Source organism: Scyliorhinus canicula, unplaced genomic scaffold (assembly GCF_902713615.1).
Source record: "Scyliorhinus canicula unplaced genomic scaffold, sScyCan1.1, whole genome shotgun sequence".
Classification (NCBI taxonomy): Eukaryota; Metazoa; Chordata; class Chondrichthyes; order Carcharhiniformes; family Scyliorhinidae; genus Scyliorhinus; species Scyliorhinus canicula.
In genome coordinates, this window is record NW_024055728.1 from 1520997 (window position 1) to 1593085 (window position 72089).

The following is a 72089-nucleotide window of genomic DNA, read 5'->3' on the forward strand; positions in this document are numbered from 1 at the left end:
CGAAAGGCTTGGCAGGGATTGCTTCCAAATAGGGAGAGGATTGATTCGTGGGAACAATGATGTTGGGATGTTCGAGACATGGCAATGGACTAAACCTGGGAGGTGGAGCTTTACGAATGACTAAACCTGGTAGGGGCGTGCGCTCGGAATTTTCTGGAGACTGGATACACTCTATTCCGGACAGGCGGGGCTGCACCGCAGCACAGTGCTTGGCAAAGTTGATTCACAGCTCAAAAGTCCCAGGTTCGATTCCCGGCTTAAGTTACTGTCTGTGCGGAGTCAGCACGTTCTCCCCGTGTCTGTTTGTGTTTCACCCGGGTGCTCTACGTTCCTCCCACAGTCCCAAAATGTTTAGATTAGGTGGATTGGCCAAGATAAATTGTGTTTCGTTTCCAAATCAATTTAATTGGGGTCACTGGGTTATGGGGATGGGGTAGGGATAACTGGTTTCCTCGTTGCAAGCGCCGGTGCAGACTCGATGGCCGAATATCCTCTTTTGCACTATGCATTCTATATTTCTAATCCTCCCACGATTCTGAAGTGGGAAGGTCCTGCATTTGTTTATTTTTTCCATTGATCGTGGAGTCTTCAAATAAACCCGGAGTGTTATCCAACCCCATCAGAATTCCAGTCCAGGGAACAGTCCAATCCGGGGTGTGGTACAAATTTGAGCCGTGATAACAATTTCTGCTATGTTTGTATCCTGTTTGGGAAACATGGCCGGCCTGAGTGAATCCTGTAAATCAGACTAAATGAGAAATGTAACGTCTCCAAATATCTGAATTATAAACATTTTCCTCCCACTGCCATCAAACTGACATGGCTGCAATTCGCACTCCCCCCCCCCCCCCACCGCATTCCCCATCTTTAACACTGCAGTTACAGTTTCGACTTCCCTCTCTGCTATTTTGATCTCTGAGACCACTCCTCTCCCAAAGAGGCCACACACCCACTCTCCATTATATTGATGCTGAAATTATGTCCTGATTCAGACAGGGAGATGCTTTATCCAATAATTAGCAGGCTCTTTTCCTTTCTCTCTCTGACAGTTAATTTACTGGGAATTGTGATTCTGTGTCGGGGGAAGTGTGGTCTCTCTCCCTGTACCACTCGCTACCTGGTGGCCATGGCAACGGCGGATCTGTTGTTTATTATCATTGTCCCCATTTTGGACAGGACCAATTATTATTATTTCTCCTGGAATTTCTTTTCCCTCAATCCTGTGTGTAGTGCTTACATTGTGCTGATGTCTGTAGCCATGGACTGTTCTGTCTGGTTCACGCTCACTTTCTCCTTTGATCGATTTGTTGCCATTCGCTGCCAGAAACTGAAAGCTAAATATTGCACCGGGAAAACTGCGGCTGTGGTTCTGTCAACAACCGGCATCCTGCTCTGTGTAAAAAACATCCCATGGTATTTTACAGTTAGACCTAGAAAGATAATCGACAATGTCCAGTTTTTCTGTCGGATAAAGAGCAGCGTTTACACTGACCCGGGATGGGTTGGATATAACTGGTTTAATACGGTTTTAACCCCATTGATCCCATTCTTCTCAATCCTGTTGATCAACTCTCTGACAGTCAGACACATTTTACTCACTAGTCGCGTCCGGAAGGCACTGAAAGCTCAATGTCAGGGAGACAATCGCACAGACCCAGAGATGGAGAGCAGAAGGAAGTCAATGATATTACTCTTTAGCATCTCCGGAACTTTCATTCTCCTCTGGACATTGTATGTTATTACATTTTTCCATATCGATGTGAGGGGAATATATTACCTCACCGATACTCAATATAATTTAAAAGAAGTCGGATGGATGATGCTGGAATTAAATTGCAGCACAAACACATTTATTTATGTGGTGACTCAGTCCAGATTCAGGGAGCAGATCAAGAAAGCGGTGAAATATCCGGTTATATCAATTATTAAATTAATGAGTAAATACAACTGAATGACAGCCCCTCAGCTAATCCTGAGCTCATGCCGCGGACTGACAGCCTCTCAGCCAATCAGGAGATCCAGAGTTTGACCGACAGCCTCTCCGCCAATGACAGCCCCTCAGCTAATAATGAGCTCCAGCTGCTGACTCACAGCCCCTCAGACAATCAGGAGCTCGAGTTGGAAGTTGGAAGTTGGAAGTCGCCTCCGCCAACCAGCGCTCGCCCGTACCACCTGGCAACACCGTGTAGCCAATCCGGGAACTGGGATCACTGACTGACAGAACGTTCAGCCAATCAGAGATGCTGTGTTGTGTCTGCCTCCGCCGCAGCAATATCGGAAAATCCGATTTCAAAATGACAGCTGGTGGCGCCATCAGATTCAGCACCATGGCCTGATTGGGTGTGCGGTGGGGGGGGGGGCGATGCGGGAGCAGTGGCAGAGTTGGCTGGGTGTGGACGAGCATTGGCAGGGATGGCCGTGGGGGGAGTACTGGCAGTGATGCCTGTGAGATGGTGAAGGGAATCTGGCAGGGATGGCTGTGGATGGGGAGCACTGGCTGTGCTGGCTGTGTGGTGTGGGGGGACACTGACATGACGAGCTGACGGCGTCGGGGGTGCACTGCCAGTCCTGGAAGTAGTGGGGATGGGGAGGACCACTGGCAGGGTGGGGGAGCACTGTGAAGGCTGGGTGTGGGGGCTGGTGGAGCACCAGCTGAGGTGGCGTTGGTGGTTGAGGGGCAGCACTGGCAGGGCTGGCTGTGGGGGGTTCACTGGCAGTGCTGGCTGTGGGGGGGGGGTGCACTGGCAGAACTGGCTGTGGCGGGGAACAACTGGAAGGGCTGGCTGAGTGGTGGTGGAGGAACATTGGCAGGGCTGGTTGTGGGGTGCATGGGGAGCACTGTCAAGGCTGGGTGTGGGGGAGCACTGGCAGTGCTGGCTGGGCGGGAGCCCTGCCAGGGCTGGCTGTGTGATGCAAGTACTGGCAGGGCAGGCTGTGGGTGTGGGGGTACAGACAGATATGTCTGGGAGCGCACTGGCAGGAGAGAACTGGCCAGCCAAGTAGGAGTGCACTCGTGAGGCTGGCTGGGGAGGGGCACATGGACGGCTGTCGGGGGGCAGCTCACTTGGTGCTGGCTGGGGTGGGTGTCACGCACAACCCGCTGGTGGATAGCCTTGCACCCCATCGACACATCCCCCACGACCACACACCAATATCTCACCCACCAACCCACAACCACACACTCCACTCCTACACCCCAGTATCACACTCTCCAACTCACACCCTACAAGAAAAAAGCACACGCTCGACCCCAACACCCTAGTATCAGTTGCTACACCACCACAGCCTAGTATCAAACCCTACACACTCACCACAATATCACACCCTCCACCCACAAATTAATATCACACCCACCAACCACACACACCAGTATCACACGCTCCACCCTACACCCGAGTTTCAAACCAGCCACCCCCACACCCTGTATCGCAACCTCCAACCCCGGCCCCAGGGGCTGGTTTAGCTCACTCATCTAAATCGTTGGTTTTTAAAGCAGACCAAGCAGGCCAATAGCACGGTTCGATTCCTTTTCCAGCCTCCCCGGACAGGCGCCGGAATGTGGCGACTAGGGGCTTTTCACAGTAACTTAATTGAACCGTACTCGTGACAATAACCGATTTTCATTTCATTTTTCATTTCAGTATCACACCCTCCACATCCACACTGCAGTATCACACCTTCCAACTCCATGTCTCAGTATCACACCCTCTAGACCCTCACCCCAGTATCAGACTCTCCATCCCACACCCCATAATCACACCCCCAACCCATTATCACACCATCCAACCTCCACACCCCAGTATCACACCCTCCTCCCTAAACCACAGAATCCCACCTTTGTAAGTCACAGCAACTCATCGGCGGTACGAACTGAACTGGTCAAGATTGCAAAGGAGATATTCCATTTACCAATTGTGCTGGACAGCAAAACAGAATCCATGTTTCCAGGCAGAAAGCAGAATATGCATCCCAAAGACTCATCTCACACAAACAGAATATTCTGCGGGAAGATCACGGCCCGTACTCACTCCGAAAGAAACAATGAGATTGAAATCAGTTCTGTCCTGGCCATCCTAAATCACATTGCTCTAATGGAAAACTGATCACAGTTGTCCCCATACAAGAGACATTTTCAAGAGAGCTGTTTTCGGAGACATGATGGAATCATTTGTGGGGACATTGATCAAATTTATTTTCATCCTGTCAGCAATGAGCTGGTTTTGTTCTGGAACTCAACTGTGCAGCTCCATTCAGGTTTCTGCCCTTAAAAATACGGGTCATTGGGACTCTCGTTCGCCCTCCCCTGCTTGGCGCCTTCTCCACTTTCTGTGAGGCTGCTGCCAGACCACGAGACCGAAAGAATATTAGGCTCACCGACCGACAGCCACACGGACCAGACAGTTTTGAGGAAGAGCCCGAGACATCCGTGCCAGTTTTAAGTATTCTTCCTGGGAAATGCGAGTGTACTTCCCCAGCCCACAGAAGCTCCCAATTAGGCTAGATTGTTGAGCTTCGGGTGGGTGAGTGGATATATGTTTGCAAACGTGTACGTAAATGTTTGTAAATGGAAGTATTTCCAATGTTCCGTTTAGTTTCTTGCTTTGTAAATAGTATTTTAGAACTGTTTTTGTGTGTGTCATATTCTGAGTTGCAGGGGACTTAATTCTCTTGAATAAATTGTTTAATTTTAAATCTATCATCGTTGTAGTCTCACCTTTATTTCACTGTCTGCTTTGCTTGAGTCACAATAATTGCCAGAATATAATCCCGTAGTCGAAGACTCGAATGGAATCCGAGAGCTTCGAACATGCTCATTCAAGAGAGATTACTAATATAATAATACTGTAAGATAATAATAATGGCTTATTGTCACAAGGAGGCTTCAATGAAGTTACTGTGGAAAACCCCAGTCGCCACATTCCGGCGCCCGTTCCGTGAAGCTGATACGGGAATTCAAGCCGCGCTGCTACATTGCTCTGCATTCAAAGCAAACAGTTTAGCCTACTGTGCTAAACCAGCCCCAACTGGTTCGGAATAAATAGTGGTCCCTCCTTCTCTCTCTTGTGAAGTTGCACTTCTGGGGCACTTCCGAGTGACATTTCACCATCGTCAGGAGAGAGACTCGCACAGGTGTAGTTGGTAGTCAAGGTAATTCGTGTGGTATAAGGACAACTTCACTGGTTAGGTATAAACAGTGTGACCTTTTCCCTCTCTCTTGCGAAGCTGTTCCAATGCGACACTTCCGGGCTGTGGTTTCAACACCTCCGGGCGAGAGACACCCATAGTTATATGTGACCCCCAATACCAGCCTGTTGTGGAGTAAAGGAAACCATTTTTACAAAATTGCGACCACGGCAGGACGATGGTGGACTTGAATTAGTGACTTTCCAGAGTGGGTGAGATAAATCAGTAAAAAGGAAGAGTGGATTTCCTCCTATATATTCAAGAACATTTTCATCACGAAACCATGGTTTGTAGCGCTCATGGGAGCTGAACAGCCAGCGGAAGATACAGCTGAGTGGACAGAAAGCAAACACGACGATACAAAAATCGAGAAAATGCAGTCTGGTTAGTGTGACTATCCGAGCAGGTCGCAAAACTGGAGTGGAAAATGAATAAACAGGAGAGCCAGCTCAGGAACGGCGAAGAGGGTGCTGGAGCCAGTCTGGGAATGAAGAGAGGATCTATGAGGATTTGTCTGAAGCCACACAGTTTATTCGGCAGATAACTGAGTCAAACAGGAAAACTCAGGAATATCTCCAATGCCAGGTAACTGCGACAAAGTATGGGGGGGGGGGGGGGAGCAATTACCAGGGACTCACTTTACAATATACCCAAAGGTACAGGGAGCGTGAGGGGAGGTTTAAATACATACAAGCAGCTAACAGAGGAGCATGCAGTGAGCTGAGTGGTAGCGACCACAGGCCTTGTCAGCTGACGGTTAAAACGCTGGAAGAGGATCTGTCCTCGGCACAGGGACGGATGTACCTGATCGGGCCGGGAGGGTGCCCAAGAGATGAAGGGCTCCAGAAGGCAGATGATAACCGGCAACCGGGGTTACACGGCCACCTGATCAACCCTGTAATGTGTTTTGTTCGGTAGGTGGGGTTCCGAGTGTCCATGGAAGGACAGGTCTAGTAGGGTCAGCGGAGCACCCTCAGTTTTTGGCGTCTCCGCCATGTGTGAACACCCGAGGTGGTGTTGCCGATCATGGCATGGGAGCCGGAGTTGGGGGAGCAAGGGGGCAAACGGCCTACGTGGGACAGATGTATCCGGTTAGTTAGAGCAAGTGTGGTGCCCCAGGGGGGCAGACAGACGGGACCACTGGAAAATGATGTCATAATTCCCCATGGGACGCAAGCCCTCCGCGGTATGGTGACCACATCCCAAACTTAACCCGAACAGGAGACCTTCCATACATTGAATGGAGGTGTAACAGGCAGCCGACATAAATTATTGCGATCAAACTGAAAAGCTGAGGCGATTTCTGATGAGCCTGGACGCCTATCTGTGTAAAGCACCTCCCAGCACCGGAAATACCTGCGAGAGTGGCGGCTGCTCAGGCCGCTGTTTTAGAGGCTCTGGGGCTTAATCAGGGTCACCCATTTGTCAGGGTACTGAGACAAAGCAGCAGGTAGGAGAGTCTCCAGTCATGTTCACAGACCGATTGTGGACTATTCATGAGGGAGCAAGCGCATCTCCTCTTGACAGGAATTATTGAGACGGGAGAACAGCCCGCTTACTGAAAACACTCCTTGCCAAACTGTTCACAGAATTAGAGCCAAGGCTGAATATTGGTTTTACCCCCAAGACCCGGATCTTAGGGAGAATGAGATGATGAGGAAACTCATCCGAGCATACCGCAATGGTGAAGGAGAAGGGGAAGAGGCCCCCAGGGGAGAGTTGGCGAACCTGCACCAGCACCCATTAGGAGAAGGGAATGGAAACAGGGGGCAGATGATAAGCAGCCACTATGCTCTGGGTGTGGGAAGTCTGCTCACTAAAAGAGAGACTGCAGAATCCCCAACAAGCAGTCTGGGGAGAAGGCTCATGCAGTAATAATCCCAACTGCACAGACAGGGGACCCAGGATTAGGGGTTTCCAATCAAAGAGCTGATGTCGTTCATACAAGCTAACGCCACTCAACCCGGACAGGTAGCTATGGTAACAGACCCGAGCACACCAGTGACCAAACCAACGACACACTGAGGAATGCCCTGGAAACAGCCCACTTAACTGTGCTCACTAGAGTATGGCCCGTGCTGTCGGCCTTGGGTCCGGATGAAAGTACAGGATATACCAGGGAATTACTCACTGGACACAGGTACCTCCAACACCATAGTCCACACGGACAATCCTGGAGCATCTCCTATATACAACACGGTGTCCTGCAGCCTTGTCGGCTTCGCAGGAAACGAGAAGGTTGGGTTTCTCTCTGTCCCACTCTCCATCCGAATTGGAACACTCTAAACTCAGTGGAATTGTGTTGTTATGAGCAGGCAGGGAAGGGAATAATAGGCACCGATTTTATAGTGGCTCATGAGGTCCTGCTGCACCTGAGAAACCACCGTATGTAGGGTACAATTAACGAGTGGGTAGAGAGAGAGATGATGATCACAGAAGGAATACCGCGAAGGGGACTTTGTTTACTATGAAACCGAAGGAGTGTTATGACCTGGAGCTTTTGTGGAAAACACGCCGAAATATCTTGCAGCATTTGCCACCCACAAGCATGACTGCGGGAGAGCCACAGGCTCAGAGGTCAGAATAGATGGGGATCCCATGTCCATAGATACATGGATGCACAGACGATAGGAGTAGGAGGAAGCTATTTGGCCCTTCGAGCCTGCTCCGCCATTTATCACAATCCTGGCTGATCATCCAACTCAGTAGCGTAATCCTGCTTTCTCCCCATAGCCTTTGATCCCATTCTCCCCAAGTGCTATATCTAGCCGCCTCTTGATTATATTCGAAGTTTTACCATCAACTTCTTCCTGCGGTAATGAATTCCACAGGCTCGCCACTCTTTATGTGAAGAAATGGCTCCTTAACTCTATCCGAAATGGTTTACCCTGAATCCTCAGTCTGTGACACCTGGTTCTGGACACACCCATCATTGGTAACAACTGCCCGGCAACAACACTGTCTAGACTTGTTCGAATTCTATAAGTCTCTATGAGCCCCCCCCCCCCTCCCCCCTCCCCCCGCCTCATTCTTCTGAACTCCAGGGAGAACTATACCAAACTAGTCAAATAGGGGCTGCTTTAGCTCACTGGGTTAAATCGCTGGCTTGAAAAGCAGACAAAGCAGGCCAGCAGCATGGTTCGTTTCCCGTACCAGCGTCCCCGGGCAGGCTCCGGAATGTGGCTTTTCACAGAAACTTAATTGAAGCCTACTCGTGACAATGAGCGGTTTTCATTTTCATTTTCATCTCTTTCTTCATGTGACAGTCCGGCCATCCCTGGAATCAGTCCAGTAAACCTTCGCTGCACTACCTCGAGAGCAAGACCCACTCCCTCGAGAGCAAAAACATCCTTCCTCAGAGATGGAGACCAAAACTGCACACAATACTCCAAGTGTGGCTTCACCAAAGCACTGTACAATTCCAGCAACACATCACTACTTCTGTACTCGAAACCACTTGCAATGAAGGCCAACATACCATTCACCTTTTTAACGCCTGCTGCAGCTGCATGCTTATCTTCAGCGAATGGTGCACAATAACACCCAGGTCGCGCTGCACACTCCCCTCTCCCAATTTACAACCATTCAGGTAATAATCTGCCCAAACTGTTTTTACTTCCAAAATGAATAACCTCACACCTGTCCAAATTATATTGCATCTGCCATTGGTTTGCCCACTCGCCCAACCTGTCCAGACAATGCTGTACGATCCCCGCATTCTCGTCAGAATTCACCCTCTCGCCTAATTTGGTATCATCTGAGTGCTGAGCTTGTGGCATTTGAGTGCTACAGTGAGAGTTTGGTGACTGAGGGAGTATAAGGGTTATTTAAAGTCTAGTATTTCTTTTATTTAGTTAATTAACTTAAAAGTTGCTGTTTGGTCTATAAGAAGGTAAATTTTGAATCAGCTTTAAACAAGGTTCTACTTGGACTTACTTGCAGCTGGAGCTTGTTAATTAGTTAATTGCATTAGGCCAGTTTTTAGAAGCTAGAGTCACAGTATAAATAGGGGCTAGATACAGTGCAGACTTTGTTTGCACTGAGTGCTGAGCTTGTGGCATTTGAGTGCTACAGTGAGAGTTTGGTGACTGAGGGAGTGCTGAGCTTGTGGCATTTGAGTGCTACAGTGAGAGTTTGGTGACTGAGGGAGTGCTGAGCTTGTGGCATTTGAGTGCTACAGTGAGAGTTTGGTGACTGAGGGAGTGCTGAGCTTGTGGCATTTGAGTGCTACAGTGAGAGTTTGGTGACTGAGGGAGTTAGGTGAGGAGGGAGTAAGGTACTCCTTTCATTTAATTTCCTATATTTATCAAAGAGCGTGAAGGGAACCAGGAGTTTAGAGTACAGCTGACTGGGAGCAGAGTCGGAGGGCGGAGGTCCAGTTGGTCCACAGGGCAGCTAATTCTGTAAAGTAAGAGGGGATGGAGGCTAGGGCAGTTGCATGCTCCTCCTGTAGGATGTGGGTGGTGAGGCATACCACTGGTGTCCCCGCTGACTATACCTGCGGGAAGTGCACCCAACTCCAGCTCCTCAGAGACCGTGTTAAGGTACTGGAGCTGGAGCTGGATGAACTTCGGATCATCCGGGAGGCAGAGGGGGTCATAGAGAAGAGTTACAGGGAGGTAGCCACACCAAAGGTACTGGACAAGAGTAGCTGGCTTACAGTCAGGGTAAAGAAAACTAACAGGCAGACAGTGCAGGGATCCCTCGTGGCCATTCCCCTTCAAAACAAGTATACCGTTTTGGATGCTGTTGGGGGGGATGACCTACCGGGGAAGGCCCCAGCGGCCAGGTCTCTGGCACTGAGTCTGGCTCTGGGGCTCAGAAGGGAAGGGGGGAGCATAGAAAAGCAATAGTAATAGGAGATTCAATGGTTAGGGGAATAGATAGGAGATTCTGTGGTCGCGAGCGAGGCTCCCGAAAGGTATGTTGCCTCCCGGGTGCCACGGCCAGGGATGTCTCTGATCGTGTCTTCAGGATCCTGAAGGGGGAGGGTGAGCAGCCAGAAGTCGTGGTGCACATTGGTACCAACGATGTAGGTAGGAAAAAGGGTGTGGCGGTAATAAACAAGTTTAGGGAGTTAGGCTGGAAGTTAAGGGCCAGGACAGACAGAGTTGTCATCTCTGGTTTGTTGCCGGTGCCACGTGATAGCGAGGCTAGGAATAGGGAGAGAGTGCAGTTGAACACGTGGTTGCAGGAATGGTGTAGGAGGGAGGGCTTCAGGTATTTGGATAATTGGAGCGCATTCTGGGGAAGGTGGGACCTGTACAAGCAGGACGGGTTGCATCTGAACCAGAGGGGCACCAATATCCTGGGGGGGAGGTTTTCTAGTACTCTTCGGGAGGGTTTAAACTAATTTGGCAGGGGAATGGGAACCGGATCTGTAGTCCAGCAACTAAGGTAGACGATAGTCAGGACGCCAAAGCACGTAGTGATGCAGTGGGGAAGGTAACAATGACAAAGGAGAGTACTTGCAGGCAAGGAGATGGGTTGAAGTGTGTATACTTTAATGCAAGAAGCATCAGGAATAAGGTGGGTGAACTTAATGCATGGATCGGTACTTGGGACTACGATGTGGTGGCCATCACGGAAACTTGGATAGAAGAGGGGCAGAAATGGTTGTTGGAGGTCCCTGGTTATAGATGTTTCAACAAGATTAGGGAGGATGGTAAAAGAGGTGGGGGGGGGGTGGCATTGTTAATTAGAGATAGTATAACAGCTGCAGAAAGGCAGTTCGAGGGGGATCTGCCTACTGAGGTAATATGGGTTGAAGTTAGAAATAGGAAAGGAGCAGTCACCTTAGACATAGACATAGAACAGTACAGCACAGAACAGGCCCTTCGGCCCTCAATGTTGTGCCGAGCCATGATCACCTTACTCAAACCCACGTATCCACCCTATACCCGTAACCCAACAACCCCCCCCTTAACCTTACTTTTTTATTAGGACACTACGGGCAATTTAGCATGGCCAATCCACCTAACCCGCACATCTTTGGACTGTGGGAGGAAACCGGAGCACCCGGAGGAAACCCACGCACACAGGGGGAGGACGTGCAGACTCCACACAGACAGTGACCCAGCCGGGAATCGAACCTGGGACCCTGGAGCTGTGAAGCATTTATGCTAACCACCATGCTACCCTGCTGCCCCCTATACCTTGTAAATACCTTGTTGGGCGTGTTCTATAGGCCCCCCAATAGCAGCAGAGATGTGGAGGAACAGATTGGGAAACAGATTCTGGAAAGGTGCAGAAGTCACAGGGTAGTAGTCATGGGCGACTTCAACTTCCCAAACATTGAGTGGAAACTCTTTAGATCAAATAGTTTGGATGGGGTAGTGTTTGTGCAGTGTGTCCAGGAAGCTTTTCTAACACAGTATGTAGATTGTCCGACCAGAGGGGAGGCCATATTGGATTTAGTACTTGGTAATGAACCAGGGCAGGTGATAGATTTGTTAGTGGGGGAGCATTTTGGAGGTAGTGACCACAATTCTGTGACTTTCACTTTAGTAATGGAGAGGGATAGGTGCGAGCAACAGGGCAAGGTTTATAATTGGGGAAGGGTAAATACAATGCTGTCAGACAAGAATTGAAGTGCAGAAGTTGGGAACATAGGCTGTCAGGGAAGGACACAAGTGAAATGTGGAACTTGTTCAAGGATCAGGTACTGCGTGTCTTTGATATGTATGTCCCTGTCAGGCAGGGAAGAGATGGTCGAGTGAGGGAACCATGGTTGACAAGAGAGGTTGAATGTCTTGTTAAGAGGAAGAAGGAGACTTATGTAAGGCTGAAGAAACAAGGTTCAGACAGGGCGCTGGAGGGATACAAGATAGCCAGGAGGGAACTGAAGAAAGGGATTAGGAGAGCTAAGAGAGGGCATGAAAAATCTTTGGCGGGTAGGATCAAGGAAAACCCCAAGGCCTTTTACACATACGTGAGAAATATGAGAATGACTAGAGTGAGAGTAGGTCCGATTAAGGACAGTAGCGGGAGATTGTGTATTGAGTCTGAAGAGATAGGAGAGGTCTTGAACAAGTATTTTTCTTCAGTATTTACAAATGAGAGGGGCCATATTGTTGGAGAGGACAGCGTGAAGCAGACTGATAAGCTTGAGGAGATACTTGTCAGGAAGGAAGATGTGTTGCGCGTTTTGAAAAACTTGAGGATAGACAAGTCCCCCGGGCCTGACGGGATATATCCAAGGATTCTATGGGAAGCAAGAAATGAAATTGCAGAGCCGTTGGCAATGATCTTTTCGTCCTCGCTGTCAACAGGGGTGGCACCAGAGGATTGGAGAGTGGCGAATGTTGTGCCCCTGTTCAAAAAAGGGAATAGGGATAACCCTGGGAATTACAGGCCAGTTAGTCTTACTTCGGTGGTAGGCAAAGTAATGGAAAGGGTACTGAGGGATAGGATTTCTGAGCATCTGGAAAGGCATTGCTTGATTAGGGATAGTCAGCACGGATTTGTGAGGGGTAGGTCTTGCCTTACAAGTCTTATTGAATTCTTTGAGGAGGTGACCAAGCATGTGGATGAAGGTAAAGCAGTGGATGTAGTGTACATGGATTTTAGTAAGGCATTTGATAAGGTTCCCCATGGTAGGCTTGTGCAGAAAGTAAGGAGGCATGGGATAGTGGGAAATTTGGCCAGTTGGATAACAAACTGGCTCACCGATAGAAGACAGAGAGTTGTGGTGGATGGCAAATATTCAGCCTGGAGCCCAGTTATCAGTGGCGTACCGCAGGGATCAGTTCTGGGTCCTCTGCTGTTTGTGATTTTCATTAACGACTTGGATGAGGGAGTTGAAGGGTGGGTCAGTAAATTTGCAGATGATACAAAGATTGGTGGAGTTGTGGATAGTGAGGAGGGCTGTTGTCGGCTTCAAAGAGACATAGATAGAATGCAGAGCTGGGCTGAGAAGTGGCAGATGGAGTTTAACCCTGACAAGTGTGAGGTTGTCCATTTTGGAAGGACAAATCTGAATGCGGAATACAGGGTTAATGGTAGGGTTCTTGGCAATGTGGAGGAGCAGAGAGATCTTTGGGTCTATGTTCATTGTTCTTTGAAAGTTGCCACTCAAGTGGATAGAGCTGTGAAGAAGGCCTATGGTGTGCTAGCGTTCATTAGCAGAGGGATTGAATTTAAGAGCCGTGAGGTGATGATGCAGCTGTACAAAACCTTGGTCAGGCCACATTTGGAGTACTGTGTGCAGTTCTGGTCACCTCATTTTAGGAAGGATGTGGAAGCTTTGGAAAAGGTGCAGAGGAGATTTACCAGGATGTTGCCTGGAATGGAGAGTAGGTCATACGAGGAAAGATTGAGGGTGCTGGGCCTTTTCTCATTGGAACGGAGAAGGATGAGGGGCGACTTGATAGAGGTTTATAAGATGATCAGGGGAATAGATAGAGTAGATAGTCAGAGACTTTTTCCCCGGGTGGAACACACCATTACAAGGGGACATAAATTTAAAATAAATGGTGGAAGATATAGAGGGGATGTCAGAGGTAGGTTCTTTACCCAGAGAGTAGTGGGGGCATGGAATGCACTGCCTGTGGTAGTAGTTGAGTCGGAAAATTTATGGACCTTCAAACGGCTATTGGATAGGTACTTGGATTAGGGTAGAATAAGGGAGTGTAGGTTAACTTCTTAAGGGCAGCACGGTAGCATTGTGGATAGCACAATTGCTTCACAGCTCCAGGGTCCCAAGTTCGATTTCGACTTGGGTCACTGTCTGTGTGGAGTCTGCACATCCTCCCCGTGACTGCGTGGGTTTCCTCCGGGTACTCCGGTTTCCTCCCACAGTCCAAAGATGTGCAGGTTGGGTGAATTGGCCATGACAAATTGTCCAAAATTCTATGATTAACATAGGACAAAAGTTCGGCGCAACATCGTGGGCCGAAGGGCCTGTTCTGTGCTGTATTTCTCTATCTCTATCTATCTGCAAATTTTGAGATGTCACATTTTGTTCACTCATCCAAATCATTAATATATATTGTGAATTGCTGGGGTCCCAGCACCGAACCCTGTGGTACCCCACTGGTTACTGTCTGCCAATTTCAAAAGGACCCATTAATCCCTACTCTATGTTTTCTCTCTGCCACCCAGTTTTCTGTCCACCTCAATACATTTCCCCCAATCCCATGTGCTTTAATTGTGCACAATAATCTCTGATGTGGGACATTGCCAAACGCCTGCTTAAAGTCCAATATACCACATCGACTGGCTACCGCCTGTCGACTGTACTGGTTGCCTCTTCAAATAATTCATGTTCCCTTCATAAATCCATTCTGTCTGACTGATCCAGCCTCTGCTTTCGAAATGTTCGGCTATAAAGGCTTGATAATGGATTCAAGCATTTTCTCCACTACTGGTCTATAATTCTCTGCTTTCTCTCCCTTTTTGAATATGGAAGTGACGTGAGCTACCCTCTAATCTGCAGGAACAGTTCCAGAGACTATAGAATCCCGGAAAATTACCACGAATGCATCCACTATTACCAGAACCACCTCTTTAACCACTGTGGGATGCAGATTGTCAGTCCCTGGGATTTATTCGCCGTCAATGCCATCATTTCTCCCAGCACGATTTCTCTACTCATTTTGATCTCACTCAGTGCTTGCCTCCCACTACATCTTTCATTCTCCAACATTTGTGGGATCTGATGTGTATCCTCATTTGTGAAGACAGAACCAAAGTATGTATTTAATTGCTCAGCCATTTCTTTGTCCCAAATTCTGCATTCTCCTGTTTCAGTCTGCATTTCTCTTTACCAATCTCTTTCTCTACACATATCTGTAGAAACTCTTATTGTAAGTCTTTATGTTCCCTGCCAGTTTCTTTTCGTATTGTACTTTGCCCTTCTGAAACAATCTCATCGTCCTTCTTTGCTGAATTATATACTGCCTCAATCCTCAGACGTATTTCTTTAGCCAATCTGTGTGTTTCGTCCTGAGAACATAGAACATAGAACAGTACAGCACAGAACAGGCCCTTCGGCCCTCAATGTTGTGCCGAGCCATGATCACCCTACTCAAACCCACATATCCACCCTATACCCGTAACCCAACAACCCCCCCCCCCCTTAACCTTACTTTTATTAGGACACTACGGGCAATTTAGCATGGCCAATCCACCTAACCCGCACATATTTGGACTGTGAGAGGAAACCGGAGCACCCGGAGGAAACCCACGCACACAGGGGGAGGACGTGCAGACTCCACACAGACAGTGACCCAGACGGGAATCGAACCTGGGACCCTGGAGCTGTGAAGCATTTATGCTAACCACCATGCTACCCTGCTGCCCCAGTGTGTCCTTAGACCGGATACTATTTCTAATTCCCATTGTAAGCCATGGATTGTCCCTGTTACCCCATTTGATTTGTGCCAGACAGGAATGACATACAATACATACTGTACTGTGTCCGTCCTTCCCGCCTCTAAGAAAACAGGAGGAAACAATTCCAGCAGAGGGCGGCAGAGAGTGACATCACCGAGGTGCATTCTGGGAATAGATGACGCAGTCACCATGACTGAACAGCGGATCAAGGAAGAACCCAGTGTCAATCGAGGTAAGCCCTGCAGTGTTTCCACCTTTCGCTCCCCTCTAAATAATAAAAAGCGGCTGCCAGAAAGGTTATTGCAGCCTAAAATATTGTGAAATGTAATTTGTCTTTATAGTTTTTATCATTTTATTTCCTTCATTCTATCGTAGCGTTTTTGCAAAGTTAACTTCAGAGTTAGTGGCTTGAGATCCCAGAACAATGTCGTGTTCCTCCTGTGCGATGTGGGAATTGAGGGACCCTTCCAGTGTCCCTGACTGTTTCATATCCAGGAAGTGTGTCCAGTGCAGCCCCTGTTAGACCGCTCGACAGCTCTGGAGCTGTGCATGGATTCCATTCGGAGCATGATGCACATTCAGTAGGTTGACCACACCCCATGTAACAATTACCCATGAAGATAGGGTATGGGCGACTTCCAGGCAGAGGGAGAATGAAAGATAGTGCAAGGGTCTACTGCAGTCTTCTCGCTCCAAAATATATGCACTATTAAGGATACCATTGGAGGAAATAGCTCACTGGGGGAAGTTTGGAGCAGTCTGGTTCAAGGAACCGTGGCTGGCTCTGCTACATAGAAGGTCAGGAAAAAGACTGTGATAGCTATATTGATGGGATACTCAATGGTAAGGGGAATAGACAGGCCTTACTGCCACAGCAAAGGAGACCCCAGGATGGTGTGTAGCCACTGCAGGGCAGATACGATGTGTGGAATGATCTAATTCAGCTCATATAACTTATGAACGTTTTATGAACTCTGTGGTGCAAGGGTCAATGCTGTCTCGGAGCTGCTGCAGGACATTCTGGAGGGGGGGGGGTGAGCACAGCCAGCTGTCGTGCTAAATATTGGCCCCTATGGTGAAAAACATGATCAGGTACGACAAGGTGAAATGTGGGACTTAGAAGTTGAACTAAAAATAAGGCCTCAAAATCAGTAACCATAGTTTGCTACCAAATGCTAGTCTGAGTAAAAATGACACGATAGATATGATGAAAACGTGTTTTGCGGGTTTCTGCAAGAGGGAGGGATTAAAATTCCTGGGACATTGGAACCGGTTTTGAGGGAGGTGGGGCGAATAGAAACTGGATTAGCTATGTGGAGCGGTTGAATAAACTCGGTTTGTTCTCACTGTAACGACGGAGGTTGAGCGACGACCTGATGGAGGTCTACAAAATTATGAGGGGCATAGACAGAGTGGATAATCAGCGGCTTTTCCCCAGGGTATGGGGTCAATTACTAGGGGGCATAATTTTGAGGTGCGAGGCGCAAGGTTTAGAGGTAATGTACGAGGCAATTTTTTTTACACAGAGGGCAGTGGGTGCCTGGAACTAGCTGCCGGCGGAGGTGGTGGAAGTTGGGACGATAGTGACATTTAACGGGTATCTTGACAAATACTTGAATAGGGTGGGAATAGAGGGATACGTACCCAGGAAGTGTCGAAGATTGTACTTTAGTTGGGCAGCCTGATCGGCACGGGCTTGGAGGGCCGAAGTGCCTGTTCCTGTGCTATGCTTTTCTTTGTTCTTTGTTCTTTGGTCTGCATTAATCTGGGCAGGACCACAACCAATGTCCATGGGGGAGTGTTTGTTCGTGCACTTAGACAGGGTGTAAAATATATGGCGGAGAATATATGATACAGGAAGTCAGAGGGATGTAACGTGGGGACAGAAAACAAATGGCAAAAAAGGGAAAATGTAAGCCAGTAAAACCAAAGACAAAAATCAAAATTAGTCAAATTATGTTATACTGCTGAAATGGTAATCATTGTAAAACAAAAAGAACGAAGGCTCTGTGTCTCAAAGCTAGGAACATGTATAATACGGTTGATAAATTAACTGCGCTCACAACCATTAACAGATATGATGCATCTGGGATCACAGAAACCTGGCTTCGGTGTTACCAAGAATGGGAACTCAACATACCGGTGAATTCAATGTTCAGACAAGATAGAAGGGAGATAGATGCCACGGAGTTGGGGTTCTGTTGCTGGTTTCAAAGGAAATTAACGCACAAGTAAGGAAAGGCATTAGCCTCGACGGAATCTGTATGGGAGGAGCTGCGGAACATCAAAGAGCAAAACCGTCAGTGGGCGTTGTGTACAGACCACCAAACATTAGTTGTGAGATTGGGATGGCATCAAGTAAGAATTTGGAGATGCGTGCAATAAGGGTACTTGGTTTTGTATGTGTGAGTTCAAGCTGCATATTGATTCGGCAAATAAACAGGTAGGAATGCGATGTAGAGGAGTTCACGGAATGGAAGGGGGTGGCTTTCCCGACCAATGTGTCGAGATAACCAACAAGAGAGAATGTCACCCTAGCCTAGGTATTGTGCAATGAGAGAGTATTAATAAGCAACGTTGTGGTGCGACATGCTTTGGAGAACAGTGACCATAATACGGTAGAATACTTTGTTAAAATGGAGAGTGACACAGTAATTGATCAGACTAGGTTCCTGAACTTATAGAAAGCTAACTTTAGAACATAGAACAGTACAGCACAGGAAAGGCCCTTCGGCCCTCGATGTTGTGCCGAGCAATGATCACCCTACTCAAACCCACGTATCCACCCTATACCCGTAACCCAACAACCCCCCCCCCTTACTTTTTAGGACACTACGGGCAATTTAGCTTGGCCAATCCACCTAACCCGCACATCTTTGGACTGTGGGAGGAAACCGGAGCACCCGGAGGAAACCCACGCACACACGGGGAGGACGTGCAGACTCCACACAGACAGTGACCCAGCCGGGAATCGAACCTGGAACCCTGGAGCTGTGAAGCATTTATGCTAACCACCATGCTACCGTGCTGCCCTTTGATGGTATGTTTGTGTATTGTCTAGCATAATCTGTCAAAGGATACTTAAGAAGTTGATGGTGGATGGGCAATGGCAAGAACAAAGGGATGAACTTCAACAATTGCACTCCCTGTCTGGTGCGAGGGTAAGACAGGGAATGTGGCTGAACCATTGCTAACATGGGGAATCAGTGAAAGTAGTAAAGCCAAACAGGAGGCATATACATTGGCCAGAAAAAGCAGCAAGCATGAGGGCTGGAAGAATTGTAAAGTTCAGCAAAGGACGTCAAAGGATTTTTTTCGGAAGACAGAAATAGAATAGGAGAGTAAGCCTGCAGAAAACATAAAAACTGAAGGGAAAAACGTTTACATCTGTGTGAAGTGTTAAAGTGTTAGATGCTGAAGTATGAAGAGTCAAAGGTTCTGCTCCTTTTCACAAACACCTTTATTTTTCTCGAACAGACTCTGCACAAAGCTCCATCGTCACATCACCGGACACAAAGGCCACCTGAAGCCCCTTTACACACCAGTGTCAATTATTGGACACTCATCATAAATGAGACAACTAATTGGAATGTTTCTTAACTCATTAATTAACAGTGTCCTATTCCTTGGAGAAAAAAATAATTACGTGAAACCAAAATTAAAAGAAACTCAAAAACACACGAAAATTCCCCCTTTTTATTTGGAAGATGAAAAAACAGTCAAAGAAACAGACGCCCTCATTAACAATGTCCAAAACTTCATGTGAACTATCCCCTCTGTTTTAAACCCGTCTGACAATTGATAGCGACTGTCGACCCATTTAATATTTGCTATTTCCCCTCTGTCCAACATCTGCTTCAACTTGCGATGTCTATCAGTAACCCCTTTTCATTGACACTTTTTGTAGAGTGCACATTTTTCCACAAGGATTTATTGTCAATGTGACAGTCAATAGGCATATTACCCAAAATCCCTAATCACAAAATTTCTGTCAATATCTGTGATAAAGAAACGGCCATATCCAGCGCCTCTACAATGCTTAACTGCTCAGCAACCAAAGCTGTTTTGATCACTCACCTTATTTTCTTTGTTTCTCACACAAGAGTGCAACATGTACATTATTCCCCAAATGGAAAATTATAAAACCTCCTGCGCTTGAAACACAATCACATAAATTTGCATGGGACGCATCACAATTAACTATGCGTTTCAAGTGCCTAAGGTCACCTAAAACCGGCAATCTCAAAACACACTCCTGCATTTTTAGTTTGACCAACGCTTTATTTGCTCTTATTATATCTTCCACTTTGGGATCATTCATTTTTGTACTCTAAGAAATCAAAACACACGTCCTGTCGAGTCTGTATACCTTACCAGTTCAGTTGCCCAATTAAACTTCGCAGTCGCTCTTTTTCCATCTTTGCAACTATTGCGTCTTTTTCTGAAACCCGGCCACGACTATTTGCTGTTGGGCTGATGCTTTCTAAATGAGATTGCTGATGTAAAGTTGCCCCTAACTTTGTCTGTCCGATTTCCAGTCCAATGTATTTCAATGCACCGGAAGCCTGACTTCCAACCCTGAATTCTTTCATCAAACCGGAGATTACAATGTCTTCGAAATCACTTGTCCCACCCCACAAATAAAATCATCGACATGCGTCAAAAAGATGCCAGAAAGATTTCATTTATAGTATCAGTGAAACATTGCTGGATCTACTTTCAGGTGGCAACAGCCTAACTTTAACAAAACTGGCCTTGTCGAAAAATACCACACTCTAGATGCATAATTTAATCCATATACATGTTTGTTCAATTTCCAGAGTACACCTCCCCTTCTGTGTTAACTGCCTCTTTCGGAGGACGGAGAAAAATGTTTCGCTGGAGCTGATGCCGCTGCAAAATGGGAGTTTTTATATCTATAGTTTTGCATTCCCATGCCTTTGTGGCTAATGGAGCCAAGGAGATATTTAATTAACCTATTTCTGCCGTATGTGAATCTACCCTTAAATCTTGCTCTTCTAGATTTTCTTCAAATCTCCTTGGCACAAGCTTGGCCGTTGTCTTATACGTTCCATCCGGAAGAATCTTTTACGTGCAAACCCATCTGTGGGACAGAGCTCTTTTTCCTCTATCTGGCACTTCCGTGTGTACCCCAAATTCACTCCTACTGTGCAGTTCTTGCTGTTTGGCATTTTTAATAACCTTTTCATCTAATCTATTGGAAGCCAACAAAATCTCGCGTGCATGTGGGCTTCTACTCCTATTAGTTTTCGTAGTCTTACTCATGTTCCGAGACCTTGATAATCTATGTCCCCTCTCCCGCCTGGTATCTTGTTTTGTACTGTTAGTGCTTGATCTTTCCCTTCTGCTGTGGGATTTCCTTTCAATAGTTCTCGACCTTTTCCTGCGGACCTGTTCACTATCCGATGCATTATCTGGACTTGCACTGCGTTTCTGTGCCCACCATGTTTGTACTTGATGTTTCGAAACCATTGCCTTGACTCCCTCCCCTGAGTGTTGTACATTCAACAAATGTTTATACGTAACAGTGGCCTTTCCTGCTCCACTAATAACAGTAGCCTTCTTCCATTGACTAGACCATTGACGCAAGTATGTCTCTTTTGTACCACTTTTGCAGTTGTCCTTTCGGATAAATTGCCTGCTCTAATTCAGCAGAAGTGTTGTGTTCCTCTACAGAATCTATATCAGTTAACTGGTCTTCATAGTTCTGTAACACTTGCGTACCAGATGACTCAGGTTCCTCGTCACGTCTGTCTGCTCTGTGTAAATTGAACAATTTTAGTCTGTACCCATTATTCTTGATGAATGTACTCTAACAGTTTGATTGCCATGTTGCCAAAAAATTGTTTGCCATCTATGCCTCTGATCTTCCCTGGGCCTTCCCATTCATTAAAATTCTCTATCTTATACTATACTATGTCCCCTTGCTGAAAAACGATATTAGATGGCTGTACATTATTCCTCAAAGCTCTGCGAAGAAGCTCTGAGACTTCTGCTTCTAAAAAATGCTTTCCTACTACTATGAATGCATTTCAATGCTCACAAATGCCCCCCCCCAACATCTGCAATGAATTATTTGTATTTATCGCTCTAAAGCTGAATTTACCTTGCACTCTGTCTACCTGCCAAATTTCCCGAGCATGAGATGTATTTCCGCATGGTTCCTTTCACACACACCATTACTAAATGGGCATCCTGCACCCTTATTCAGAATTCTGATATTCAAGTTTTCAAACATATCCCTAAGTTCATAATCCAATATCCGTAACGAATTTTTACGGTGGTCCCATTGCTGTCCCTATCCATTTTACACGATTTGATCCAGAATTACTATCTTTTCTTCACTTCATACAATCGTTGATTGACAAAATATGTTGCTAAATCTACAAAATGCAAAAAGTTATATATTTTTGGCTTCATCCCAGATCTGAAGGCCTGTGGCCACAAATTCATTAAAATCCCTGGCCAGAGGTATTGGGGCCTCACGGTAGCATGGTGGTTAGCATCAATGCTCCACAGCTCCAGGGTCCCAGGTTCGATTCCCGGCTGGGTCACTGTCTGTGTGGAGTCTGCACGTCCTCCCCGTTTCCTCCCACAGTCCAAAGATGTGCGGGTTAGGTGGATTGGCCATGCTAATTTGCCCGTAGTGTAAGGTTAATGGGGGGATTGTTGGGTTACGGGTATACGGGTTACGTGGGTTTAAGTAGCATGGTGGTTAGCATAAATGCTTCACAGCTCCAGGGTCCCAGGTTCGTTTCCCAGCTGGGTCACTGTCTGTGCGGAGTCTGCACGTCCTCCCCGTGTGTGCGTGGGTTTCCTCCAGGTGCTCCGGTTTCCTCCCACAGTCCAAAGATGTGCGGGTTAGGTGGATTGGCCATGCTAAATTGCACGTAGTGTCCTAAAAAGTAAGGTGGGGGGGGGGGGTTGTTGGGTTACGGGTATGGGGTGGATGCGTGGGTTTGAGTGGGGTGATCATTGCTCGGCACAACATCGAGGGCCGAAGGGCCTGTTCTGTGCTGTACTGTTCTATGTTCTAGGTAGCGTTACTATCGGTCGTGATGGAGTCCTTCTTTACTTCCAACAAACTTCACAGCGATCACTGACCTGCACGATTACATTAGTAGAGTCGTCGTCCCTTACCCCTGCATCCTTTAATAATTTTTTCAACCTCCGAGGAGACGGTTGTGGAAATTGCCCGTGCAGTTTATGTGCAAGCTTTTTATCAGCTGAAGTCCCATTTTCAACTGCCATTAACATATTCTTAACACCTGGACTTGAAAAATTATTTGTCAGTAATGGAATACAATATTGTCCCGACTGCTTAAATTGTAAGTCCACCGACTTTCCAAAAACTGTTGCCTTATCCTGTTCCACAGCCAGTTTCATGTGTCCTTTCTTCTTCGACGGTCTGCTCAGAAGCAAAGGGTCTAATTGATGCAACATCCGTGCCAATGAAATGATTCACTCCGTCATTATTACAACGGATCACCACTCTTTTCAGCGACTTCAGAATATTATCATCCTCAAAGCTGAAACTTGTGGAACTTGCGAATTCCTGAACCTTCTTACGATTTTTAGCATTCAATGAGTCCAAGTAACCTTTTCACCAGTCAATTCCACACACAGATGTGCAACCACTGTCCAATACAGCACAATTGAAGGATTCAGCACCCAGCACCATTAGTACCGGCGTAAAACTGCTCGTTAATCGGACAATGCCTTCTTTCTGGTCACTATCCTTTTCCTCTTTCGACTCTTCCATGCCATGTGCAGCTTCAAACGCTCTATTCTGACGTGTTGGACAGTTGAAAGCATAACGGTATTGAGAGTCACCCCGAAAACATCGATTTATCATACCCCGGGCATTTCTGGTGTTCCTCGTCCTATTGCCATTCTCCATGTCCCTCCTCCTATTAGAGGTTTAAAATGGGTTTCTGGCCTCATAAATTCAGGATCCCGATCTCCTTCCATAATCTCGGAATCTGTAGCCGTACAATCGCGCCATCCTGTTAGTAGTGTATCTTGCATAGTCTGCTTTAGTGCTGACTGACCCACTTGTGTCATAATAATAATCGCTTTTTCTCACAAGTATGCTTCGACGAAGTTACTGTGAAAAACCCCTGGGCGCCACATTCCGGCTCCTGTCCAGGGAGGTCGGTACGGGAATTGAACCCACGCGGCTGACTTTGTTCTGCATTGCAAGTCAAGCGTTTGACCCACTAAGCCAGCCCCTAAGAGCCATTGGAATTGAATGTTTCCCCAGAAACTACTGTAAGGCCTCTAGCATCTAATCGAATAAGGCATCATTATCCGCAAACTTAACTCCAGTCACAACGACGAGCCTATCTATATTGGTCACTCTAGTAAAGTCCAGTAACTTAAATACCTGAACAGATTGTGGAAACTCCATCTGGTGTTTATGCAGCCTTCTGTATAGTCTGCGAAATTCCTTTATATAGAACTCAATAGAGTTATCCATTGTGTTCCGGAATATATGAAATTCTGACCAGGTTTCATACGCACTTAACAAGTCAGCCATTTGAAAAATCATATCCATAATACGCAATAGAGCCTCCAGACCTTCTGAGTCTAACTCTTACAATTTCAGCTCAGAAAACACTTTGCTTCGGATTTTACTCTCATAAAGTAGAGAAAAAGCCAATGCCATGCAACTGCACTTCTCCACCGGTTGTCCGATCCCCTTTCAGAAACTAGCGGGCAATAGTCATATCCGGCCATATTTATCCTTGGTTCAGCCATGCATATTTTTAAAAAATGTTTTCTTCTCTCTCATTCCTTGCTTGGGTCTGGAAAAATTGTATCTTTCAACACTTTGGTAGCTGTTGAGTAAAGAGTCAAGTGTTCTGGTCCTTTTCACAAATACCGCTATGCTCTTTGAACACACTCTAAACAAAACGCTATCAACACATCACATGCCCCAAAGGCCACCTGAAGCCTATTTACATAACAGTGTCAATTATTGGATACTGAACACAAATGAGACATTCAATTGGAATCTCTCTTAACCCAATTCTTAACAACTCGCCCCTTCGGGCCTGCTCTGCCATTCATTGTGCTTATCGCTGATCGTCAAGTTCAATACCCTAATCCCGCCTTCCCACGCAAAATACCTCAATCCCTTTAGCCCCAAGAGCAATATCTAATTTATTCTTGAAATTACACAACATTTGGGCCTCAACTACTCTCTCGGTGAAGGAATTTCTGCTCACCTGAGTCCTAAAAGATTTACCACTTATCCTCAAACTATGCCCTCAAGTTCTGGAGCCTCCCCGTCACCGGGGACATTCTTTCTTTATCCACCTGCTATTCCTATTGAAAAGTTGCACGTTTCTATAAGACGCTTTCTCATTCTCCTAAATCTCAATAATTATTATCCTAAACGCTTTCGTCTCTCCTCACATTACAGTCCTGCCATCCCAGGAATCAGACTGGTAAACCTTTGCTCACTCTCTCCATTGCAAGAACATCCTTGCTCGGATAAGGACACGAAAACTGCACACAAGACTCCAGGTGTTCGCCAAGACCCTTTATAATTGCAGCAAAGTATCCCTGATCTTGTACTGGAATCCTCTCGGCATTAAGTGCCTCACTAACCTGATCGAATATTTTGAGGAAGTGCCAAAAAGGGGAGGGTCAGGATGGTGTTCACATGGACATCTTTGACAACGTGCCTCATGGCAGAGTGAGACAAAATGTGAAGTCACATGGGATCTGAGATTATGTGCTAAGATGGTTAAAGCAACCGATGATCACAGAAGGCAAAGGGAAGCGGTAGAAGGGTGATTCTCTGAATGGAAGGATATGACTAGTGGTGTTCCACAGGGACCTGTGCTAGGGCCTCTGATGCTTGTGGTGCACATAAACGATTCGGAAGAAAACCTCGCCGGTCTGATTAGTAAGTTAACGGATGTCACCAAGCATGGTGGAGTGGCAGGTAGTTTTGAGGAATATCAGTGGTCACAGCAGGACATAGACAGATAACAAGAACACAAAAACTAGGAGCAGGAGTAGGCCATATGGCCCCTCGAACATGCTGTGGCATTCAATGAGATCAAGGCTGATCTTTTGTGGACTCAGCTCCACTTTATCTTAAAAACATTCAATGAAGGTGCCTCAACTGCTTCACTGGGCAATAAATTCCATAGATTTACAACCCTTTGGGTGGAGGAGTACCTCCTAGACTCAGTCCTAAATCTGCTTCCCCTTATTTTGAGGCTGTGCCCCCTAGTTCTGCCAGTGGAAACAACCTGCCCGCATCAATCATATCGATTCTCTTCATAACTTAATATGTTTCTATAAGATCCCCCCTCATCCTTCTAAATTCCAACGAGTACACTCCCAGTCTACTCAATCTCTCCTCGTAATCCAACCCCAGCTCTGGGATTAATCTAGTGAATCTCCTCTGCACACTCTCCAGCGCCAGTACGTCCTTTCTCAGGTAAGGAGACCAAAGCTGAACACGATACTCCATGTCTGGCCTCACCAACACCTTATACAATTGCAGGATAACCTCCCTAGTCTTAAACTCCATCCCTCTATCAATGAAGGACAATATTCAATTCGCTTTCTTAATCATCTGTTGCACCTGTAAACCAGTTTTTGAGACTCATGCACGAGCACACCCAGGTCTCGTTGCACAGCAGCATGTTTTAATATTTTATCATTTAAATAATAATCCCTTTTGCTGTTATTTCGACCAAAATAGATAACCTCACATTTGTCAACATTGTATTCCATCTGCCAGACCCTAGCCCATTCTCGTAACCGATCCAAATCACTCTGCAGACTTCCGGTATCCTCCGCACTTTTTGCTTGACCACTCACCTTAGTGTCGTCTGCAAATTTGGACACATTGCCTTTGATGTGTAACTCCAAATCATCTATGTAAATTGTGAACAATTATGGGCCCAACACTGACCCCTGAGGGACACCACTAGCTACTGATTGCCAACCAGAGAAACACCCACTAATCCACACTCTTTGTTTTCTATTAATTAACCAATCCTCTATCCATGCTACTACTTTACCCTTAAAGCCATACATCTGCATCTTGTACAGCAACCTTTTGTGTGGCACCTTGTCAAAGGCGTTCTGGAAATCCAGATATACCACATCAATTGGCTCCCCGTTAACTACCGCTCAGGTAATGTCCTCAAAACATTCCAGCAAATTTGTTAGGCACGATCTGCCCTTTATGAAACCTTGCTGCGTCTGCCCAATGGGACAATTTTCATCCAGATGCCTCGCTCTTCTTCTGTGATGATAGGTTCCAGCATCTTCCCTACTACCGAAGTTAAGCTCAATGGCCTATAATTACCCGCTTTCTGCCCACCACCTTTTTTAAACAGTGGTGTCATGTTTGCTCATTTCCAATCCGCCGGGACCACCCCAGAGTCTAATGAATTTTTGAAAATTATGTCTGCATTTGCAATTTCCCGACCATCTCTTTTAGCACTGGGATGCATTCCACAGGGCCAGGAGACTTATCTACCTGTAGCCTCAAAAGCTTCTCTATCACTACATCCCTCGGAATAAAATTTATCTTAGAGTCCTCACCTGTCATAGCCTCATTTCCATCTGTCACTGGCATGATATTTGTGTTTCCGCTGTGAAGACCGACCCAAAAAATCTGTTCAGTTCCTCAGCCATTTCCTTATCAATTATTAATTCTCCCTTCTCATCCTCTAAAGGGTAGGAGACTTGTTCAGGGAAATGGTAAAGGGAGTTTAATCCGGACAACTCTGAGGTAATCTTTTTATTACATCTAACGTAGAGGGGGAAATATCTTAATTGGCAACACACTTTGGAAGAAAGAACGTCAGAGGGATCTTGGCATTCAGTTCCACAGATCTTTTAAAATGGCAACACAAGTGAAATGAAAAAAAAATGAAAGAACGCTTTATTGTCACGAGTATGCTTCAATGAAGTTACTGTGCAAAGCCCCTAGTCGCCACATTCCGGCGCCTGTCCGGGGAGGCTGGTACGGGAAGAAGTGACAAAGGAAGTCAAGAATGATTGCCTTCATTTGACGGGGCAGCGAGTATAAAATCTAGCAAGGCATCCGACAGTTGAAGAGAGCCTTGATCAGGCCGCACGTGGAATATAGTGCACAATTCTGGTCGCCACACCACCAGAAGAATGTGGAGTCTTTGCAGAGGCTGCAGAGGACGTTTACCAGGATAATGCCTGACGTGGTGGGTGTTGGCTATTTTTAAAAACAAATAGCCAACACTCTCCACATGTGGCAATATGAGGGCAGCACGGTAGCATTGTGGATAGCACAACTGCTTCACACCTCCAGTGTCCCAGGTTTGTTTCGGCTTTGGTCACTGTCTGTGCGGAGTATGCACGTCCTCCCGTGTGTGCGTGGGTTACCTCTGGGATCTGGGGTTTCCTCCCACAGTCCGATGATGTGCAGGTTAGGTGGTTTCGCCATGATAAATTGCCCTTAGTGTCCAAAATTGACCTTAGTGTTGGGTGGTGTTACAGGGATATGTGGATAGTTTGGAGGTGTTGACCTTGGGTAGGGTGCTCTTTCCAAGACCCAGTGCAGATTCGATGGGCAAACGGCCTCCTTCACTGTAAATTATATGGCAATGTTTGGTGTATGATTGAACAACTTATGGACAGGACAGTATAGAGGGATATGGCGAGAGAAAGTGTTGAGGCTTTTGGCAAAGGTTGGTATCATGACCGGATGGCGGACTGAAGGGATTGCTCCTGTGCTTGTTCTTTGAAGACCAAAACACCATTTGCCGACTTTACTGCCTGCTGTACCTGCACGCTTGCTTTCAGCGACTGCAACATGGAGGACACCAAGGTCTCGCTGAGTATCCACCTCTCTCAATAACATGCGGATCAGCCCACCCCCACCTCCATCAGACAGGGCAGCGATGCAGGATTTTAACAGGTGTTTATTGTGAAGAGGTATAAAAAGTCCATGCCCGAACCCCTATAACTGAAAAGTGCCCTTCACCCGTGCAAAGCATTTTTTTTAAATTTAGAGGACCAATTTTTTTCCAATTAGCGGACAATTTAGCTTTGCCAATCCACTTAACCTGCACATCTTTCGGTTGTGCGGTGAAATCCACGCAAAAAAGGGGAGAATGTGCAAACTCCAGACGGACAGTTATCCAGAGCCGGGATCGAACCTGGGACCCCAGCACAAACAAAAGGGCTAACCCAGTGTGCCATCATGATGTCTCTACCCGTGTAAACCTAAACGGTTTCTAACTGTGTGGCCTTCCGGGCCCTAATGCTACACCAAGGCGGTTCCCTCACATGCAATAGCAGCAGTGCAGGAGGAATGCTGTGACTCCTCCTTTGCCTCAAGGTTCGCCGTTGGCGCATGTCTCCTTGGGCGGCCCAGCCTGAATGGGCCTGGCTGCCCCTCAGGTGTGCCGGGTTGCTTGGTTCGGTTCGTTTCTACCCACTGGCCACTAGGGACATGAAGGGGAGTCCAATGTGCTGCGGTGTTCTCAGACCTCCCCTGCAGGTGTCAATGGTATGGGCCCCAGCACCTCCTACTTTCGCGGGGTGCCCGATGGCCCGCGGGCTACACCATGTGACGGGGATCCGACCGGAGCTCTCCTGTGAGGCCCTCCCAGCATCTGGATCTGGGGCCACATCACAATGCGACTGTGCCACCAACCAGTGACTCTGTGTCACATTAGACATTGACTGGGCCGCCTCACTCTAGGTCTGTATCACATCAGCCAGTGACAGGACCGCGACCCTCTGGTCTGTGAAATATCAGCCAGTGACTGGGCCGCGTCCCTCTGGGTCTGTGAAACATCATCCAGTGACTGGGCAGCGGCCCCTGGGTCTGTGAAACATCAGCCACTGACAATGCTCTTCCCTTTGAGTCAGTGCCACATCAGCCAGTTACTGAGTCGCATCCTTCTGGGTCTCTGCCGCATCAGCCATGTGACTGGGCCACGACCCTATGGGCCTCTGTCACCTCAGCCAGTGACTGGGCTGCGTCACACTGAGTCTGTGCAACATCATCCAGTGACTGGACAGCGTCCCTCTGGGTCTGTGAAATATCAGCGAGTGACTGGGCTGTGTCCCTCTGGGTCTGTGATTCATCATCCAGAACTGGCCAGCGGCCCCTGGGTCTGTGCAACATCAGCCACTGATAATGCTCTTTCCCCTGGGCCAGTGCTACATGAGCCGGTGACAGGGCCGCATCCCTCTGGGTCTGTGCTACATCAGCCATTGACAGTACCGCGTCCCATCAGTGGCTGATGTTGGGTCAGTGCCACATCAGCCATTGACTGCACCGCGTCCCTCTGGGTCTGTGAAATATCTTGAAGTGACTGGGCCGCGTCCGTCTGGGTCTGTGCAACATCAACCACTGACAATACCGCGTCCCTATAGGTCTGTGAAACATAATCCAGTGACTTGGCCACGTCCCTCTGGATCAGTGCTCATCAGCCAGTGACAGGGCCGCGTCCCAATTGGTCAGTGCGACATCAGCCATTGACAATACCACGTCCCTCTGGGTCAGTGGCACATCAGCCAGTAACTGCGTCGCGTCCCTCTGGGTCTGTGGCACATCAGCCAGTGAATGGGTCGCGTTCCTCTGTGTCTGTGCAACATCAGCCAGTGACTGGTCCTGGTCCCCCTAGGATAGTGCAACATCAGCAATTGACTGGGATGTGTCCCTCTGGATCTGTGCCACATCGCCATGAACAGGGCTGCATCCCTCTCGGTCTGTACTGCATCAACCAGTGACTGGGCCGCGTCCCTCTGGGTCTGTGAAACATCAGGCAGTGACTGGGCCGCGTCCCTCTGGGTCTGTGCAACATCAGCCATTGACTGGGCCACATGAGCCCGTAACTACACCACCTCACTCAGTGTCTGCGAAGCTCTGGCCAGCGCCTGGGCAATATCGTCGACCCTCCTCGCCTTGGCCTCAGGTTACTGAACCTCGCTGACAAGCACCGCTGCAATGTTTAGGTGCCTCTGGCACATGGCTGCCTGTGAGAGGGCAGGCCTGTCCCGGGCCTCGGCCCCAGCTGCACAGAATTCCCCTGGCCTTGGACACGCTGACCCCATGACAAAAACCGTCATCCCATTGCCTCCACCAAGGTCTCGCTGAGTATCCACCTCTCTCAATTACATGCGGATCAGCCCACCCCCACCTCCATCAGACAGGGCAGCGATGCAGGATTTTAACAGGTGTTTATTGTGAAGAGGTATAAAAAGTCCATGCCCGAACCCCTATAACTGAAAAGTGCCCTTCACCCGTGCAAAGCATTTTTTTTAAATTTAGAGGACCAATTATTTTCCATTTAGCGGACAATTTAGCGTTGCCAATCCACTTACCCTGCACATCTTTCGGTTGTGCGGTGAAATCCACGCAAAAAAAGGGAGAATGTGCAAACTCCAGACGGACAGTTATCCAGAGCCGGGATCGAACCTGGGACCCCGATGCCACCCGTGCGATGTTGGCCTGAGCGGCACGCATTACCGGCACCACTGCCTGCTTCTGGAAGTGGATGGTCTCCTGCACCTGCTTCTACACGTGCTGGAAGCCGACGTCATACCCTCTTGTGGTCATGGGGTCTCTGACTGAATCTCCACTGTGGCTGGACTGGATGTTACACGAGCACAGGATCCGTCTGGGCGGCAGTTGATTCCTGGGGCCGAGTTGCCGTCCGACCGTCCGGCCCCTCTGCTGTTCTACCCACAATCTATACTGGAGCTACTGTGTGGTGCGCAGCTGTGTGTGTTCCAGGAGCCTCCCACTAATTTGCCCAACCGAGGTGATAATCACTGAGACGGTGGAGGGTGTTGGAGATGCAGTGACGTAGAGACCGTATGCTCCTCCGAGCTAAGCTCCTGTGTGTCCTGAGTCTCGGATGGAGGGCTGTTGTTCCGGCTCGTCTCCTCGTTGGTGCGCGGCTGCCTGGTGGGCTCCGACTCTGGCACTGGCTGAGAGCGGGTGGCTCCGGTTGGATCGGGCACATCCCCGGCTGGTCCTGTCAGACACAGGAAGATATGTATGATTAGACAGCGGGCCGCGGGGAGTGAGAGTCGGCGGGGGTGGACGGGGTGTGCGAGATGAGGGGTGAGGGGAGAGTGAGGGTGGGGCGAGGGACGGGGGGTGAGAGTAATAAGCTGGGGGTGAGATGGAGGGTGCCCAGACATATTTCATGGGCAACCAGTAGTCCGCGGCGCCTCACTTGCTCGCCCGAGGCCGCACCATCTCGGGGATGGCCCTTTCCTCTGTTCCACTGGCCACGTTCAGAGCTCTCTGTTCGGGCACGGTGATGGGCCGCAGTCTGTTGGTCCCGCTCTCTTCTCCTTTCCCTGTATTTGTGCATGACCCTCCCCTGGGGACGGAGGGGAGTGGGGTGAACACAAACAGCCAAACCGTTAGACAGGTAAATGGTGGCAAGGCCACCCGGCCTTACGGATGGCGTGGGTGCTGGTATGTAGGGCTTGGTTCGGCTGTCCCCCGATGGGAAGGACCATGTTACGGGTGTGTGGGTTGGGGGGGAGTTAGTGCCAGGGGCACGGAGCAGCCAACTCACCCCCGCTGCCCTGAGGATGTTGTTCATTTTCTTCCTGCAATGGATGTCAGTCTGGGAGACGTTGTCCATGGCGCAGACCGCCTCTGACACCTGTCCCGAGGCACGATGAACGGCGGCACATGGCGGCCTTCCACCCGGTGCAGCATCCCCCGCCTCTCGTCCACGGCGTCCATGAGGGAGTGCAGCATAGCGTCCCTGACCCGTGGCGCTGCTCTCCTTGCAGCCATCTTGTTGGCTGGGTCTGTGTGCATGGGGTGGGGGCGGGGGAATGCATTGCTTAAGTGTGGCTGCGGTGTGTGAGCGTCATGTAAGCCAATCACGGACCTTCCGAATCCGGCACCGTTTTCCATGGAATTGATAGCGTTCCACGTGGCGATGGTGTGAACCCGTTTATAGCAGCTGAATCAGTCGAGCTGTTCCACCGTTGAATTCTGTCGTAAAACGTCACACGTCCTTCGCTGGCACAACACGTCGGGCGGGATTCTCCATTTGCCGACGCCGAGATCACGAAACACAATTCAGCGCAGAATAGCTTCCGACGCTAAAATCGCGGTCGGCGCCGCCTCGATGCCAATTCGGGATGATCCGTTACCCTGAATGGTATAAATGTGTTGCGCGCTGTGTGGGGTTCAAGTACGGTAGCGGGCCTGACATTCAGAACAGAACAGAACAGTACAGCACAGAACAGGCCCTTCGGCCCTCGATGTTGTGCCGAGCAACTATCACCCTACTCAAACCCACGTATCCACCCTATACCCGTAACACAACAACCCCCCCCCCCGCCCTAAACCTTACTTATGAGGACACTACGGGCAATTTAACATGTCCAATCCACCTAACCCACACATTTTTGGACTGTGGGAGGAAACCGGAGCACCCGGAGGAAACCCACGCACACACGGGGAGGACGTGCAGACTCCGCACAGTCAGTGACCCAGTCGGGAATTGAACCTGGGACCCTGGAGCTGTGAAGCATTTATGCTAACCACCATGCTACCGTGCTGCCCTACATTCAATTCTATGGGGCCTCAAGGTCTGAGTTCCTAACGGTGCGGTTCACATGTGCTCTCCAAAGTCGTCAACCTGGCCTTGTGGCTGCTGAGCGAGAGAGAGGAGGAAGGAAATGGCATAGAGTGACGGCGGACTGCCGGTCTGGTCACAGGCCATGAGGGGACGGGGATGGCGGAATAGGCCGTGGCACTGGGTGCCCCTTACACGACTGGGGCATTGCCCGTGTACCGTCCATCATTACGGCGGTCATATTGATGACACCCCCCTCCCCGATGCCTGTGCACTTTCTACAAGGCGCAAGTTTGATGGAAGACTGTCCACTTGACTGGATGTGGGCAGCTCCCAAAACACTCAAGAAGCTTGTCACCAACCAGGGCAAAGCAGTCCCGCGTCATTGCTCTCCTGTCGACAAACATTCATTCAAACCCTCCAACTCTGACGAACAGTGTCAGCTGTGTAAACCATCTACAAGATGCACTGCAGTATCACACGAAGGTTCCTTCTACAACACCTTCCAAACGTACAACCACTACCATCTCGAAGGAACAAGACCAGCAGATACATCTCACTAGCCAACTCTCACACACGCTCTCTAAAACGCTCTCACACACGACTTCGCAGTCCGGGTTTCACAAAAACTCTCATCACCCTCACACACATTCTGTCATGCACTCTCTCACACACACCTATCCACCAACTCCCACACAGACTCTCACACACACGCTCACACGCACTCCTGTGCACACTCTCACACATTGTCACACAGATTCTCACACACACTCTCACACATTGTCACACAGATTCTCACACACTCTCACACACACTCTCACACAGACTATCACACACACTCTCACACACACTCACACACACTCTCAAACATAGCAAACATAGCAGCAGCATTAACTTCTAGAAAATTTGTGATTTGTACATAAACTGTAATTGGGTGTTTGAATTTTTGGTAACTTGACATTGTAAAGAATGAAGTTAACTCTCTTTAAGCAGAAGTATAATGAGCAATTTGTGTGTCTAATGATGGGACATCACTTTTATTTAACAGTAATACAACTGAGGGAATGATGTAGAGTAAAGGGATTAAGGGTTATGTGGTTTGGGCCGGAAAGTGGAGCTGAATCCACAAAAGATCAGCCATGATCTCATTGAATGGCGGAGCAGGCTCGAGGGGCCAGATGGCCAACTCCTGCTCCTAGTTCTTATGTTCTTACGTTCTTATTTAACACATACTCATACTCACACTCACACACACAGTTACACACACTCTCACACATTATCTCAGACACGTTCTGTCACACACACGGTCACACTCTCTCACACACGCTCAGACACACTTTTACACACGCTCCAACATATTCTCTCACATTCACTTACACACATTCTTACACACATTCTCGCGCACACTCTCACACACTCTCTGCCACACACTCACACACAGTCACACACACACTCCCACACGGACTCTCGCACACGCTCCCACATATTCTCTCACACAGTCTCACACACATTCTCACACACACTTGAAAATTTAAAAAAAAAATGAAAATCGCTTATTGTCATGAGTAGGCTTCAATGAAGTTAATGTGAAAAGCCCCTAGTCACCACATTCCGGCGCCTGTTCGGGGAGGCTGTTACGGGAATCGAACCGTGCTGCTGGCCTGCCTTTGTCTACTTTCAAAGCCAGCGATTTAGCCCAGTGTACTAAACAGCCCCTTTCAGACTCACACACACTCTTGCACACACTCTCATACATTATCTCACACTCCAACACTTACATATGATCTCACACACGCTCTCACGCATACTCCCTCGCACTCACTCTCTCACACCCTCTCTCACAGTCACGCTCTCTCACACCAGCTCTTTCACACTCTCACACACAATCTCAGACACACTCTCATAACTCTCTCAGACACGCTTCCACACACACTCTCTCACAAACTTATGCATATTCTCGCACACTCACACACGTTCCCACGCATTCTCTCACACCAGTCTCACACACACTCCCACACAGTGTCACATTTATTCTCTCATACACACAAATACTCCAACTCTCACACACACTCACACACACACTCTCGCACACACTCTCACACACACTCTCACACACGCTCTCACACACATTCTCACATGCAGTCTCTCACACACTCTCACACACACTCTCACACAAACTGACACACTCTCAGACACAATCACACACTCTCTCACAAAATCTCACACACTCTCACACCTTCTCTCACACACATTATACACACACACACAGACACCCTCACACGCTTATGCACACATTCTCTCACACACACTCTCAGACACTATCTCTCTCAAACTCCGACTATCACACACCCGCACATATTCTATCACACATTCTCACAATTTCTTTCACACAGTCTCCCACACACACTCACACGCACACATACTCACGCATACACTCACATATACTCTCACACAGGCTCACGCATACTCTCACACATGCTTCCACACATTCTCGCACACCACTCTCACACACACTCTCACAAACCCTCCCACACATGCTCGAACACATTGTCTCACTCACCCTCTCACACACACTCCCCCTGACTCACACATTCTCTCACACACAGTCTCCCACACATTCGTTCACACACACTCACACATTCTGTCACACATTCTATCACACACTCTCACACACACTCCCTCGCACACACACTCTCACATACACTCCCACACATTCTCTCATACACACTCTCTCCCACATTCTCTTTCACACACTCCCACGCACTAACTCTCACACACTCTCACACATTCCTCACACACACTCCACATACAATCCCTCACACACTCCCACAAATTATCTCACATGTTCTCTCACACACACTCTCACATACAGTCTCACAGATGCTCCCACACACGTCAGGTCTTACACATGATTTCACACGATTCCACACATTCTCACAGGCTACCACACACTCTCACACACGCTCTCACACATTCTTTCATACTCCAGCTCTCACACAGATTGACACACACTCTCACACACATTCTCCCAGAGCTCTAACTCTCACTCACTCTCACAAACTGTCTCAAACACACTCACACACACGCTCCCACACTCTGACTGTCACACACACCCTTCGTTTCTCCAACACTCAGATATTTTCTTTCATACTCATATTCCCTCCATCTTTCGCGCTCCCTCCCTCTTTCACACTCTCTCCATCGCTCATATTCTCCCACATTCTCACACGCTCTCCCTCCTTTACATTCACGCTCTCCCCTTTTTCACGCTTGTCTCTCTCACTGCCCACCAGTCCCTCACACTCCCTCTTTTAAAATGACTCAATCTCTCACACGCCCTCCACCTCTCACTCTCTCTTCCTCTCTGTTCCAATCTTACACTCAATCCTCACTCTCCTGTGTCTCACGTTCTCACTCGCTCACACGTTCATTTACTCATTCAGTCCCAGGATATTTATTATAGAAATGATTTCTCTGTAAGATTAAAAGGAACGCAAAAGTCGCCATAGACCTAGATGGCCACATACATCGCCTCCCTTTGAGGGGAGATATGACTGGAAGTGATGTAACCTGAGGATTGCCACACTTCAGGCAGAGCGCAAGGTTGAGAAGGCAGGCATTCATGATGACCTCACCCAGTGTGCGAATTGAATACGCGCTGCTGTCCTTATTATGCTTCACGAACTGTCGGCCGTGAAATAGTTCCAGACATTCATTATCATTTGCTATTTATGGTCACCACGAACTCACTTAAATCAAATCACTGAATGGTCACAGTTAAAGAGGCAGCTAAATGCCAGAGTGCAGGGGAACTACCTAGAGAAACACATTGCAATTGGAACTGAATCAATGAATGGTCACAGTTATAACGGCAGCTACACCCCAGAGTGCAGTGTAACAACCCAAAGAAAATTACTGACAATTGGAACTGAATCACTGAATGGTCACAGTTACAGAGGCAGCTCCTGCCCAGAATGCAGTGGAACCACCCAGACAAAAACACTGACAATTGGAACTGATTAATTGAATGGTCACAGTTAAAGAGACAGCTACATCCCAGGCCGCAGTGTAACCACCCAGAGAAACACAATAACAACTGAAACTGAATCACTGAATGGTCACAGTTAACGAGGCAGATACATACCAGAGTGCCGTGTAACCACCCAGAGAAACACATGAACAATTGGAACGGAATCACTGAATTGTCGCACTGGAGTGAAGGATATCTATGAAGCAATTTGAGATCAAGAGAAGGGACTGGTTGTGTGTGAGTGAACAGTCTTTTTTCTGTCAATGTTAGCTGAACAGAGCCAAATATTTGGAAAGTGGTCACTCACTCAGAAAAACATATTTTTTTAACCCGATGTCGTAATCGATGTGTTTGTATCTTTGAAATAATACGTTAAGTGATGCTGCAACCTCAATATCGATGACGTGATTCCTCAGGGTATAAATTAGCGGCTTTGGAAATATATAGAACCTCAGAGCTTCAGACAGAGAGACTTTTAGCAGCACGGAGGACACATCACTTCATAGTGAAAATGCAGTCTCCAATTGAGATTGTAGAGAAAATATTCTACCCAATCGTTGCTATTGTTGGTGTTCCTGGTAAGTTACTATCACCATTGAATTTGGGTAATTCTGTGTGCGACCTGCTCTCTCATTTTAAGCTGTGACTGAAAATGTTTAATGTGGATCTCGTGCTCACTGTTATACAGACACCTGATCAACAATGCAATTTACTTCAGTAAAATGGACTTGAACATGTCTGTAATTTGAACCTTTTTGATCAAGTGACAATAGACCTCTGTTTGTAAATAACTGGATCTTTGAGCAATTGAATTATTATATATGGTGGATTCTTGTATCGTGTTAGATTGAAGCATGGTGAAGACAATCACGCTGAAGAATTATTTAGCAGGAGTAAGAATGAAATCAGTCTGAGTGTGGGTCCTTCATCACAGTGGAATATCGGACAGCGGTTAACAAGTGTTACTGGAAGTATCTGTCAGTGTAGAATTGTACTGGGTGTGGGTCCCTCACTGCAGTGGAACACCGTACAGCGGTGAATAAGTATTACTGGAAGTTTCTGTCAGTGTAGAATTCTACTGAGTGTGGGTCTCTAACCAGAGTGGAATATCTGACAGCGGTGAACAAGTTGACTGGAAGTAACTGTCAGCGTAGAATTGTAATTAACGTGCGTCACTGACCAGAGTTGAATATCTGACGGCAGTGAACAAGGATTTCTGGAAGTACCTGTCAGTGTGGAATTGTACTGAATGTGGGTCACGAACCAGAGTGGAATATCTGATCCAATTCTCCATCTAGTACAGGGGCGAACTGTTCGGGTATAATTGTGTTGTTTGTCAGTCAGGAACTGGACTGAAGTCAATTGGTACTGTTTTTAAATAATGTATTTTATTGATGTGATCGGTCCTTCTGTGAATCTCTTTCTCTCTCTCTGTCACTCACTCTCTCCCCCTCTTACCGATGGAATAGATGGAAAACTGGAAGAGTTTCGCTGTGTTTTGCAGATGTGTGACATTTATTGTGTGGTGTGAAATGTCTCCATAATCTCTGTTTCATATTAAACCGCTCGAACATAAACGAATGACACCTGCCCGCTAACATTAACAAAACCAAAACAGTCCAGTATTCTAATAGGTTTTGTGATATTTTTCTCATTTCCTGTCATCCTGAAATTAACAGCAATGTATGTTTAATGTTTATGGGTGTTTTTGAACTGCTTCAAACGATTTGTTATTCTGTTCACCTGAACCCAGAAACCCTACAATCCACTCACCGACTTGTTTCCAAGGAGTGATTGGCAGACGGATTGTTGTGATCAAAATGCAGCAGCGGGCAATGTAGGAAAATTATTTTCAGATAAAATTATCGATTTTGCAGTTTTATAATTGATGATGAATGTAATGATCATTCTTCTTCCCTATTCAATATTCTTGATTTAAATGGTGAAGAAGAGTGTGATCCCAGTGTTGATCCTAATGGAACACCCCACCTTCCACCAATCAGACTAAATCACTTTAATTCCTCTTCCTGTTTTTTGTGTGTGTCGCCGGCTTGCTGTCCATTCTGCTGCTGTGTCCCCTAATTGCAATGCCTCTGAGATTAATCATCAGCCTAATATGTCGGATCTTACTGAAGGCCTTTAGAAAATCAATTTGTAACATCTATCTTACTAATCAAATCGATTATTTCTAATAATTATAGAAATAATTCAAGAAATTTGTCAGGAATTATGTTAATTTAGGAAAAAGTGGCGACTATTTCTTATACTCTCTGTTACGATATTCGTTTTGTTACAATTTCCGTTCCATTTCCCTCCTATTGGCGTTCGAAGTGGGGGATTGTTTTCTGGAATTATTTTCTTTTCTTTTTGAAATTCAAGAATAACAGAAACTGACTGCTGCCTTTCAATTCTTTGGTAATATTCTGATGATGAATATTGAATAGTTAATAGAGTTACTTCTGTTTCTCACTGTCAATTTGTTGGATATTTGTGATTGAAATCCATCCGCGTCTAATAATCTCCCTCTACCTGGACCCCACCCTCTGGCCTCCTAAGAGCTGTTGCTCTTTTCATTCTGATCTGTCAGCGGCACATAGACCATCTCAATTTCATAGAATTATATAACTTACAGATCAGAAGGAGACCATTCGGCCCATCAAGTCTGCACGGGCCCTTACTGCACAAGCCTACGTATCTACCCTATCCCGTAACCCAGTAACCCCCACCTAACCTTTTATGGACACTGAGAGCAATTTAGCATGGCCAATCCACCGAACCTGCACATCTTTGGACTGTGAGTCGAAACCGGAGCACCCGGAGGAAACCCACACAGACACGGGGAGAAAGTGCAAACTCCGAACAGACAGTGACCTGAGCCGGGAATCGAACCTGGGACCCTGGAGCTGTGAAGCAACTGTGCCAACAACTATGCTACCGTGCTGCCCTGCTGCCACTATGCGACCGTGCTACCGTCTCTGTCCCTCTCACCCACCCTAACCTGTCTCCTTCTTAACTTGCACCAATCCTTTTGTTAATATCCAACACGGACCTGGTGATCTAAGTTGCTAACAAGGGTACCGCCATTGTTGTCTCGTGCACTGGTCTCTTCCTAGCAGAAACTGTGCATCAACTCTCAGGCCCATTTTACTACCACCCCCTGGGTTAGGGCCCCACCAACAAACATCATGATATTCCTTGCAGTACTTACACTGTCATCATGGACTCTGGAGATCGTCCGTCCACAGCCTCGAAAACAATAGTCACGCAACCCCACACATACTGCATCAACGTCCCGCTACTACCTACTTATCAAAATACACAAACAGGACTTCTCTGATCTCCTCACATATCTCTTTCTGCATTCCTCAGTTACCTCTCCCTCATTGACGTCCACTCCACCTTTATACCTTTATTCCCCTTGCCACGACACATTCCCTTCCAATCACAGACGGTGCAAAAACTGTCCCTTTACGTACTCTTGTCTCATGATTCTGGGCAGGAAATTCTCTTTTCTGGTGAAGCAGAGTTTCACTTCTGTTCCTTCAATTTGGTCTACTGTATTCGCTGCTCCCAATACCGTCTCCTCTACATTAGGGAGATTAAACATAGACTGGAAGACTGCTTTGTGGAACAACTTCACTCAGTCCACAGCATGCCCCCCGGCCTTCCTGTGGCGGCCATTTTAACTCAGCACCCTACTTCTTTGCCCACATGTCTGTCCTTGCCCTGCGGCCAGAATGCAGTGAAGCCCTATTCTGGCTGTAGGAGCAACATCTCAGCTTCAGGAATTAACTTTAGGTTCAACAACTTTAGACTATAAACTTCCTCCAACATCTTAACCACCTTGTTTTTCTAATTTGCCATCGTTTTTCATCGAATCGAATTGGTCCGAATATGGAGAGAGTGTATTCCTGGTATGGGAACGATGGGGAATGTTCAATTCCGGAGAGGGAATATTCCTGAGAAAAGCTTGTCAGGGATTGTTTCCAATATGGGAGAGGATGTATTACTGGGATTAGTGGAATTTAGGAACATGACAATGCAGTATTCCTGGGACATGGTGCTTTATGAATGGCTGAACCTGGGAAGGGTGTGTCCTGGAAATACTGCGGCGACTGGTAAGGCTCTATTCGTCCCATGGTTATGGCCTGGGAAGGTCTGGCGCTTGTTTCATTTTTTTCCCTTGATCGCAGAAGATTTCAATAATCCACCTTGCTGTCGCATTGCATCAGGAGTCCAGATCAGGGACTGTCCAATCCTGGGTGTGTCCAATAATTGAGAATGACGAGGGATGTCATTCTGTGGTCTGTTTGTATCCGGTTTGGGAATCCTGGCCAGTCTGAGGAAATCCTGTAAATCAAAGTAAACAAGTTCCAACTTGTACAACAAGGTAAATATCTCACAAGCTACTATTCAATAATTGACACTCAAGGATATCTGGTTCACAGAGCAATTCTTTGTGAGATAGAGATCCCTTGAGACTGTTTTAAAGACAAGATCTGACTCCTATCACACCCATGCAGAAACTCTGGATAGATGTCTTTGGAAGGCGCTTCACAGCATGTTTCACCCCCCCCCCCCCCCTTAATTTCAGACATGTCTAAGCTGCTTTAAAAACTGTTAAACTATTTCCACTGAACTGTAGTGGTAAACACTGCTTTTTTCCAGGCAACAGCTCCATTCAGCTCACAGTTGAACTGATTTCTGAAACATGCCTGATCCCTTATCTCCACCCAGCAAAGACATCCTCTGACCAAGCTGAAATCTAATTAACCCCACAGGAATCCCCTTAATCCAAACACAACTGCATTTGCCCAAGGATTTTATGATGGTTCAATTGAAGCCCTGGCTCTCAATTTATGCTTGCCTCCCAATCTGAAATTTGAAATGAAATGAAATGAAAATCGCTTATTGTCACGAGTAGGCTTCAAATGTAGTTTCTGTGAAAAGCCCCTAGTCGCCACATTCCGGCGCCTGTTCGGAAAGGCTGTTACGGGAATCGAACCTGCTGCTGGCCTGCCTTGGTCTTCTTTCAAAGCCAGCGATTTAGCCCTGTGCTAAATAACCCCATGCATGATTGCAGCGATCACACAAACTTGCGCGGCCGTTTAACCCTCACTGTGCCAAATGCCTATCATCAAAACATCTGGAATTTCAACATTCACCTCTCTCTCTCTTTCTGTCCTTTCTGCTCGTTCTATTTGAGACATTTTTCCTTCAACTCTTTCCTTTTTTTTTACTTTGACTGCATTTCAGCTTTTTCTTCGTTTGCAGCTGGGAAGCCGCAAGTTCGATTGCCTCTCATATAAAAGACATGGGCCCTCGGGTCTCTGTGACGATTTGAGCTGTTTCGCTGTACGGTACAGTTATTTCCACTTCCCTCACCTCTGCAAGGAATTCCCACTCCAATTTATCAGCTAATCCAGTCAGCTGACTCTTAGTTCCATCTTCTAAACCAATCAGATTAACATCTTCCACCTTCAGAACAGATTAACCATATCCAAACAAATGTGATTCCAAACCGTACAATATACCTCAGAGCAACTCAAACGCTTGTGTCCAGCACCTTCACTTATTCTTTTGGAAGGATTCACAGAACCCACCATCATGTTTTAACTGAACACGGAGGTTAAGGGGCGAACTGGCAGAAGTCTCCAAAAGTATGTGGGGCGTAGACAGTGTGGATAGTCAGATACGTTTTCCCAGGGTAGAGGGATCAATTACTATGGGTCATATGTTTACGATGCGTGGGGCAAGGTTTAGAGGAGATGTACAAAGCTAGTTTTTTACACAGAGGGTAGTGGGTGCTCGAACTCGCTGCCGGAGGAGGTGGTGGAAGCAGGGACGATAGTGACGTCTAAAGGACGTATTGACAAATACATGAAGAGAATGGGAATGGAGGGATACGGACCCTGGACGCGTTGAAGGTTTTAGGTTGGACCGGCAGCATCGTCGGTTCAGTCATGGGGGACAAAAGGGACTGTTCCTGTGCTGTACTTTTCTTTGTACTTTGTTCTTTGAACAGCGCTCCATGACTACCAATTAGCTTGAAAATAAGAATAAAACCGTCATTCAACATATAAATGGTCATTATAATACAATACACTTTCATCCCCTCTGAATGATCAAAGATTTTGTCAGCATAGCCCATATTGCAGAACATATCCATCTGTAATCTCAGTAATTACACAGTTATTAGTGATCGGACAATTGTGGTCAGACCCACCACACTATGATAGAAACTAGCCATGATGTGGGGGTGGCGGCGTTGGACTGGAGTGAGCACAATAAAAAGTCTTGCAGTACCAGTTTAAAGTCCAACAGGTCTGCTTCAAATCACTAGCTTTCGGAGCACTGCTCCTTCCTCAGGTGGATGAAGATATACGTTCCAAAAACATAGTTATAGACAAAGTCAAAGATACAGGACGATACCTTGAATGCGTACATTTGCAGGTAATTAAGTCGTTTCGGGTCCAGACAGAGCAACAGATTAAAGAGTTGTGAATTGTCTCAAGACGGGACATTTGTAGGATCTCGCAAGCTCAGGATAGATAATGGAGGGTGAATGTAATGCGACATGAATCCAATGTCCGGGTTGAGGCTTTACCCATGTGTGCGGAACCTGGCTATAAGTTTCTGCTCGGCGATTCTGCGTTATCGCGTGTCCTGAAGGCCGCCTTGGAGAACGCTTATCCGGAGATCAGAGGCTGAATGCCCTTGACTGTTGAAGTGTTCCCCGACTGGAAGGGAAAATTCCTGCCTGCTGATTGTCGCGCGCTGTCCGTTCAACCAATGTCGCGGCGTCTGCATGGTCTCGCCAATGTACCATGCCTCGAGACATCCTTTCCTGCGACGTATGAGGTAGACAACGTCGGCCGAGTCGCACGAGTATGTACCGCGTACCAGGTGGGTGGTGTTCTCACGTGTAATGGTGGTACCCATGTCGATTATCTGGCACGTTTTTTCAGAAATTGCCATGGCAGGGCTGTGTGGTGTCGTGGTCGCTGTTCTAAAAGCTGGGTAGTTTGCTGCAAACAATGGTTTGTTTGAGAACGTCAACCGGGATCTTGGATTCATGTGGCATTATATTCATCCCCCTCCATCTGTCCAGGGCTTGCGGAATCGTTCCAACTGTCCTGGCTTGAAACAACTCACACCTCTTTAACCTAGGATTATCTCTCTCTCCAGTCCCATCGTCTGGACCTGTAAATACTTAATTTCAGAAAATGCTCGCATTAAAAGTATTGTCTTGCATTTTTGACTTTGTCTACATATATGCTTCTGGAACCGACCGCTCCATTCACCTGAAGAAGGAGCATTGCTCCGAAAGCTAGTGATTCGAAACAAACCTGTTGGACTTTATCCTGGCGTTGTAAGACTTGTTACTGAAAGAAAGGAACCACACCACTGAATGTAACATCGGTGAATTTCCCATCAAATCCTCTGCCCCTGGATACCTTTCACACTGTTAGCCAAACTCGTCCTTTTGCATCTCTGATTACCTCCTGAATGTTCCCAAACTTGAGTTTCAAACAACACACCTTAGCATCTTTTCTCAAACAACATTTTGTCTCAGATGCGTTCACCAATGGCCCACTTCCAGAATTTTAATCTGTACTTTCGGTATTTCTCCTCACGGATTGGTACATGCATTCAAGCCTTCACCCAATCTCACGGGCACTCAACGATACTCACGTAATGCTATTGCTTCAGAGGCTGTATTAAGATATCGTCAAACTGTTGTTTGGCCTTCGCTGTCTGGTTTCTCACTATTAACCTGCTTCCTGCAGCTGTCTCATTGGCTCCGAACACACGGTCTGCTTTTTCTTCAATTCTTATGAAAATGACCTTGTCCAGCTTATTGTCGTTTTCCTTTCTGAGTCCTGGAGTTTCGAATTTACAGTTTTTGGGAAGGTTGATGTTGCAGCATTCTTGCTCCGTCCAGCTCCTTCAGGGTCCGGCCTGAAGCTCAACTCAACAGTTCATTCCAAACGCAGGTGCCTCCATTCTGTGAAGCAACTGCTTCGTCTGCATGTAACCACGTTTAATTCTATTTTTCACAATACAGACACTGTTTAAAATGAAACCGAAACCCACAGAAATGCAATCGCCTCTGTTTTAAATTATTCTAATGAATGCTTTGAAACAAGAAAGCAAAATAAAATTTGAAGTCATACCTTCCATCGGATACCTGCGAATACAAATAAAGATTACGTAAAGCTACTTCTGACAACAGGCTTTCCAGTTAACTTCAAACACATTGACGTTGTGTGCCCAACCTTAATCCAATGAAAATGGCTAAGCATTTGCGTATTATCATTCTGTTCGGCCTGTGCAGAAATTCACGGATAACTGCCAACTGTCCCTCTGCTGCCTACCTACCTGGATTCCTTTCACATTCCAACCGTCTATCCTTCTCGAATTTAGGGGTAATGGATTAAAACGTTATGTTCTGTGGAACAGCTGATCATCATCGGATAACTCTGTTGTTTGCCTGCTTTAACGCTGTGATCTTGCTCATGGGTTTTGCAGTGGTGAACTTTTTCCAACTAAAAGTGGGCAGCACGGTAGCATGGTGGTTAGCATAAATGCTTCACAGCTCCAGGGTTCCAGGTTTGATTCCCGGCTGGGTCACTGTCTGTGCGGAGTCTGCACGTCCTCCCCGTGTGTGCGTGGGTTTCCTCTGGATGCTCCGGTTTCCTCCCAAAGTCCAAATATGTGCGGGTTAGGTGGATTGGCCATGCTAAATTGCCCGTAGTGTCATAAAAAGTAAGGTTAAGGGGGGGAGGGTTGTTGGGTTCCGGGTATAGGGTGGATACGTGGGTTTGAGTAGGGTGATCATTGCTCGGTACAACATCGAGGGCCGAAGGGCCTGTTCTGTGCGGTACAGTTCTCTGTTCTATGTTCTAACCAGAGGAGACCCAGGGTCAGGTTAGAATAGATTATAAGTGATTCAACCTACGCCAGAGGGAACTCCCCCAGGAAACCAGTGGAGGAGCACTGTCCTCTAATACAGCTCTCGTAACTGTAACACAGCTCTCCTATATATAAATCACAGGCAGAACAATCTGAAACAGCTATCACAACTGTAACACAACTCTCCTGTACCGAAATCAGAGGAAGAACAATCTAATACAGCTCTCACAACTGTAACACGGCTCCCGTAACCAGAAATCAAATGCAGAAGAAACTAATACAGCTCTCACAGCTCTAACACCGCTTTCATAAGCATAAATCGCAAGGATAACAAACATATACAGCTCTCGCAATTGTACCACTGTTCTCCTATACCGAAAGCATATGGATATCAATGTAAACCAGCTCACACAGCTGTAACACCGTTCTGTTATACAGAAATCACAGGACAACACTCTAATACATCTCTCTCAGCTGGAACACAGCTCTCTTGTACAATAATCAGAGGAGGAGCAATCTAAGACAGCTCACACAGCTGTCACACAGCTCTCTTTTACAGAAATCACAGATAGCACAATCGAAAAGAGTTTCCTCCACCAAGGCACTGCTTCAGACTAGCTATCCAGTCAGCCAACAGAAAATTGTTTAATTTCCAATTATGTAATATAACTTTTTTCAAATAGTTTTATTGAACTATTAACATTTTATGTCAACAATTTAAAAAACAAAACAAACCCACCATGTGTATCAACGGAAGGAAAAATGCCAAGCTAACAACAGTAACAATACCCCCTCTTAATGCAGACAGAACCCAAAGCCCCCAACAGCTGAGAAATTACTGAAAGTTCAATGTGTCAGGACGCCATCTACAGAAGAACCCCTTGATCTCTCCCCTCACAGTGAACTTGACATATCCAAGGTGCAGAAACTCCATCAATTCACTGAAACACGCTGAGGCATTAGGTGACGTAACCGGCCTTCACCGAGCAATGAACCAGGCGCGTCATCCCACACAGCCGTCCTCAACTCCGGATGATACAACACCGCAAATAGAGCTGCTAACTATTAAGGGCCAGGGTTTAGAGAACACCAAGATATATTTTGGAATTCACCTCAACCACAACTTTTTTTTATAGATTTTGGTTATGGGGAGCACGAGGGCCCAGTTTACTGGTGTAGTGCAATAGAGACCTTCAATACTTTTAAATAAAGAAAATGTTTATTCAATGAATCCAGTAAACATTTTATAAAAACGCAATAAACATCTTTTCAGCTACCAACATTGATACTCCCCCCAAAATTATAATACTGCATAGGTAACCCTCAGTAACTTTTCTAATAAAGTCCATAAGTCAAAACTCCTTTTCTAACAAGGACAATAGGTTTGCATCCCTTACAGAAACAGGTATTACTTTGAAATCATCAAGTGATCTGGAGACATTCTTTAGCATGCAGAGAGAGAAAACTACATACACCTCCACGTTTTCAATACAGCTCTCCAAATGTATACTAAACTAAAACACAGTTACAAAGCAGATACTAGTTCAAAAACGAAAGTAAAAACCAGAAACAGAGCCTAGCTCCACCCAGAGAATGACAGCACTGCAGCCACCTGAGAACAAAACTTTCTTCCATGAGTGCATCTCAGACCAGGTCACTTCCTCCACATCTCCCTCCCAGTTTAAAAATGTGCTCGACTGAGGGCTGGTATCAGTTAGAGGCGGGCTATTTGTTTTCACAGCTGTATATGTTTTTCCCTGCTCTCTGGGGTGATAAGTTTGTATCTGCTCTACGATCTGAGTTTTCTGAGTTTTCGATGATTCAAAATGTCTTCATACTTTGAGGAGCTGCATCGTATTTCTGTTTGGAATGATTTATTTTGCAATTTCAATAGTTCCAGATTTTCCATTCATTGAAAATTGTTCTTTATGCTGAACTTGAATCTACTGAAACCATATGAATGGATAGCCACAGTTAAAGAGTCGCTATACCACAGAGTGCAGTGGAACCACCCAGAGAAACACACTAACAATTCGAACTGAATCACTGAATGGTCACAGTTAAACAGGCATGTACACGTCAGAGAGCAGTGGAACAACCCAGAGAAACACACTGACAATTGGAACTGAATCACTGAATGGTCACACTTAAAGAGGCAGCGACATCCCATAGTGCAGTGGAACCACCCAGAGGGATGCACTGACAATTGGAACTGAATTACTGAATGGTCACAGTTAAGGAGACAGTTACATCCCAGAGTGCAGTGGAACTACCCAGGGAAACAATCTGACAATTGAACTGAAACACTGGATGGTCAGTTACAGAGACAGCTGCATCCCAGAGTGCAGTGAAACCACCCAGAGATACAGACCGATATGGAAACTGAATCACTGAATGGTTACTGTCGAGTGAGGGATATCACTGAAACAACCTGGGATCTAGGGATGGGACTGATGGTGTTTGAGTGGACAGAATGATTTCCGTGAATGTTAGCTGCACAATGTGACCAACAGAGTCCAGTGTTTGGAAAGAGGTCCCTCACTCAAAAAGTAATATTTGCTTTCACTGAACCCAATGTCGTAATCTATTTGTTTGCATCTTTGAAAAATAACCGAAACGATGTCACAAACCCAATATCCCTGAGTTGATTCCACAGGATCTAAATGAAAGACTGATCGAATATATAACCTCAGTGCTAAATACAGTAAGAGGTCTTACAACAGGTTATAGCCCAACAGGTTTGTTTCAAACACTAACTTTCGGAGCACTGCTCCTTCCTCAGGTGAATGAGAGGTGTGAATGAAGAGGCTGGTCCACCTGAGCGTTAAAGAGAGACAGACGGCCAGCAGTTGAAGGGAGTTATCATTTCACACTGAACTTACTTTATCCAATTTGCATTGCTGAGAAAACATTCTACCCAATCCTTGCTATTGTTGGTGTTCCTGATAATTGACTATCACCATTGATGTTGTGTAAATTTGTGTGTGACCGGCCCTCTGATTTTACACTGTGACTGAAAATGCCTAATCCTGATCTTGTGTTGACTGATATACAGACATCTGATCAATGATATAATTCACGTCAGTCAAATGTATTTCAACATGCTTGAAGAAAAAGCATTGAACATGGTTTGAATGCTTTTCATCAAATCACAATAAACCCCTGCTGCAACTCAGCGGATCTCCGAACAATGAATTTATTATATTGAGGGGAATCTTGTAAAATGGCAGATTTTATCTCAGTGAAGGCAGTCACTCTGAAGGAAGGTAGTGCGGGTAAGAAGTGATTCTAAATGAGTGTCGATCACTCACCAGACTGGAATACCTGACAACATTCAACAAGGATTACCGGACGTAACTATCAGTACAGAAATGTACTGAGTGTGGGTCACTCTCCAGAGTAGAATATCTGACAGCAATGAGCAAGGATAACTTTAAGTATCTGTCAGTGTAGAATTGTACTGAGTGTGGGTCACTATCCAGAGTAGAATATCTGACAGCAATGAGCAAGGATAACTGTAAGTATCTGTCAGTGTAGAATTGTACTGAATGATGGTGCCTCACCGGAGTGGAATATTTGATCCAATTAGCCATCTATTACTGGGAATATGTGTTCGTGTAGAACTGTATTGTGTGTGCGTCAGGAACTGAACTGAAAGGAGTTGGATCTATTTTGAAACGAGATTTTTTTATTTGGTGCGCCGTTGCTCCATTCAATGGAGCTCTCTCTGTCTCTCGCCGTCTGTCTCTATCGCTCTCTCCCTCTGTTTTATTTTAGGGATAGATTGAAAACAGAAAGAGTGTGGCTGTGTTTTTATGGTGGTTTTATATTTGTTATGCGAAGTGAAACGGCTCAAGATATGTTTTCTATTGAATTTCTCCAACACAAACATATATCAGCTGCACTGACATTGAATAAAACTCGCAAAAGCCCAGTATGTCTACAAGTTTTGTGATCCTTTTCTTATTTCTATTCATCCTCAAATGAGCTCAAAGGTTTGTTCTATTTTATTGATGTTTTAAAACTGTGTTTCTGCTTCAAACGAGTTGTGAATCTGTTCACCTGAAACCATAAACCAGTCCAGTCCATTCAGACACTTTTTTTCCAAGGAGTGATTGGCAGACTTATTGTTCTGGTCGAAAGGTAATAGAGGACACTGAGCTGTCAGAAAATAAATTTCCCATTGAAATACTCACTTCACAAGTGTTTAATAGACGATGAATGTGCGACTGTGTTTCGTTCTATTCTTCCTCTCTATTCACTGTCACTCTCAATTTGATTTTGTCTATAAATTCTCTGCTCATTATTCAAATTCCCGATTCCAGGTTATTGATGCAAATGGTGAAGGAGAGTTGTCCCCCATGCTGATCCTTGCGGAACACCACTTCCCATCTTCCACCAATCAGACTAAACCCCTTTAAATCCTCTCCCTCTATTCTGTGTGTGTCACCAGCATGTGTCCATTCTGCTGCTGTGTCCCCTCACTCCACTGGCTCTGACATTACTCATCAATCTGTTCTGTTTCCCGATAGAAAATCAATCTGTTTGCCATCATACTAATCAAATCTATCATTTCTGATAGTTATTGAAATAATTCAGTCAAGTCTGTCAGGAATGATGTTGATTTTGGAATATGTGGCAACTATTTTTTATACTGTGTATTACGAGATTTTTTCCGCCCTCGTTTTAACTCCTATTGTCGTTCTAACTTGGAGATTGTTTTCTGGAATTGTTTTATTTTCTGTTTTAAATTTAAGAATAACAGAAATCCACTGCTGCTTTTGAATTCTTTGGAATATTCTGATGAAGATCAGTGAATGTATAATAATGTCCCTGCTGTGTCCACCGTCTATTTGTTCAAATGTGTGCTTACAATCCATCTGCCTCCGGTAATCTCCCTCTTCCTGTGCCCCATCCTCTGGCCTCCCATCTGTTCTTCATCTTTTCATTGAGATCCTTCAGGGCGACATCGACCATCACAATTTGTCTGTCCCTTTCACCTAACCTATCCTGCCTCCCTCTGAAACACCTCAAATAATTTTCTATTATCGAGCTGGGCTAAGCTGCTCATAAAAATAGTGCCACTGTTAAAGTATGTACTGACGTCTTCCTCACAGAGGCTGAGGGTTAACTCTCAGGCACATCCTGCTACCTCCCACTGGACCAGGAGCCCACTAGAAAACATCATGACATTGTTTCCAAGACTTTAACTGACTCTGACTCTGAAGAGCTTACGTCCACAGCCTCCGACAGCATAGACCTGTAGTATCACCACTCATCCCTCTCCCACCTGCATCCAAAATCCACAAATGGCACTTTCCCAGTAGACCCATTATTTCTGCCACTTCCTGCCCCACTGAACGTATTAGCTGACATTGCTGACTTCTCTGATACCGGATGTTGTTTAATAAAAAGTACAATTCCCTGGTCCTAACCGCTTAATCTTTACTGTGGGTGTTGAATCCTTCACCCTCCCCGATAGGAGAGTCTGAGGACTCTCAGCTTATTCCTCGATCGGAGGCCGGGACAATCTGCGACGACAACCACCTTCCTCCACCTTTCTGAACTTGTCCTGTCACTCAATTTTTTCTCCTTCAACTTGTCTCATGCCGAGGAAACAAAAGTTATTGCTGGGTCCCGCTGTGTCTGCTTTTTTGTGGGTTATGTGGAACACCCCTTGTTCGAGTTCTACTCTGTTCCAGTCCCACAACTGAATTTCTGTGCAACCATAACTGTATTGGTGACATTTAATGTCTCTGTCTGGACCTGGAAACATGATTCCATTTTGCATCCAATTTCCAACCCGCTCTCACCTTAACAGAGTCCATCTCCGATATTTCCCTTTCCTTCCTTGACCTGTCATTCTGCATTTCCAGCGATCGACGGAACACCTATATTAATAACAACCAACCGAATCCACAGCTTCCTCGTGTACGGATCCTCACACGCTGCTTCCTGTAAAGACTGAATGCTATTCTCCAGGCTTGTCCACCTCCATCGCACTTGTTTTGATGATGCACCCTTCGAAGATGGCACTTCTGTCCTGTCTGCCTCTTCCTCAACCGGGGTTGTCCCCACCACCTTCCTTTGCTTGACAGAGCTTTCAATCGAGTTCACTTCATTTCCCACACCGCAGCCCTTTCACTTTCCCTCCTCCCGGAAACTATTCTCACTCTCCACATTACCAGCCTCCACATACAGAGGCTCGTTCTGCACCGTTTCCATTAACTCGAGCATGATGCCACGAGGAAACACACATTTCCCTCTCTCCAGCTAACCTCCGTAGTTTTTGCATTCTTCAGGTGCCGCTCCCTAGTTAACATCCTTGTTCACTCCACCATCACCCACAACAGCCCTTCCTCTTGCATTGGCATCTTCCCTTGGAATCGCTGCACCAACTGACCATTGACCTCCTCCTCTCACATGATTGTCGGCAGCAAACTCTCCTTTCTTGTGAAGCAACCTGTCACTTCGGTTTCCTTCAGTTTTTATTCGCTGCTTCCAATACCGTCTCCGGTACATCGGGGAGACTAAACGCAGATTGGGTGACCACTTTGCTAAACACCTTCACCCAGACAACAAGCATGGCCCCAGACTTATTGCTGCGGCCATTTCAACTCAGCACCTTGCTCTCAGGCCCACATGTCTGTCCATGACCTGCTGCAAAGATCCAGTGAAGCTCAACGCAAGATGGAGGAGCAGAATCTCATCTTCCAATTAGTTTGCTACGGTCCACAGGACTCAACTTTAAGTTCCACAGTTTTGTACTGGGAACATTCTCCTCAATCTTAACAACACTTATTTTGGAATAACCCATCTTTTTCATCAAATGCAACGTCTCCTAATATGGAGAGTCTATTCCAGGCAAGTGAACCCTGGGGATTATCATATGCTGGAGAGGAAATATTTCTGAGAAATGTTTGTCAGGGATTGTTTGCAAACCGGGAGATAATGTATTTCTGGAAAACGTGGGATATGTGGATTTTCAGTACATGACAACGAATTGCTGCTGGGAGAGGGTGCCTTACGAAGGCCTGGACCTGGGAAGTGTGTGAACTGAGCGTTTTCTGGAGGTTGTATACGCTTTTTTTGTCTCATAATAATGACTTTGCGAGGTCCTGCACTTGTTTTTTTTCCTGTTGATCATGGAGAAATTCAATCACATGGTATCAAACTTCATCAGGAAATCAGTTCAGTAAATGACGGAATACGGGTTGCTGTCCAATAATTGAGTGTGCGGAATTTCTGCCATGTTTTCAGTTTGGGAAACCTGGCCAGTCTGAGTTAATCCTTCAAATCAGACAATGAGAAATGGAAACTTTCCCCAAGGTATCTGAATTATCAACATTTTCCTACGTCTGTCATCAAGCTTACAGGGCTTTAATTCACACACACCCTCCGTCTACCTTGGTTTACATTAGCTATTTCCCTCTCTGAATTGTTAACCTCTGTACCCACTCATCCTGCAACACCCCCATCCAACCATTACCCATTTTATCGATGCTGAAAGCCTGTACCAGTTGCGAGACAGAATGTTTAACCAGTTATTTACAGTATCTTCTCTATTTTCTCCCTCACAGTTAATTTACTGGGAATTGCGATCCTGGTTCGGAGAAGGTGTGGCCTCTCTATCTGCATCACCCACTACCTGGTGGCCATGGCAATGGCGGATCTGCTGTTCATTACCATTAACCCTATACTGACCTACATCAATGGTTATTATTTCCCCCTGAATTTCTTATACCTCACACCCGTGTGCAGTGCTATAAATGTCCTCCTGTGTGTAGCGGGTGAATGTTCTGTCTGGTTCACCCTCACTTTCTCCTTTGATCGATTTGTGGCCATTCGCTGCCGGAAATTGAAAACTAAATATTGCACCGGGGAAACTGCGACTGTGGTCCTGTCAACAACCGGCTTCCTGCTCTGTGTAAAAAACATCCCCTGGTACTTCACAAATGAACCTGAGGAAGTAATCGACAATGTCCAGTGGTTCTGCCAGACGAAGAGCAGCTTTTTCACTGACCCAGGGTGGGTTTCATATGACTGGTTTTCTTTGGTTTTAACCCCATTGATCCCGTTCTTCTCAATACTGTTGATCAACGCTCTGACTGTCAGACACATTTTACTCACCAGTCGAGTCTGGAAGGCACTGAGGGCTCTGAGTCAGGGAGACAACCGCACAGATCCAGAGATGGAGAGCAGAAGGAAGTCAATTATTTTACTCTTCAGCATCTCCGGAGCTTTCGTTCTCCTCTGGATGATGTTTGTTATTAGATTTTTCTATTTGGAATTTACTGGATTATTTAAACTCACCTTCCCGGAATATATTTTTCAACAAGTTGGTTTGATGCTGCGGGATTTAAATTGCTGCACAAACACATTTATTTATGTGGTGACACAGTCCAGGTTCAGGGAGCAGATCAAGATCACGGTGAAATATCCATTTACATCATTTATTAAATTAATTAGCACAAAAAACTAACTAGGATACTGTCAGCCAATCAGCAGCTACAGTCACTGCCTCACAGCCCCTCAGCAAATCAAGAGCTCTAACCTCTGCCGGAAAGCCCTTCAGCCAATCGGAAAGCTCAGAACACGAATTAATACTAAAATCAGCCAATCAGAGGCTCCGCTTTCTTACAGATAGGTGCCACAGGTTAGGTGGATTGGCCATGATAAATTGTCCTTCGTGACCAAAAGGGTTTGGAGGGGATATTGGGTTCCGGTGATAGGGTGGAACTGAGGGCTTAAGTGGGTCGGTGCAGACTCGATGGGCCCAATGCCCTTCGCCTTCACTGTATGTTCTATGTTCACTGCAGCGGGGTAACAATCCCATAACTCCCTCGCGAAAGTGCTGTAGGTGGATCTACACCCCACGCTCTGCAGCGGTTCAAGAAAACAGCTCACCGCCACTTTCGTATGGATAATTAGGGATGGGAAATAAGTGCTGGCCTTGCCAGCGAAAGTCACAATTCCGACAACATCCAAATTAAAGACAAAAAATAAATCGGTTCTCTCTCACTCACAATTCTGGCTCCTGACGCTGTTTAAATATAGGGTGCGTGTCGCTGATACATCTGGAACTGAGTCTTTCTGCGGCTCCACATATTGCGTTTCTTTTGCAGAAAAAGTGGCGATGAGCAATACAATTGACCTCTTGCATCAATGTCGATGTGTTACTTTGTGACATGTGATTTGCTTGGACCGCCTTGGACATTATATAGTCCGTGCTAAATTTGTAAACTGGCACCATTCCTGAGCACATGCATCGTTCCACGATACTGCACCGTCATAGCCCATTAATCCGTCTTGCCGCCAGACAATGATGTCACCCTACTAAACATGAATTGATTCAACTGGCCAATAAGTGAACATGATGGGTTGTATCGACAATCGACACTGGTTTAATTATCATCACTAAATTCCAGAAACTTTATTGAGCTTAAATTCCATTACCTGCCATGGCTGCGATTCGATCTTTTGCCCCTGGATCATTACCCCTGGCTTCTAGGTTACTTGTGCCGTGATATCTCTAACATGCCGCCGTCTTCAGTTAACTATAGGCGCGTATATTTTCCATTTATTCTATTTTGTACCAGAATAGCACTGGTGGTGTTGCACCCAGACTGCTTTTGCGGAGGCAGGTCTGGAATGTTTCACCAGCGACATATTTCCAAGTCAGGATATTGGATATTTGGAGATGATTCCATGCCTCTGCAGCTCCTGGATTGGTCTCTTTGCGAGGGGGTGTCTACTGAGTGTTTTTGAGTTCCTGTAGTGCAGTTGATCGTAAAAACAAACAGATTGACTAGAGCTCTGCCTTCAATACCATAATCACAGCAAAGCTCATATCAAAGCATCAAAACCTATGACTTGGCTCCCCACTCTGCAAATGGATCCACAATTTTCTGACCAACAGACAACAATCAGTAAGAATGAACAACAACACCTCCTTCACAATAGTCTTCAACGCCGGGGCCCCGCAAGGCTACGTACGCAAGGCCCCCTACTCTACTCGCTGTACACATACGACTGCGTGGCAAAACTTGGTTCCAACTCCATCTACACGTTTGCTGACGATACGACCATAGTGGGCCGGACCTCGAATAACGACGAGTCAGAATAAAGGAGGGAGATAGAGAACCTAGTGGAGTGGTGTAGCGACAACAATCTCTCCCTTAATGCAAGCAAAACTAATGAGCTGGCCATTGACTTCGGGAAGCAAAGTTCTGTATACACCCCTGTCCGCATCAACGGGGCCGAGGTGGAGTTGGTTAGCATTTTCAAATTCCTCGGGGTGCACACCTCCAAAAATCTGCCCTGGTCCAGTCCAACCACGTCGTCGCTACCACCAAGAAAGCATAACCGCGCCTATACTTCCTCAGGAAACTAAGGAAATTCGGCATGTCCACATTAACCCTCACCAACTTTTACAGACGCACTATAGAAAGCATCCTATCGGGCTGCATCACAGCCTGGTATGGCAACTGCTCAGCTCAGGACAGCAAGGAGCTTCAGAGTCTTGAACACGGCCCAGTCCATCATACGAAACTGCCTCCCATCCATTGACTCCATCTGCACCTCCAGCGGGTAGCATAATCAAAGGTCCCTCCCACCCGGCTTACTCACTCTTCTAACTTCTTCCATCGGGCAGGAGATAGAAACGACTGAGAAGACGCACGAACAGATTGAAAGACAGCTTCTTCCCCGCTGTCACCAGACTCCTAAATAACCTTCTTAGGGACTGACCTAATTAACACTATACCCCTGTATGCCTCACCCGATTAATGTGTAAGGTAGTTACATTCTGTACCCTGTGTTGCCCTATTATATATTTTATTTACTTTTCTTTTCATGTACTTAATCAACTGTTGAGCTGCTTGCAGAACAATACTTTTCACTGTAGCTCCGTACATATGACAATAAATACACCCAATGCAATCTAATCCAATGCAGACTGGGGCCTCTGATCAACAGATGTGAATCCAGTATGGATCTTCTTGTTTGCTGCAGCCACAGTCATGGATATCGCAGAACATCGGTTGGGAAATCTGGAGAGCGAGACTGGAACGGAAGGAACTGTCAAAGACATCGGGAAACAAAAAGTCAAAGATCTGCAAACCAAATAAATTAACTTTGGAGAGTATTTAAAATGCAGAAACTTAGATGTAGTTATCTCAGTATCACTCCCACTGCCACTCGCGGCACAGGAACAAGGGGATTAGATAAATGGGTACCTGAAGTCATGGTGTACCGGGAGCCGGTGGGGTTATTTATATTCTTGAGCGATTGGGACATGTATGGGAGAAGTTGGGCACTGGAAAAGATGGACGGATCATACCCTCTAAGAGCTGGAACAAAAACAAACGACGGGGAGGAGGTCGGGGGGCGGGTTGGGAGGGAGTTTGCTAGTTAGAAGTTGGAGTTTTTATACTACTGTGGCTGTTGCAACGGAACCCAAGGGTGGATTGCATGGGTCAAATTCAGATCACGAAACGGAAGTAAAAGATTTTATCCCGATGGAGCAGCACAGCTGCACAGCGGTTAGCACTGCTCCCCTCATAATAACTATGGACCTGTGCACAATTGCGACCTAGGGTAACTGTGTAGAGCTGAGACTTTATCTCTCTGGCTTCGTGGGTTTGCTCCAGTGCCCTGATTTTAGACAGTGTCCTACATTAAACAGAGTCAATGTAAACAGTGTACTACAACAAACAGAGCATTTAAACAGTGCCCTACATTAAACATAGACTATTTAAATAGTGTTCTACATTAAACAAAGACCAGTTATGAAGAGTCCGACATTAAACAGAGACTATTTAAACAGTGTCCTACTTTAAAAAGAGACGATTTAACCAGTGTCCTACATTAAACAGAGACCATTTAAACAGTGCCCGACATTAAACAGAGAACACTTAAACAGTGTACTGCATTAAACAGAGACTACTTAAACAGTGTCAGACATTAAACACTCACTACTCGAACAGTGTCCAACATTGAACAGAGGATATATGAACAGTGTCCGACATGGAACAGTCACTATTGAAACAGTGTCGTAAAATAAACAGTCTATTTAAATAGTGTCCTATATTAAATAGAGATTCGTTAACAAGTGTCCTGCATAAAACATACACCATTTAAACTGTGCAAACAGACCATTTCAGCAGTCCAGTTTTGCATAAGAACTAGGAGCAGGAGTAGGCCATCTGGCCGCTCGAGCCTGCTCCGCAAATTTTAAGATACTCTTGAAATGGCGTCTATTTAATTTAGAATGTTAAAAGTTACTTATGTTCAGTGTAGGGCACTGCTTAATGGACTCTGGTGAGTGTAGAATACCGTTTGAACAGTATATTTAATGTATTACGCTGCTTAAATGGTCTATGTGCAATGTAAAGCCATTTTTAAACACGATCAGTTTAATATAGGGTGTAGTTTAATTGACGGTTGTTGACGGAGTACACTGTATAAATCGTCTAAAGGGAGATAGATCACTTGGCTGCATGGTGTACCAAAAATACCTTTCTATAAATAGTGGAAAGAACAAGGAACTGATCGATTTCAGGAGGCGCAGCACGACACATATACCCGTCTGCATCAATGGCTCCGACGTGATGATCGATAGCCTTAAGTTCCGTGGACCACCATCACCAACAGACTGTCCAGGTCCACTCACGTTGATGCACTAGTCGATAAAGCCCGACAACGTCTCCACATCCTACAGAAGCGAAATAAATTCGGCTTGTCTGCATCGACTCTCACAAACCTCTACATGTGTGCCATACAGAGCATCCTATCCGGCTGCCTCACAGCCTGGTATGGTATGGTCCAAGGTCGTAAAAAGCTGCAGAATTTGGTCAGCTCAGCCCAACGCATGACACAAGATGGCCATTTTCCCCTGTATTCTGCCTACACCTCCCGCTGCCTCAGGAGGTAGACAGAATTGTCAGAGACCCCTCACACCCAGGCTTTGCCTTCACCACACCCTATAACAAGGCAGAAGATACATAAGTCTGAAGACCCGCACATCCAGGCTAAAGAACAGCTTCTTCCCACAGCTACTAAACTCCTCAACGACTCTCCCTTGGACTGATCTGTTCCCTGTAAGCACACAATTCACGATGCCCTATGATGCTCTTGTTTTGCCTTGTTCCGCACTGTAACAAATCACTATTGGTTGAAGCACCACTGTCAATGTACTCTGTTGATCATTATTTTGTCTACTATGTACGTACTATGTACATCCCCGTGGCCGCAGAAAAACACTTTTCACTCTCCTTCGATACATGTGACAACAAATGTCAATCAATCGTCTCGGTTTACCGTGGGGGACTTTCAAAATGGCCTCTATTTATCGTTGGTAAATCTGCAAACTTCCGAATACAGCACACTTTTTAAACGAACTCTGTTGGGGAAGTACACTGTTTAAGAATTTTCGTTTAATGAAGGACTGTTAAATAATCTCTGTTTAACGTAGGAGAATTAAATATTTTTTGATTAATCACAATTTAAATAGTTTCTGCGTCAATTAGGGCACTGATGGTTTGCTCCATGTTGAAAGTAGAACGCTGTTTAATTGTCGCTCGTTATTGTAGTAGTTTTCTTAAACAATATATGTTTAATATAGCACACTATTTAAATGGTCAATGTTGTGGAGGACAATGTGTTACCTCGGAGTGTGAAGCGATTAAAATAAGTGGTGCTCCCGAGTTCAGAATTGGAAAAGAGCAGACATGGAGTCGGATTGCAGAGGAGGTGGAATGTATAGATATGGGGCAGGGCGAGAATTTCAAATATTCCAATTGAAATATTAAATGATCAAAAAAATGAAATATAATTTCAGCCTTCCTGTCTTTCTAAGTTCCTGAAGTAAGGTATCTCACTGCCTGAACAATGTTCGGGATCTCATGCGATTTCGCTGTTGCAGGTGATTGCAAGCAATTCAGGTAAATCAACTACTGAACTAACTGCACAACAAGTTTGAATGGATCTTTTTCTACTTGGCAGCACCCCCACCCCCACCGCAGCAGCCGGCACAGCCGGTGTCCGAGCCGGAAGTTGGGAGTCACACCACCCCACTCACTCTCTCCTCTCTCTCGCGAAGCAGCCATGTTCACGATTTCAAAAGAACTTTAGAAACACGCCATCGGGAAATCGGCCCACATGAAGCGCTAAGGCCCCGGAGTATCGGTTGTCAGGCCAACTAATGACATGCCTCCTGTACTTTCAGGCCGCCAGGTAAGCGCCGCGTTTATGTTGTTTTTGAGGAGCTGGAGAATCCCAATTTGGCCTCAAATCAGGGTCTACCTTAGGTTTGGCGTCTGAAGCAATTCTCCGCCCGAACACGTTTCCCGATTTCAGCATTGGCTAACGGAAAATCCAGCCCATAACATTTCTGGCAGAATTTCTACTGTCTGCAATAATTCACACCTCTGAAGATGAGTACTCGAAACGTAAATTCTGTCTTCAATGACCGCACCTGTGGTCAGACTTGCGGAATTGTTCCATCATTTTCTGTGTTTGTCTGAAAATTATTGGTATTTTACCAATACTGTTTCCACTGAAGGGAATGCCGGGCTTTTTATACTAACAATCCCCATTAAGGACTGAATGAAAAACGCTTATTGTCACAAGTAGGCTTTAAAAGAAGTTTCTGTGAAAAAAAAGTGTCGCCACATTCCGGCGCCTGGTCGCTGAGGCTGGTACAGGAATTGAACTGTGCTGCTGGCCTGCCTTGGTCTGACTTTAAAAGCCAGAGTTTTAGCCATGCGCTAAACCAGCCCCTGGTTTCAAGGATTATTGTCACAAGTATGCTTACATTAACACAGTAATGAAGTTACTCTGAAAATCCCCGAGTCTCCACCATCCGGCGCCTGTTCCGGGACACAGAGGGAGAAAACAAAATATCCAATTCACCTGACAAGCACGTCTTTTACGACTTGTCGGAGGAAACACACGCAGAAACTGGGAGACCGTGCTGACTTCGCATCGACAGTAAGCCAATCCGGGAATCGAACCCGTCTCCGTGGAGCCGTGAAGCGACAGTGCTAACCACAGTGCTGCCATGCTTCTCCTTCTGTATAACGTTAAAAGAAGACAAACAAAGAATAATATTAGGTTTCATTCCTAGTAGGTCAACGCTGAAATACACGAAATCTATTTTAAAATTATCTGAAACATTTGGTCAACCACAACTCGTTTTCTCCCAAACTTATGGGTTCGGCATTCTCCGTTTCTGAGACTAGGTGTTGACGTCAACGCAACATTTGTGGAATTCTAAAATAGAAAAACCTTGTACCTTGTTGGATTCCACTACTGTTGAGGATAGACCGGTGCCGAATGGAATACCGTCAGTTCCAAAGAAAAACGATGCAGGATTCTTCCGGTTTGTGTCGAAACTACAGCGGCAAATACATCTGACACCCCCCACACACACTCATGCCAACCACAACGATAGCCCTGATTGTGCTGGTGCGCAGTCCTCCAGCTAATGGGTCGGTGTGGCCAGAGTTCACCGGGGGTGGCATTGTGGGGGCACCTATCGGACCCATGGCACTAGGTACCAAGCGGGCCAGTAGCGGTGTGCGCAGCTGCATGGCTGCCTTGCCGACGACTGCAATGGCATTCCGTGCCCATACACCACAATGGCCACTCTCCAGTACTCCCGTCGGCCCGGGAAGAAGCCAGTAAACTATAGCGATATTGGACAGTTTCCATACCCCTCTATCTCGCTCAGCAGCGGCCAGGCAGGATTCAGAATGTCTAAAAACACAAATGATGCACGCCGTCGGGAATTTCGCCCGTTGGGAGGCTGAGAATCGCGGAGGCCCTGGAGAAAACCGAGGCAGGCCTGTTAACGATAAGGAAATAGTGAGGACTGCACATGCGACCCTGAATGCATTTACGCCGTTTTCGATGCGACGGAGCATTGCGATTTGGTATAAAATTGTTGCCTGCCGCAATTTTGGTGTCCAAATGGATTCTTCGCCCAATTGCCTTTCCTGATTTTCCGGTTCCAATCGGCTAATGGAAAATCCCGTCCATGGTCTTCACATCGCATAAATACTATAGAGGCAGACTAGAATATTAAAACAATACTGACTGTCTGTTACACATTTCGTCATGATTTTACTTTGTCGACTGGTTGAGGAACCTGATGAATGATCTGTAGGATAGAGGAAATTGGTCGGCTTCTTGGCACAAAGTACAGGATGTGTGGATCGTGGAGCTTTTGAGCCGATTCCCAATGGAACTTTAAGCTGAATGTAGTTCAACAGATCAGAGAGACATCAAAAGTGGGGGTTTAATGGATTTTATGAAGAATGGAACCTGCATCTGTTCTTGCACATTGTTAACATCTATTTTAGACATCTGTTTTGGCTGAAATCGGTATTGCTGAGATCTAATTTAGATTCAATAAATTGTGCAATCGTTTCTTACTTTCTCCAAGAAAAGGAAATCCGTTATGTCTGGTATCACTGCAGAAAATAGTTCCTGTATCCCTGACATCATTGTTAATTCATTTTCTCCACAGTTGGAAGCAATTTTCCAACTGATGTCTAACCAGTATTTTTAATCAGCAGTGATGGTAAATTTGCGAATTCTGATTTCCATGTTTCCATTGACTGGTTCTGCAGAATGTATAAACAGATAGTCCATCTAGTCCTACAGCCATCAACGATGTTCATGTGTTCAATAAACACAGAATTAAAACTGCCATTTAATTCGCAGGATTTCTCAGCAGGAATAATCCCGACACGCATCAATTTACAACTCTCTGTGTTAAAACACACCTGCCATAGACTGTCACCCTGAAGCCTCTGAATGGTTTGTGGCGAATATGTTTTAAAGCTTTGCCACTGACAATGTGGAATATGGATTCAGGCACCTCGCTTCAGAAATAAAGAATTCCAGGATAGTGAGAGGAGCGGTTTAAATCCAGAAATTGTGCTGATCTTGGAAACAGCCATCAGAAATGATCTGAAAATTGCAAGTTCCATAGTTTGCCATATTGGCTGTCATCAGCCCAAGTCAACAAGAGACTGCGGGAGAGAATAGAGAGGCTGTGGGAACTGAAAAGGAAACAATGAAAATCGCAAATCAAGAAATCAGTAAAACAATTCAACAATTGTTGGAAATGAGCGTTTAACAAAATGAATTGACAATATTATGGGGAGAAGCCATAAAACTTATTGGCACTTTCACAATAAAGCAGCACCTAAAGAAATATTTAAATCGTCCCACCGCTTTAAACAATCTTCAAATATCTCACCCCTTTCTGCCGTGTTCAAAGAACACAGAGCAAAGCAAAGTACAGCACAGAAACAGGCCGTTCGGCCGTCCATGCCTGCGCCAACGAAGTGGCCCGTCCAAACTAAAATCTTCTACATTTCCGAGGTTCGCATCCCTCTAATCCCATCCTATTCATGTATTTGTCCAGATGTCACTTAAACGTCACTGTCGTCCCTGTTTCCACCACCTCTTCGGGCAGCGAGTTCCATCGAGTTCAGATAGCCAGGTAGAAATTTAAAATACACGAACTCTATGGCTGTAATGTCGGGATTACTCCCAGTGAGGCACGATTATGAAGACAGAAAAGTTACACACGTGGAGAAACAGCTGTTGTCGGAGTTAGGTTTCAGTTATCTAGACAACTGGGGAGCCCGTGGGAGGTGGATTTGTGTAAGAAGTATGAGTTGCATCAAAACTGGAGAGGCATATATATCCTGGCCGCGAGGTTTGCTCGTGTCACACGGGAGGGTTTGAACTAATATGGCAGGGTAATGGGTACTGGAGCAATAGGCCAGTGAAAGAAAATGAGGAAGAGAAAGAAAAAAGGTCAATGTGGCTCTGGGGAAGAGCACGCAGTCGGACGATGCTGAAAACAGCAGGACTGGTGGACTGAAGTGCATATGTTTTAATGCAACAAGATAATCGGAAAGGCAGGTGCATTTAAACCTTAGATTAGTAATTGGTACGATGATGTCGTTGTCATTACAGACGCCTGGTTGAGGGAAGGACAGGATTGGCAGCTTAACGTTCCAGGATTTTGATCTTTCAGGCGGGATAGAGGGGGAGGTAAAAGGGGTGTTTGAGTTGCGCTACTGGTTAGGGAGAATATCACGACTGTACTGTGGCAGGACACCACCGAGGGCAGCGAGGATATATGGGTCAGGTCAGGAATAAGAAGTGTGCAGACACAGTGGTGAGGGTTTACTACAGGCCTCCGAACAGCCAGCGCTAAATAGAGGGGCAGATAGATAGATAGACTTTGGAAAGGATTAAAAAGAACAGGGTTGTTGTGATGGCAAACTTTAACTTCCCCAAAATTGATTGGGACTCACTTAGTGCAAGGGGCTTTGACGGGGTAGAGATTGTCTCCAGAGGGGCTTCGAAAACATTATGTAGATAGTCCAACGAGGGAAGGGGCTGCACTGGACCTGGTATGAGGAATGACCTCAACCAGCCGGTTGAAGTTTCAGTCGGGAATAATTTCGGAAACGCTGACCATAATTCAATAAGTTTGAATGTGCTCGTGGACAAGGAGAAGAGTCACCCTAAGGTTAATGTGCGAAATTGGGGGAAGGCAAATTACAACAATACTGTCTGAGGAACTGGGAGCGGATGTTTGAGGGTATATCTACATCTGACACGTGGGAGGCATTCAAATGTCAGTTGAAAGGGATTCAGGACAGACATGTTCATGTGGGGAAGATGATCAACACGGCAAATTTCGGGAACCTTGGATAAAGAGAGATATTGTAGGTCTGGTCACAAATAAAAAGGAGGCATTTGTCAGGGCTAGAAGACTGGGAACAAACGAAGCATGTTCGGAGCATAAAGGAAGTGGGAAGGAGCAAATAGTCAGGAGCACGAAAAGGGGTCACTTAAAGTGATTGGCAAATAGAACAAGAACAAAGAACAAAGAAAATTACAGAACAGGAACATGCCCTTCGGCCCTCCCAGCCTGCGCCGATCCAGATCCTATATCTAAACAATTTACCAAGCTCTAATTCCCTCTGTTCCCCGCCCGTTCATATGTATGTTCAGATGCATCTTAAATGACGCTATCGTGCCAGCCACTACCACCTCAGCTGGCAAAGCATTCCAGGCACCCACCACCCTCTGCGGAAAAGAACTTTCCACGCACATCTCCCTTAAACGTTTCCCCTCTCACCTTGAAATCCTGACCCCATTGACACCCCCACTCTTGGAAAAAGCTTGTTGCTATCCACCCTGTCCTAACCTCTCATAATTTTGTAGACCTCAATCAGGTCTCCACTCAACCTCCGTCTTTCCAATGAAAACAATCCTAATCTACTCAACCTTTCTTCATAACTAGCACCCTCCATACCAGGCAACATCCTGGTGAACCTCCTCTGCACCCTCTCTAAAGCATCCACGTCCTTCTGGTAATGTGGCGACCAGAACGGCACGCAGTATTCCAAATGTGGCCTAAACAAAGTCTGATACAACTGTAACATGACCTGTCGACTCTTGTACTCAATACCCTGTCCGATGAATACCCTTGTACTTGTCGACTCTTGTACACAATACCCTGTCCGATATCCGATGAAGGCAAGCGTGCTGTATGCCTTCTTGACTATTCTATCGACCTGCGTTCCCACCTTCACGGTACAATGGACCTGAACTTTCAGATCTCTCTGTACATCAATTTTACTCAGGACTCTTCCATTGACCATATAGTCTGCTCTTGCGTTAGATCCTCCAAAATGCATCACCTCGCATTTGCCTGGATTGAACTCCATCTGCCATTTCTCTGCCCAATACTCCAATCTATCTATATTTTGCTGTATTGTCTGACAGTCAGCCTCGCTATCTGCAACTCCACCAATCTTAATATCATCTGCAAATTTGCTCATTAAGACCACTTATACATTCGTCCAGATCATTTATGTACATCACAAACAACAGTGGTCCGAGCACTGATCCCTGTGGAACACTACTAGTCACGTTTCTCCATTTTTAGACACTCCCTTCCACTACTACTCACTGTCTCCTGTTGCCCAGCCTGTTCTTTATCCATCTAGCTAGTACACCCTGAACCCCACACGACTTCACAATTTCCATCAACCTGTCATGGGAAACTTTATCAAACGCCTTACTGAAGTCAATATATATGAAATATACAACCCTTCCCTCATCAATTAACTTTGTTACTTCCTCAAATAATTCTATTAGGTTTCTAAGACATGCCCTTCCCTGCACAAAAACATGCTGCCTATCACTGATAAGTCTATTTTTTCCAGGTGTGGATATATCCTATCCCTCAGTATCTTAACGAACAGTTTGCCTGCCACTGACGTCAAGCTCGCAGGTCTATAATTCCCTGGATTATCCCTGTTACCCTTCTTAAACAAAGGGACACCATTAACAATTCTGTAGTCCTCCAGGACCTCACCCGTGCTCAAGGATGCTGCAAAGATATCTGTTAAGGTCCCAGCTATTTCGACCCTCGCTTCCCTCAGTAACCTGGGATAGATCCCATCCGGTCCTGGGGACTTATCCACCTTAATATCTTTTAGAATACCCAAAATTCCCCCTTCCGCATGACAACTTGACCGAGAGTATTTAAACATCCATCCCTCGCCTCAACATCCGTCTTGTCCCTCTCCTTTGTGAATACCGATGTAAAGTACTCATCAAGAATCTCACCCATTTCCTCTGAGTCCACGCATAAATTCCCTCTTTTGACTTTGAGTGGGCCAATCCTTTCTCTAGTTACCCTCTTGCTCCTTATATACGAATAAAATTTTTTGGGATTAGCAGTATTTTTTCCTTGAACAAGCTCCCCTTTTCATTTGTGCTTTTTCCTGACAGTTTCTGTTCCCATCTTATGCTCCCTAACTCTTACTTACTCGCATCATAATTACCCCTCCCTCAATTATAAATCTTGCCCTGTCGTCTGGCCCTATCCCTTCCATTGCAATAGGGAAAAACACCGTACTGTGGTCACTATCTCCAAAGTACAGTGAAAAGCAGAATACTCAAGTCTTGATAGTTAGAGTGATCCAGCTGTTCAGGTCCACAGGTCACTGAAAGGCGCAACACAGGTGGAGAAGGTAGTTAAGAAAGCGTACTGCATGCTTGCCTTCATTGGCCGCGGCATTGTGTATAAATATTGGCAAGTCACGCTGCAACTGTATAGAACCTTAGTTCGGCCATACTTGGAGTATTGTGTTCAGCTCTGGTCACCACACGACAATCAGGATGTTGAGGCTTTGGAGAGTGTGCAGAAGAGATTCACCAGGATGTTGCCTGGTATGGTGGGCATTAGCTATGAGGACAGGTTGAATAAACTAGGTTTGTTCTCACTGGAACGACGGAGGTTGAGCGGCGATCTGACAGAGTTCTACAAAATTATGAGAGGATAGTCAGAGACTTTTAACGAGGTTGGAGGGACGAACCACTAGGATTGAACATAGGTTTAATGTAAGAGGGACAAGGTTGAGTGGAGATGTACGAGGCAATTTCCTTTTACACAGAGGGAATGTATTTCTTTGAATTCTCTGCCGGAGAAGGTAGTGGAGGCAGAGGTGATAGTGACGTTTAAGTGGCATCTTGACAAACACTTGAATGGAATGGGAATAGAGGGATGATGACCCCGGAAGTGTAGAAGATTTTAGTTTAGACGTGCAGCATGGTGGGCTCCGGCTTGGAGGGCCGAAGGGCCTGTTCCTGTGCTGTACTTTGCTTTGTTCTTTGAACATGGTAGAAAGATTTGAAATACTTGAGAATGTTCAAACCGATGGGGCGATTTAAATATTTCTGAAGGTGTTGCTTTATTGTCAATAAATTGTATGACCTTGTTTCCATAATGTCATCAATTCGTTTTGTTGAACGCTCATTTTCCATCATTGTTGAATGGTATTACTTACGTCTCGATTTGCAATTTGCATTGTTTCCTTTTCAGATCCCACTCTCTCTCGTCCGAAATCCCTTATTGATTCGGGCTGACCGCAATCAACATGACAAACGAAGGACATTCCCATTTTTTAGAGAATTCATGATGGCTCTGGTTACCAAGGTCTGTACAATTTCTGGATTTACACCGCACCTCACTATCCTGGAATTCTTTATTTCTGAAGCAGGATGCCTGAATCCAAGCTTCACACTGTCAGTAGCTAAGCTTTAAAACATATTCCCCACAAACCATTCAGAGGGTTCAGGATGAAAGAGTCTATGGCAGATGTGTTTTAATACAGAGAGTTGTACATTGATGCGTGTTCGAAATAATCTTGGTGAGAAATCCTGCGAATTAAACGGTACTTTTTAATGATACGTTGATTGAACAGATATATATCATTGACAGCTGTAGGATCAGATGGAACATCTGTTTAAACATTCTGCCGAGCCAGTCAGTGGAAACATGGAAATCATAAATCGCAAATTTACCATCAATGTTGATTAAAAACTGGTTTGACATCAGCTGGGTAATTGCTTCCAATTGTGGACAAAATGAGATAACAATTATGTCAGAATATGGGGACTATTTCCTGCAATGATACCAGTCATAAGGTGTTTCCTTTTCCTGGCGAAAGTACAGAAACGATTTTGTAATTAATTGAATCGAATTTACATCACAGTAATACTTACTTCAGCCAAAACAGATGTTTAAAACATGTTAAAATGTGGAAGAACGTGTGGGCATCATTCTTCATAAAACCCATAAAACGCCAATTTTTAATGTCTCTCTGATCTGTTGAACAAGCTTCAGCTTAAAGTTCCATTGGTACTCGCCTCAAAATCTGCTGGCATTCATAAATCCTGCAGTATATGCCAAGAAGTCTGTCAGTTTCCTCTATCCTGCAGATCATTCCTAAGTTTCCTCAACCTGTCCACAAAGTGAGATCACGTTGAAATTTGTAACACGCAGTCAATATTGCTTTCATCTTCCAGACTGCCTCCATAATATTTATACGACGTGAAAACCATGGACGGGATTTTCCATTAGCCGATGGAAACTGGGAAACCAGGAATGGCGATTTGGGCACCAAAGTCGCGGCAGGTACCAATTTGATACCAAATCGCACTGCTCCATCGCATTGAAAATGGCATTAATGCATTCAGGAACGCACGTACAGTAGTCACTGTTTACTTATCATTAACGGGCCTGCCACGGTTTCCTCCAGGCCCGCCGCCATTCTCAGCATCACGAGGGGCCGAATTCACGACGGCACGATTCACTTGTGCCTTTAGACACCTTGAGACCTGCGTGGCGGTTGCGGAGCGTGAGAGAGAGGGTGTACGAAAGGTGCACAATATCGCTACAGTTTGCTGCCACTTGTGCATCTGGCCAGGAGGCCAGACGGTAGTAGTGAAGAGTGGCCATTGGGGTGTGTGGGCACGGAACACAATTGTAGTCGTCGGCATGGAAGCCATGCAGCTGCGCAAACTGCTAATCGCCCACTTTGAAACTTGTGCCATGGGTCGGATAGGTTCCCGCCTACGACACCACGGGTGCCCTCTGTCCCCAGCCTTCCATCAGCAGGAGGGTTGCGCAACAGCACAAACAGTGCTATCTTTTCGGTTGGGATAAGTGTGTGTGGGGAGAGCCATGTGTATTTGCTGCTGTAGCTTGTTAGCCTTCCGAGTGTTGACAGGAACCGGACGAATCCCGCACCATTTATCATTGGAATCGACTGTGTTCCATGAGGAACCGGTCTAGCCCATCAACGGTAGTGGAATACAACCAAGTGCAGCGCTGGTATTTCTGTCCCAAATGTCCAACGATGCTGCTTTGACGTCAACACTTAGTCTCAGAAACAGAGAATCTTGCCCCGCATTCTCTGAAGCTATTATCTATCATAATTTCAACAAATTGTCCGTTCCTGTGCTTTCAGCTGCTGCCCTAACCGATCTATAAGTTCAGCGAACCTTTCCAACTGAACATATTTTCCAATGATTTAATCCTCAGGGACACTTGAAGTGTCCATGATGCACCATATGATGCAGGAGTAGCACACGACCCCGCCAATTAACATATCTCCCTCCTTTGGCTGTTAGATTTGAGGAAACAAAAACCAAATACCAAGGCCCTTAATAAATTACTACTGCTGCTTTCACGAATAGGCCCCTGTAATTCATAATATGGAAAGATGTGTCAATTGAAGCATGAAAGTGTGGCAATATCTGGCCTGAGAGAAACATGAGAGTATGCAGGGAAATATCCCACGAAGGGTTAATATCAGCTGCAAAGTGAAGGATTATAAAATACAGATAGCCTTGGTCAAACAGGGTTAGCAAACAAAACAAAACAGGATTTTAGTATAAGCTAAAATCAATGGCTCACACCTTCACTGAAATTATCCATCTTAGTAAGCATCTGGCAAAAGCATGGGTGAGGGTTTCAGTTGAGATAGGTGATAAATGTAAACCTTTCAAGTCATAACCTAGTGGATTTTAGCATACAGCTAAACGCAATGATTCCCACCATCATTGAAGTAAAATCAGCAGAGAGAGAAAAATGACCGGGGGGTAGGGGGGGGGGGGGGATATATAGGTGCGATATTCTGCTAACGCCAGGTATATTAAAGAAAATTGGAGACTATCAGTTGAAGCAAAATTTAAAGCCAAATTCAAAGTCAAAATTATGAGCTGGGGACATAATTGGAAAATAAAACGATAGAAATTACAGGAACCAAAATTCACACCCCTAATGAAACCAAAGCGTTTTTGAATATCAAAAAGAAACGCTGAACATCACGAAGGAAGAATATAATCATATCTCTGAGAGGTCATGCCCAAAATGAATACTTAGTCGTGTTCGAAAAATTCAGATGCAAGTTGCCTTTTACAATTCAAGTGAAATACAGTTACTTTGCAATAAAATCATAAAAACTTAATAACTGTTAGTAAGATATATGAACCCTGAGAAAGGGGACAAGAGATTAGGAAGTCCAGGAGAGAAGGAGAGAAGTAGAGAAGGAATACGCAGCTCAGAGGCAGCTTACAGTCAGCTCGGTCATGGCAAAGGGACAGAGCAAAGCAGGCGAGCTAAAACAGCGAATATATCGATGGAAGACCAGAATTTAAAGAGGAGGCAGAGTCAGCTCAGAGACAGCCAGCAGAGCAGGTCTCACAGCTCCGTACATTGGAAAGAGAGAGCATAGCAACCGAGCAGAACTGTGAACATCTAAAGAAGACCAGACTTTAAAAAGAAGATCGATTGTCAAGGTGGGCCTGAAGGCCCCTTCAACCAACCAGAAGGATCCAGAAGCAAGATCTTTCAACCTTTCTGTAAAGACAGTGATTGCAACTTTTAAACGAGAAAACATAACAATAAAAGAACTTAAACGTTTTTACCTCAAAAAGTGATTATTCCAAAGTAAACTTTACTTAATTAGCAATGTGGGAACCAGGACCGATGCTACTAAGTGATAAGTAGATTAAATCTTCTGTGAAGTTGTGGGTTATACCGGGTTGGGGGGGTAAGTTGAAAATATTGTTTGACCTGAATTGCACCCCCCGAAGCCTGCATATGAGTCAGGGCGTGAGAATCCCCGTTCATAATTTAGAATGTCGGCCCTTTTTGGTATAGGGAGAATTCTAAGAATAGTGGTGAGTTTTCAACATCATCCCCCAAAATTTAGTGCGTTCTGGTACTATATGTAGTTATTCAATATTAAATCTAGCTTTCCAACCTCAAGTTACTGTGAGAAGAAGAAACAAAAAATAGGCTTTGGGATTGTCCTTAACCCTGTTAGCCAAAGATATTTCATGACCCCTTTTAGCCTTCTTCATTGCGCGTTTGAGATGTGTCCTGCTTTCCCGAAATTCCTCCAAAGCTTCCTCAGTTTTAAGTCGCCTAGATCTTATGTATGCTTCTTTCTTCGTCTTAGCTAGTCTCACAATTCCATCCGTCTCTAATCTTGTCATTTCTATCCCTCATTTTCACAGCGACATATCTGTCCTGCACTGATAAATCTTTCCGGAAAAGACTGCCACATTTTAGATGTGGATTTACCCTAAAACAGCTGCTCCCAATCCGTATTCCCTAATTC